The sequence below is a fragment of the Juglans regia genome, chromosome 11 (genome assembly GCF_001411555.2).
Source record: "Juglans regia cultivar Chandler chromosome 11, Walnut 2.0, whole genome shotgun sequence".
Lineage (NCBI taxonomy): Eukaryota > Viridiplantae > Streptophyta > Magnoliopsida > Fagales > Juglandaceae > Juglans > Juglans regia.
Window position 1 is genome coordinate 1,612,997 of NC_049911.1, and position 59,528 is coordinate 1,672,524.

The following is a 59,528-nucleotide window of genomic DNA, read 5'->3' on the forward strand; positions in this document are numbered from 1 at the left end:
TATATATAATAATGATAAATATTATAGTGATTTTATTTTTTATTTATATATAATATAAATAAATATTATAAAATATTTATAAATAATTATGAGTAGAGATTGAAGAGGGTTTGTGAGTCTCATTAAAAATATTTTAAATTATTTAACATGTAAAATATTTTTATAAATATTAAAATATTAAAAAAATATTAAAAAAAATTTACTATCCAAACGTAACCTAAGTCTTTCCTTTAATTAATTAATTTATTTATACCGAAAGATGCTCTTCTCTCTGCTCTCATTTATAAAGCTCCCCTCCCCGTAGTTGTACCTGTACCAGAGCTTCTCTAACAGCATTTCAATTTCTTGCCCGCGTTAGCATCCTCTCGAATGTTATCTAAAGATCTTTTCTTGGGAAAAAAATAAAGATAAACAATAAGTAAAGCCCACTCCTTGCTTCAACTGCAACGACGCACAGGATGAACTTCAAGCATGGAATCGTTTCTCTCCTTTTGCTCGCTCTCCTCTTGCCGGAGATTCCTTGGGCAGCTGCTCAGCCTACCACCGATCCGGATCAGTACCGTTTAGCGAGGTTCAGCCCCTCCATGGCGATAATTGTCGTCGTTCTTGTCGCCGCGCTCTTCCTCATGGGCTTTTTCTCCATCTACATCCGCCACTGCACCAACGGACAGACCGCCAACAGCGTCCGTACGCGAATTCTCTCCAGGCGCGGCGCCGCCGCAACACGTGGTCTCGATCCGGCGGTTATCGAGACGTTCCCGACACTTGTTTACTCTGTGGTCAAGGGTCTCAAGATTGGGAAGGGCGCGCTGGAGTGCGCCGTGTGCTTGAACGAGTTTGAGGACAACGAAAAGCTGCGTTTGATCCCCAAGTGCGACCACGTTTTCCACCCCGAGTGCATCGATGCCTGGTTGGCTTCCCACACAACCTGTCCCGTCTGCCGAGCCAACCTCGTCCCTCAACCCGGAGAGTCCGTACACCAACTGGGCGAGTTGGACGCCGGCTCGGACCTCGAAGCCGTAAACGACGACGTCGGGGAATCATCCGACAGAGAAACGGAACGGGAACAAGGAGTAGAAGAACCGGTAGTGATCGATGTGAAGCAAACGTTGAACCGGAATCGGACGCGGGGGTCAAGGTCGACCCGGACTTGGAGGAATCCGTTTCCGCGGTCCCACTCAACGGGGCACTCGTTGGTCCAACCGGGTGAGGACATGGAACGGTTCACGTTGAGGTTGCCGGTTGAGGTGAGGAAACAGATAATGAACCGTAAGCTAAGCCGGGCTACTAGTATGGTTTTGTTACCGAGGGAAGGTAGTTCGAGGCAGGGTTACAGAACCGGTGGGGAAGGAAGTAGCAGAGGGAAGAATTATAAGCGGCTCGAGAAACCGGACCAGATGAGTAAATCGGGCCGGTGGGCGTTTTTTACGAGAGCATTGTCGTTGAAGTCACCGAAGGTGGCGGCTAATTATGGGGAGGGGACTTCGGCTCAACCGGAAACATCAAAGAATGGCTCGGCTCGACCTCCGGTTTGAGGACAATTTTGATTCGAACGCCGATTGTAATGTACTGTGTCAATGTGTTTCGTACTACATCTTTTTAATTATTTTTTGGGAGGTTTTGTTTTGGCCCTTTTGGGTGTTGAAATTAACATGTGTATTATTATTATTTTTTTTTTTAATGTAAATGGAAAAGAAAAAATTTATTTATCATCTCAATTTTTATCATCCTCCTATCATCCCATGATGTGGTATTAAATGATAAGTTTACAAGTAAAATATAATAAATAATTTCTAATCATTTAATATCACATCATAGGATGATGGGAGGATGATAGAAGTTGGAATGATGAATAGCATTACTCTTTTAAATCAACAAAAATTTGTGCGGTTATTTTTTTATGTATTCTATTAATGTGATTTATTGTATTATTTTTTTAAATATAAAAATTTGTGCGGTTACTTCTTAATCAATTATTTTTAAAACTCATTTAAAAATCGAATTATAAAGATTATGAAAATTTGGTAGGTTGCCGAACATGGCCGTAATTTGAAAAGGGATAAGTTGTAGTGCAGTGCTTAGGTGGAGATGTTTCGTTGATTTCAATAAATTGTTAATTACTTTGATTGACCGCAAAGCATATGTAATAGCATAATGGAGTGACTGGACCCGTTCTTTTGACAAAGACACCCAAGACTTTCAATATTGTAGAGTGCCGGATTGATATTGGACAAATGCCTAGTAAGTAAGTAGTACATGATGACTCACTGGAAGCTTCCTAATTTCTTTGACTTCCGGGGAAAAGCAAAGGGACTATGTGGCCTGTGGTCCTAAATCTATGTTGTTGCCATATTTTTGGGCGGATCAAGCACGCATGCAGGCGGCTGCTTCATGATCTTTGTGTTGCTGCTAATTTGCACCTCCCCAAAAGGCTTGTTTGCCCATCCTTCTCACAAGTATTCGATCCATGCTGATCTTTAAACAAAGACACGGCATCTAAATGATTGTGGGTCTATGACCCTTAATGTTAATTAAGTTGAGTTATTTATATTTAAAAATAATTTTGAAAGATAATCTGAATTTTAAATTTTAAATTATACATATAAAATTATGCCATGTGAATGATGTCTTGAATGAATACTTTCAAATATTACCACATATTAAATATTACCAATCTATTTTCAGATCTGGGTTTTAATTTTTGAGCATTTCAAAATTCAAATAATTTATTAAAACAAATAAACATTTTGTTTGAGGTGTTTCGAGTTTACTAATGAAAATAAAATAGCTTTGGAATGGACTCGAATAATAACTTCCCTTGCCTCAAAATTTTCTCACGTTGTTATTTAAATTTAAGAATGTCTAGTAAGAGAAAAATAGTCTCTACTTGTATAAATATTTCAAATAATATTAAATTAATAATAATTATTATGTGACTCACTCCATATATTTATATTTATATCTACAGTTAAAATTCGGACAAATTGAGAGAATATTATTAAAAAACAAATGTTATATATATGATTTTTTACTATTCATTATCCTCGCGTACTATATATTATATATTACATATGAGTGTGGCTATTCTGCCGTCTACTCTTATCATTGGACGTACTGTTCAATATTTTTTTTTTTATATTTTTTAAATATATTTAAATATTTTTAAAAAAATAAAAAAAATACATTAATATATTTAAAATTATTTTCTTACTTACTAAGTTAAAAAAAATTGACCTACAGTAAAATAAAATGGTCAAAATAGAGAGATAAATTAGCTTTTTTCATTACATATTTAATAAAAAAAAAAGAATAAAATATAGTATATAGTGCGTAGAAATGTATACAACTGCTTATATGATACCATTAATTATGGTTGACACGCGGCTAAAAGTAGTTTGTGAGTAGCAGTGCTGGATGATTTCAGATCACGAGATCAGATAAGAGTTTGCCAAGAATGTACTTCAAGCATTCTTCTACACCAAAATGTTCCAACAACTTCTCACGTGTTATTAATGTTCACAACTGTTTATACTACCTTCGAGTCATCATGGCCATCTAAAAGGAAAGCTTCACATCTCATTGAAAGACTTTTTCTTCTTATTCTTATTTTTATTATTGTTTTATTTATTTATTTGTTTATTTTTTAAGACATCCTTTCCCATCTAAGAGATTAGACAGAAGTGCCAATTTCATGGCGAACAAACTAGCAAAGTGAACAAACATTTCCATCCAAACCATCCCCAAAAATGTCACTGGCCTTAACTTTATCTTTAATCCCCTTCAATTTTATTCACTTTCATACTCCATATCTATAGGTTTTTTTTTTTTATAGAGTATATGAGTATTTTTTATAAAGTGTGACGTTGTTTTTCATAAGGTGTAGGGGTGGAGTGTGGGATATTGAATAGTGACTGATGAGAATAATTTTTCTTATAGTGATATTTCTGTGTTAAGTTCAAAACGAGTTGTAACTAGGGGTGTAAAAATTAACCAGGAATCTGGAAAACCGGACCGGCCCCAACTAGTGGAATCACTCCGGTTTTGGACCAATCCGGTCCGGGATCCGTTCCTTTAGTTCCAAAACCGGTCTAGTTCCGACTATGCTTTTTAAGACCGATTCACTATATTATATATTTTAAATAAATTTTTTATATTATATATAATATATAATAATATAAATTATAATTATATATAAGATTGGCTAAGAGAAAAATGATTAGATCATTGGAATATTTACTGTGATCCCAACTTGGCATCTAATATAGTGGACGCTGCTCTCTAGTTTCTACTTTGAAATTCTGAGTTGCTTACATGTAATTTTTCTGTGAAGGTTGGTCACTCTATTGGCTCATATATGGCTAATGATGTGTTTAGAAGGTCCTTAAAAAAAGGTGATGATAAATTAAATTTGGTTCATTTTCAATATCATTATATTACTTCACGTTTTAATTTAAATAGTATTTGTTGATATTTTTGTTGGATTTGTAGGTGACCTATCGCATTAGACTATATTTATTTTTGGCAGTAAACTAGCAACCGAGATGGTAGTCTATTATTAAAATTGAAAAACTAGATCGAATTAAATTGAAATGGATAAAATCGGAAGTATCGGTTTATAAGGATAATCGGTACATAATCTACTTTTAAAAATATAAAATTAATATATACCGATTCATTCATAAATTATATCTCAAATCGGATCCGATCCGATCGGTTACGCCCCTAACCCTAACAATATGCAAGAAGACAACGACAGATTGGCAATTCCAACTTAATGATGGACTGAGAATTCTTCGAAATTTAATAGGTAGGCCCAGCCCGAGTTATAGGCCCAAATCTCAGAGAGATACTGCAACTCCGGCGCGAATTCTCTCTCTCTCTCTCTCTCTACAAGGAAAATGGAGGAAGAAGAAGAGCAGCAAAAGTCACGGCCAAATCAGGAGAGGAAGAGCTCCATAGTGATAAAGATACCATCTTATCAGGAAGTTGTTGAGAGCTCACAGTCGAAGTCAACCCCACTCTCTCTCTTCAACCCCTCCCAGTCCTTCTCCCAAGCCTTCTCCTTCATCAAATCCTCCGAGTTCTACATCCCTCCTCCTCCACTCTCTAGCACCTCCTCCTCTTCCTTTTCACAGCCGGTTCAGGCCTCGGATGGAACCGGTTCAAGGTACCCTATTTGCGCCCTTCAATTTAAACCCGCAATATGTATGCATTATTCCGTTAAAGTTCTCTTATTTTTACGTTTAATTAGAGTTTTTTTTTTTTTTTGGGGGGTGGGGGAGTTTTGGGTTATTGTTTTGTTTGAAGAAAATCTGATTTTATTGGGGAGGCTCTGTGAATGTTTGCTTTATTTTAATCGATTTGAGAATGAAGGGAAAGATGAGAAAAGGAATTTGGGGGCTTGTGGATTCTGTTGGCTTTGTTTGTAAGAGAAATTATTTTATACAATTTGGCTGTGTGCTTCTCTATGGTGAATATGGGCTATGGTTTTGTTGGATACCCAATAGTTAACGACTAAAAATATTGCATGCATTGTTCTTAGGGAGGACGCGAAGCATTAGGGATATTGGTGTTTATGTTGCTTCTTACCTGAGAAAAGCAGGAACTTTACAAGATGAAGCTAATTCCAATATAAAACCATTGATTCTTTTTGGTTACTTGTTGGTGTAAGAAGGTTGAGAATTCAATTCTGAAAAGCAATAAGAAATGAAACCATAAAACCAATAAAATTTATCTTTCCCCCTCAGCTACCAAGTTGTGGGTTTTGCAGTGACGGAGTTTGTTCCTTAGTTTTGTCTAAAATTCAGACGCTTTTGTGGTCGGTAGTTGTTTAAGACTTGTTTGAAATTGAGATGCTCTCTTTGGTCTTGTGTTTTAGGCAAACTACTCAATCAGATGCACCATCTTCTTCCTCATCGGCTTCTGCTCCTGCTGCTACTCCTTCGTTGATGTTATCAACGTCACTTGTCACACAGAGTCGCAATGCTATTCTTGTGAGCCACAGACAGGTAAGTATTGAACTACGGCATCTTATGACATTACAGTGAATTATATGATCCCATTCTGTTAATTTGTTTTTCAGCAATGAGTATGCATCATTGCCCTTGGTGCTTACAATATACGGCTATCGCTTAGGCCTCTGTTAGTCGTGTAGGCTTTAAGCATTTTCAGTGCTTGCATCTTTCTTTTTTTTGATAAGTAATAACTTTATTAAGCACAATGTAATAGGCAAAGCCTGAGTACACAGGAAGTATACACAAGAAACACCTAATACATTCTAAAACTTAGAAAAACGAAGACAAGAATTCGTTTGCAGCCCCACCCTTCAGTACAATAGCAGAGAACCAGCTAGGTAGAGTGCTTATAAAAAACTTCCAAAATGCATCTCTATTGCGTTCCCGATCATTAAAGCACCTCTCATTTCTCTCCAACCAAATACACCACATAATACACAAAGGCATCATTTTCCATGTAGCTGCCACTTGGGAACGAGTATGCATTTGAAAGTTGGTCCAGCATGTTAGGAAGTCGACCACTGCTTCTGGCATAACCCAGCACAGCCCAACCCTTCCAAACACACCATCCCATAGCACTTTAGCCATTTCACAATGAAGTAGTGATTTAGTATCACCTTATAAAAAGACCGAACTGTAAATTTTTAGAGGCTGTTTGACTCCAACATAGTTGGTCCCTGCCCTGTCTTCTTAACTCCACTGAATACGACTGTCTAAAAAAATCAGTAACCTCCTCTACTTCCCAATCCTGGACAGATCTAGAGAAGCCTACATCCCAAAGCACCACTCCATTGGAAGATACCATCACCTCAGAAACTGAAGCTTGCTTATTAGTCGCCAACCTGAAAACAACTGGAAATGCTCGAGACAATTCAATATCCCCGCACCAAACATCAGACCAAAATCTGATTTTTGAACCATCACCAACCGAGAATTTAACTTGTTTCAGGAAGCGACCCCAACCTTTCCTAATAAACTTCCATAGACTCACTCCATACGAATCCCTGCATCTTTCTTTGCACATGCCTTTCCCTATGTATTCATCTAAATCTGTTTGTAATGGTAGATGTGTCATAATAGTGCCGTTACATGTGCTGGAGTTGTTTATAAAATAATATATGAAACAAATTTTGGATTCTATTTTCCTATTAATGTTATAGATGTTGCAAGTTATTTGTTAGTGTAATATTCATGCTGTAATGGGTCTTATTATGACTATAGTTGATCTCAGTGCAAAATAGTAAGAAAATTATCTTTGGTTATGTTAATTTAACAAAAATGATAGACCTACTACTCGTTAACAATTTGTTTACAACTATGGATTAAAATAATATATTTTTTTAAATTTAAGTTTGACTTTTATTTTGATTTGATGTTTTTAAATATTTAAAAAATACTATTTTATTGTAAATTAATTGTAATTGGGTTGTAAGCCTATCACTACTCTTAATTTAATACATAAAGTAGAAATTATTGCTGGACCATGCTGCTCCAAAGTGAATGATTGAAGGAAAGACTTCATTGGATGCTGTATTCCTTTGTTTTTGGAATAGAAACATAGGTTTTCTCTAAACTGGATTCAAGGACAAGAACTTCTATCAACTTTCATAAGTTGATGAGACTAATATATTTCCATGGTGGGAAAAGCTTGACAGTTGCAGTTTGATTCTATGAAGATTGTAGTTCAAAGCATTAGGAAATAGGAAACTAATCTGAGGTTGGATAAACTATTGCTTATTAGAAAGTTTAGAATCTTTATAATGTACTATACTCTTCAAGGCGGTGTAATCTAGCTTACAGAACATTGACACCTCTAGTTAGCATCTTCTTTGGCGACTTGGGAGTTTTATGCGTATTTTAGCTACTGAGTAGAAAGTACAATGTATCTTTTATCTTACTTAGCCCGTAGGTAAAACTTCTTTCTTTGTGTGCAGAAAGGAAATCCCTTGCTCAGACATATCAGGAATGTGAGGTGGGCTTTTGCGGATGTTGTCTGTGACTACTTGCTTGGTCAGAGCTCATGTGCTCTCTATCTGAGGTTTGGACTTTTTCACCTTCTGTCATGTTTTCCATTTTGCATGCATGTAAGGTATAAATTGGGTCTGTTTACAATGACAAATTTAGAAAATACTCCCATATGGATGGATTGATAGCAAAACATATTTGGGGTGCCAGCTCAACCAGATAGATGCCTCATTGGTGTGAATCAGTATCCGTGTTCATACTTATATAGTTCCTCATTGAACCCAGACTGGCTTTTGATATGTTGGGTGACCTATCTAGCCTTTTTCTATTTGTTGTACTATATGATTTTAAAGTCACTCTTATGTATCAATCTGTATTAAGTTAAGCAATCAATGCAGTCTTAGGTATCATCTGCTGCACCCAGACTACTTGTATTTCCGTATCAGAGAACTGCAAAAGAATTTCAAGCTTCGCATTGTTCTATGTCATGTTGATGTGGTAAGCCACCCTACCCTATTTAGTGTCCTTAGCAAGAATATTTTCTGATTTAAGTTTTTGAATGGTCCATGTTTGTGTAACTTCGGCAGTTTATTGTCTATATGAAATTAAGGATGTATGTACTTTTGCTCAATGGTTTCAGGAAGATGCAGTCAAGCCTTTACTTGAAGTTACTAAGACAGCTCTACTTCATGATTGTACCCTATTATGTGCTTGGAGGTACACTATATTTTAAGTGCAAGTGCATGGCATTGTGCTAATACATTTTTTCAATTCTAGAGGAGCCTGGGTCTGTATTATGTCTAAATCATTTTTTTTTCCAATCGTTTTAAAAAACTCATGTTCATGGATGAAGTGCGATGCTACCAAATTATTGGGAACACAATGCAGTGCAGTAGTTATTTGATTTTTTTTACCACCTTCTGTTTTTCTTGTTTTGCTATAGCTTGGAGGAATGTGGACGCTACTTGGAGACGATAAAAATCTATGAAAACAAGCCTGCAGACATTATTCAAGGCCAAATGGATACAGACTATCTTTCACGGGTATCGATATTTTTATGGTCATTGGTTCATCAATAAAATTGTTTTTATTGTACTCTTTAATTACTTAGTTCAGCACTTTGAATTTATTAAACTCAAACCATTTTTTTTCATATTAAATGTAGCTAAATCATGCTCTGACAACGGTTCGACATGTTAACAAGACCAATGTAGTCACCCTTGGTACTACATTTGGGGTATGCTGCCTGCTGTTTCACACCTACATATTTGCTTTATTTTTGTGCGCGCACAACTGTTTGTCTGTTCATATTGAGCTGGTTGTTATGCCACTGCAGTCCCTTTCACATATAATGGATGCATCCATGGAAGATCTAGCCCGATGCCCTGGAATAGGAGAGCGCAAGGTACTTTTCCTTTTTCGAAGTGAGCCAAGTCAAGTTTTTGTTTCTTGTATGAAGTCATTTAGTTGATTGTGTTTAATCTGAATTCTTTCAGAAAATGTTTTCAATAAAATGATTCCACTGTGTTCATCAGGTAAAACGTTTGTATGACACTTTTCATGAGCCATTCAAACGGGTGGTTTCCAGCCGTTCTACTGTCCCAGATACTCCTATCCAAGACAATGGTGAACCTTGCTCTACCAAAGAAAAAGACGAGGACGAGGACAAGGACAAAGAAAATGCAAGCAACCATAAGAAAGAGCCTGAAGTGACAGTTAAATCAGCCCTGTCTGCTGCTTTTGCCAAGTATACCGATAAAGTTGGTAAAAAGAACAACACCTAGTCAATGGGGGAAAAGAGAGGAGAAACATCTGTTTCTGTGGAATCAGAAGCTAAAAGAAAAGGTTCCTTATGGAGTTGCTCCAAGTTGATTACCTTTTTCAGACCTCAACAGAAGCCAAAGCATGAGAGCTAGGTGAGATGGAAATACTGAAGGTTTCGCCATACTTTATATGTTGGCACTGGAAAGAAATCAGATAGTGGCAGTCTACACACACTTTAGTGACACCCGTTAAACTGGTCCTTTCATGCCCTTGACTTTATCTCTGCACCAAAGAAAATCTTGAGTCAAAATGTAATTTGTATATCTACATATAGATTCCTAGAGTTACAGTTTTGTTGTAATATTAACATTCATTTTCCCCAATGAAATTAAGCTGTCATTTTTGCATCTTGAATGTACGTGAGACTTGCAACCATAAATGTTTTGCCATCAGTTTGTGTTGGAAGCTTTCAAGAGGAAGATTTTCAGTTAAAAGTTTTGAAATGGTTTCACCGGTGACCAAACATTGACAAACAGAATTAAGGATTGTTTCTTGCAGAATATAGTGAGATTAATATGGATGCAATCCTAACTTGACGCATTGATAGCTGATACATTTTCTATGCATTTGCTGAATTTATCATTTGATTTGTCCAATAAAAAAAAGTTTGCACCCTCAGTTAGGAGTGACAAATTTTTACACCACCTAAGAATTTGATACGGGAGGGTAATGCTTTAGCCGATAGTCTCATCTTTTTTGGTGCTCGACAATACGGTTAGAGCACTAGCATTAGATTATGTATCTGTATATACATCTGCATCTGTATATGCATCTACATATATATTTACATAATATGACCTTAAATTAGGCTGGATTGGACTATGCATATCAAAAAATTTGTATAGTTATGAACAATGTTTCTACAAATTTGAAAATGCACTGTTCACTATCCAAATCTTTTTTTTTTTTTTCTCTCTCCTCCCCCTCTCTCCACCAATGGATAGAATTTTAGGAAAAAAATTCTAGTGGATGTTAAATAATAGAATTTGCAGTGGTGCTAATTGTAAAATATATATAAAAAAGGAAAAATAAATAATAATAAAATAATAATAATTTAGCTCAAAGATGCATACTCAGGATTTTCTTGATATGCAAAATCAATTTCTAAAAGATGTGACTTTGCATATGCATATAAAGAAACCAATGCTAATGCTCTTGGTATCTCATCTTCATCTTTTCTTTCCTAAACATATAATTGGTCTCTTTGCTTTGAATTGTTCAGGTCTCCCCAATTTCATATATTAATTTTTTACTTTTCCTTTTTGATGGTGTCCTTGCGTACTTCAGCAGATTGTTTTATTATTAATCGGTTTCAAGTAGTTTTTCCTAGAAGTTTGATTTTAGGATTTTGATTATAACCCTTCTTAAGTTTACTTTTGTCTCTTCTGTACGAGGCTCTTCTGGGTCAAGGATTCTCACATTGTTTTATTATTAAGAGCTCGAGCTGTTTTGAAGACTGCTAAAGGACAAGCATATATGCGGTTCTTTCCTAATTAAACAAGCCAGGCTAGGCTAAATTGTCCTATACAATCTATCATTTATTAAAGTTGATCATCAGAAATTTACTGCACGTTGTCCGATCATACATCTCACCCAAGATGGGAAAGGAAACGTACAAGAGGTTGTTACAAAGCTTATGACAAATTTATGAATTGCTCTATAAGAACTCTTTGGATCATAATTTAAGAAGATGAAGAAACGACATCTTAACCGACTGAGCTGTTGGCTTTTTCTTTGGTCCTTTTGCACGGTAAACAGCTTTGATCCTGAAATGTTGGGACCTGAGAAGCCTGCATATCATCAAATAATGCAGTGAAATATCATGGCTTGGCTTCTTTCTTATTGTACTATGTTCCACTTGCGTAAAGGTCCCTCCCCAGTATCACCATGTGAATGAAATGAGTTTTTACACGTCAAAAAGGTACTGTTGTACCCTCAAATTATTACAAGTTTTACACTCTACACTAAAATGATCAAAACTCATATATTGTACCTTCAAATTGGTAGAATTTGACACTTTGTACCATCGTTTAATTCTGGAAATCATAAGGACTTTTGGTTCTCGTCAAAAGTCAGCGTCTTTATTAATTCTCTACAACATTTTTTCAATATTCTGGCGATCTGAAAGAAAAAGTTTCATCTAAATCTTGAAGAGTTAGACTAGCCAGCTATGGCGTTTGGTTGAAATCCCATGAGCCTTCTTTGATTAGGTAGACAGAAGAATGTCGCTTTTCAACTCGGCTAATCTTTAAAAAGAGAAATGTTTTATGTTTCACAGAGAAACGGCCTGATGGTTGTCAGTGAATTCTGCATGAACCAGCCTAGAGTTACCTGGAAAGCTCAATTTTACTGTCTTCACATTGTCACGAGGACCTGGGACTTGTTCGATTTAGAAATCTCGACGAGGCGGGAGAACTAATAGAATGAAGGTTTTTCACCAGAGGGATGAGTGACTGTACAACATCAGTCATTAGAGGCCGATATTCTGCTTCCGGTTGCACACACATGGCTGCAATAGCGGCTACCTGCAAAAACAATGCAGCCAGAAGAAAACAGACGTATTAGCAATTTATAAGCATCAATACTGGTGGTTGGTGAAGATCGTGATAGCAAGCAAGATGACCTGAATTAGATCCTTCTTGGAATACTGGCCTTGTAGAGCTGGATCAACCATTTCTACTACTTTTTCTCTGTTCGATAGCCTTGGAAGAGCCTGTCAAATTACGTAACAGATATGTCACACTTCAAAAGCTTTGAACTTTGGTTCATTCTTGGCAACACTGGCCTTTAAAGTTCATCTTGAACTTGATATAGAGAATAAGATATTAACAAAGAATAGACGTCTCAAGGTAATGTATTCCTAGTGAAAATGGATATGTAGCTTGACAGCTACAAAGTAATGACAAAGACAATGCTGGAGCCTGGAGTTTTAGGTCAGTCAAGCAACCAAGAATCAGTTGGGGGTGGAGAAAGATCATATCTCCTAGAAAATCTTATTCTGTCTTTGAAACATCATATTGGCTCTGATAACACATTTTATTTCTGCCATTAAGAGTTATCAGCGTATCCTGCTGTATGTGGGTGTAGAGTTGCAGATAATTCAACTATCGTCTCCAAGCAAAAGTTTAGTGTTATTCATAAAGTAAACTAGAGGCGGCCTGCAGCTAGATCAGATGATCTGGCTCATATTCCAAAATTCTTATTTTTACTTGGCTTACTACATGTAAGATGACTACAAGAGAGAGACATTTCTACCAAGAGAAATCTGGCAAGAAAGGTTGCATTCTCAACCAGTCAATAGGCAGTGCCCTGCCAATGATGCTATAGGGCGGGCAGGCTACTATATGCAAACTTGCTTCGGCAGTTGCCATTTATAATGTGTGGATGGAAACGAACCATAAAATACACTAATAAAGTTCCCCGGAGAAAGGTATCATTCAAAACAAAGCAATACTTCATTCTTGATTTTATCATCCATAATCATACTAGTTGATATGATACATTTTAAGTTATTTTATATGCAAATCACTGAAATGACAACCACATAACCCACTACTAAGGCCCCGTTTGGATGTTGGGCTGAATTGAGTTCTTTATGAATAGTAGTGAGTTGAGATGGTGGAGTGAGTTTTGTGGGGCTCACTTAAGATAATTTAGATGTATTTAGATGTTAAGATGAGTTTAGATGTATTTATGGAAAGTTGAAAAAAGTTATGAGTCCTGAGTGTAAAGAGGTATTGAGTTGAAAAAGGTTGTGAGTCCTACGTGTAAAGAGGTTTTACGTTGAGATGAGTTTAGTGATTTGAGAGTTGGGTGTTTGAATGTTAGACTCAGTATAAAATTAGACTAAGATCAGTCCAAGTTCCGGGCCCTAAATGACAATCATTTAAAATATCTCATAAGAGGCTTGACTAAGAATAACAAAAGCTAAATCAAAGAACAGCAGCATTTCTTTCGATAAGCTGGATGGATGTACAGCATTTCTTGTTGTTAGTCATGGTACTACTTTGTCGATTTGCTATTTTTCAATGTAGCGTGCACTCATTATTGTCCCCCGGTTGAATAAATTTTGCATTCATCCAAGAAAAAAGACAAAATTGGAGGAGTTTGTCTACTAACCCATGAAACAAGAACATGTTCTCCTGGGGGCCGCTTCGTATCAACTGGTACACGGCCTGTTAACAGCTCTAGAAGTACCACACCATAGCTATATACATCAGATTTTGTTGTAAGCTTACCCGTGGAAGCATACCTACATCACCCGAAATTTAAGAGCTAAACAATGTTAAAATGGAATTAACTCCAGAGCTAATGCTTTATCTTGTGCTTCTAAATATTTTCATCAGCAATTAAGGGCCTATACATACATAGAAAGGCATTTGAAATGAAATCATGACTACAAAGTAGACTTTCATCCTCGTGAGCTTTTTCAATTTTTGTTTTGTTAGGGAAATGAAGTCCTGCCTAACAAGGACCTGCGCATGCGCATGTGCATGTGCATGCTTGTATTTAACAATGCATTTTCACTGGTATTGCTGTGATAATGAAAGAGAGGGTGTATGATAGGGTGATGGAGGACTCACTCTGGTGCCAGATATCCGGTTGTCCCGAGCACACGTGTCAAGATCTGACCATTGATTTTGTCTGAGCCCATCTTGGCCAATCCAAAATCCGACACCTTGGCACGGAAATTCTGATCTAGTAGAATGTTGGTGCACTTGAAGTCACGGTGGATAACTGGGGTTGAGATTGAATGCTCGTGGAGAAACTCAAGGGCCCTAGCACAATCAAGGGCTATCCTCAATCGAGTAGCCCAATCCAACGCTTTAAGTTGATTGTTAGAGGGGTGGAGGTGGTGTTGGAGAGTGCCATTGGGCATAAACTCAAAAATTAGAAGCCTATGGTGTTGGTCAGCACAATAGCCAAGTAATTCCACCAGATAAGGACAATGTAAGCGGCTTAATAGATCCACCTACATTAAAGAAAGAGATAAAAACAAATTGTCTTTTAGTGGTACATACACCCATGTGCAACTGTGCAAGGATGGAGACTTCATAAATGCATACTGCCAAAAGAACAGATTGAAGGAAGATGATTAATATTTCAGAACAAATAGTTCTTAGGAAATATATTGTGTATTGTTAGAACGTACCAGACCCGAGTTTCAGAAACTGCAGCATTACCCTAACATATGTCTATGTATGTGCGTGCGCTTGTGTGTGTGAGAGAGAATTATGAGTCTAACATTCCCAAATTGCTTAAGAAAGTGATGTCACAAGGTCAAGGAAAACTGTTTATGCGATCAGAGAAGATGGAGCAAGAAATTGCCTAAGAAACTGCAGCAGACGACCTCTCCTTATCCCTCTCATATAGTGCTACTGCTTATAGGCTGTTGTAAGGACAAAATGACAATCTTTACTAAGTTTGTCTACAGAAAACATAAACAGAAGAAAAGCCCAGAAAGAAACAAATTAGGGAGAAAGAGCAAATAGGAACAAAAACTAATAAATGAAGTCATTCACCTCAATCCTGAAGGCACGCTCCCCCTGCTTTCCTTCCCTGTGCAACATCTTAATTGCAGCCACGGTCCCATCCCTTAGGACTCCTCTGTACACCACTCCATACCCTCCATTTCCTATTATGTTTGGTTCACTAAATTTATCTGTGGCCACTTCAAGCTCCTTGTATGTAAACACTTGGACTCCTCCGAATCTAGGTGGGGGTGTCCTGACCATATGCCCTCCATAAAGACACCCACCCTTCACATCTGCCACATTTCAAGATATGCCCATCAAATTAGCATAGAATCTGAAGGGGAGAAAATTAGAAAACAAAAAAGCAGAGAGAGAGAAGCATTTGTGGTCATAATGGACTTCTTGTTTTCTTCCTTCCCGGGGAATAAAAACTAAATCATGTGAAAGCACCCTCGGTTGGTTGAAAACAATTTGTTTTTGTGAAAATGAGATAACAATGGATGGCGAAAAAGTGATCATGAAAAAGGACGTTCACACCTTTCACTGAAAACGAAAACTTGGATACATTTCCAATAAATAAGCCAACATGCCTTTAAAGGCCAAGATCTTCCACAATATTGCACGAATAAACTTCGAAAATAGTAAGTCTCACCTGGGCTAGAATTGAAGTTCACGGTGGTATGAGCTATGAACCTGCTACTTGTGTTGTTGATGCTATTGTGTTCCTTGGAAGTGCTATTGCTGTTAGCAGATTTGAGTCGTCGGAGCATTATAATGATTAGAAATATGGCAAAAAGGAGGACAACAGAAGTGATGGAGATGATGATTATAAGGGTGGAAATGGAGGGGAAAATGCCATGGTGTTGGCTATTTGTTGGAGAATGTGTGTGGTGGTGTCCTTGGGTGTAGTTATTTGCAGTACCAAGTGGCCTTGCAGGTGGCTCTGTGTTGTTAACTTCCATGAGCACAAAGAGCAATGCAAGAGAGAAGAATGGAAAGAGAGAGAAAGAGAGAGGTGTTGGTAAAGATGAGGAGCAACTTTGTGTTATGAAGGTTGAGTTTCCCTTACTACGAGATCATAGATCACTCTCTCTCATGCATGACCAATTGGTTTTGTATGCTTCCTTCGTCCTTTCTTACGTATTTTCTGTAGAATTGTCTGTCTTTGTGTCAGAAGAACTTTGAAGCTTTTCTACCTATTGTCAATTTGTCCTATTGATACCCATCCAACTACAATTATAAGCTAATTATGTACAATCCCGTATACAGAAGTTTTTCAATTCCTCATACTACTTGCTACATTTGTTTTGGATAATTACTTCAATAACTGGTAAAGGTGGACTAGGAAACCGCGCCTGCTATGTCTCCACCAGTACTTCACAGCCCGACCCCACACAGAAAACAATTAGCATATGTGACCAGTTCTGTTTTCTTACTCGTTTTGCAAAGAAAACAATTTATTTGAAAAGCTTTGCTTACAGTAATACGACGTAAAGTTGTGAAATGCGTAAGTGTCACGTAATTATTTTATAAAAAATATCTTTACTTATTAACATACCAATCATACTGCTGATATTTATATTATTTTTATAATTATTATGGATCTTACAATAAGCAACTCTTTTATGAACAGTTGTGAAATCTCAACATTCAAAAAGACTATTCAATGACATATTTAAGGACTCGGGTTGAAGATGTCTGTGTGTGGTAGTGTGTTACAGACTTATATATCCGATTATCTCTGCATGGAAGTTCTCGTTGGCATGTGATAGATATTCCTTGCGTGTTCAACTGAGATTATAAAAAGGGAAAAAATATTAGGGAAAGAGTAGAGTGTTTATATAAGTTAATGGCTGCCTAGAATTCAGAAAAACAGGACTCAATCATTGGTCAGTTCTTCTAAACTTATGAAAGATTGCTAATCATTAAGACAAGGTCATATGTCATCCACACATGTTCAAATCCAATAATTTGTCTAAAACCTTAAAAGTAAAGAATTCAAAAGATATTTATATAGTTAGCCTATCCTGCACCAGCCATTCTACTATTAGCTGGTGAGCTTGACTCTTCAGCCGATCTGGTATCCACTGTCAGCCTCATTTCATTATCAAGGAGTGGCTCGAAAAATGAAATAAATGCAGAGGCAAACACTCTGCCCAATTTGTCATATTATCTCTGTAAATTCTTCATTTATTTTACTTGCTTCTATCCTAGTACATATTTTAAACAAACACACACATAAACTAGGATACTTGAATATTATTACTTGTCACGGTAATATAAAAGTTAATTCAACAAATGGGAGAGTGATGGCATTGCTTTGGTTTTTTTGGTTGTAATACTGAAAAGCTTGAAGCGTGATTTTTTTCGTAAGGTGTGAGGTATGTAGTAGTGAATAGTGACAGATGAGAAGAATTATTAAAACATTTTATATGGGCTTTGGTTCTGATGGAGATTGTAACTATTGGTTTATAAAAAGTCATCAAAAGAGTAGATAGCATAGAACAAGCAGTTTTTCTTTCTTTCTTTCTTTTCCCTTTTTATTTGTGGTTACAATCTGCGATGAAAGCCATAACCCTGGAGAGGATCTTTCTTTATGAGAACTGCTGTTGCAATTAAATCTCCACTATCATCATAACGAAAGGATCTTTCTTTACTGCTTCCTTTTACCTCTTCTTACAGATGACTGCGACATGGTATAGAGCAGACCCCCTAAAAAGTAGAACATCACGATCTGCATATAAGTTGGGTGTTTTCCATTGGACCATTACCTATGGCCGTCCCTCTCACACCGAATACCACTCTAGAGAGATAACACATGCCCCATTTTCAAGTCACAGAAGTCATGTGGCCGTTGAGTTTTTGGTATAAATTAGATAGTATTCAAGTGCAAACATGTAATGAAAGTCAAGTGGGGCCAAAGTCCTAATTGATAGGAACATACAGACTTCTCCTCTCTCTTAGTCTGGTATCATGTGAACTGTGTGGTCTTCACTTACCTGATGAAATAACCATTGCTTTGCATTGACTATCTACGGATCGACCAATCAACATCGACCACATGATCAGCTGTTTTAGGGAAGATATCACGCTCCCTCCCTCTATATTCACACAAAGGTACCGTGCAACTTAGGGCTTTAGGACTGACCATCCAAAACTCCTTGAGATGCAAATCTGCCATCCGCAGCCCAAGTCAACTTTTAACAAGAATGAAAGTGCTACCAATTTAACTTCAAAATCAGATAGTGAAGACTGCACAAATGTTTTGCTTTATGTTTTGTTTCCGACACTTCCAGAAATTACATACATTTCATACAAAATATTCTAGGAAAAATCAAGAACTAAATCAATTTCAACGGGCGCTGAGACAAGACCTGAACCAAAGCTTATGCATCATGGAAAGATACAACTCAATCATATACGCCAAAGAGTACCCCAAGATTAAGGTATAAATTCGATTGAAGAATTAACTATCAGAAAACAATTTCATTGAAGAATTAAAGATCTATAGTTTCATTAATCATCTGGGAAACCTAGAAATCGATTAATAAGCTTAGCGACAGGTATGGCATTCCCAGGAGGATATGGAAGTAGAGACTCCAAATTCATAGCCGCTATGGTCTGATTAAGTGTTTGAGGACGGGCACAGTATAAGTGCTTCCTCTCTGCAAGTTCTTCTGCTAACTCACTTTGATGATTGTCCATCAAATCTTCATTCACCACCACAATTAAAGGCTTCCCAAGTCGCAATGTCTCAAATATGCTGCCTGACCCTGCACCGTGGTCCCAGAAATGAATGTAATCGTAAACTGGCACAGCAAATGAAGCCTTTAAAATCCAAAACTTCAATAGCTAGATCATGGACAAAACTCAAAGCAGTATAGCAGTAAAATCCAGCCATCTACAGAGAAGATTAAGAAATTAAAAATAAAATAGAGAGAATATGCATCAAACTATCAAGTGCTTACCCGCATGACTGATCACTAGAGATGCTGATCTCAGATGATCTGCTATGCTTGATGAGAAAGTGAAGAAGTCTACAGCCAGAGACCCATCGTCTCCTCCAGACTGCATAAAAGGGGAGAAAAAGGAGGACCAGTTGGCAAATATCTTAATAGAACCCAAGGTAAGCAGAATTCTCAGACCCAAGTTCCAACTAAAGAAATATCTCAAATCACTGGTTTCTTCTTCTTCTTCTTCTATTTATATTTTTATTTTTCCCAATTTTGAGTCAAAAATTTAACCCTTTAATGCTTCACAATCACCATACTGCATGCAACTACAGTACTATTCACTCCTTTTTATAATAACGTGTGGCCCCTTCTCCATCTCATGTGGTTTTATAGTGTGTGTTAGCTGCCTTTTTTGTTTATATACTTATTCCAATCCCGAGAGAGAGAGAGAGATGAGTATAAAATTCATGTCTTTGAGATACAAATCATCAAGACTATGTACCAAATTCTTGCAACACGTAATGAAAATTTTCAACAGACCATAAGAGATGGAAGAATCTGATAAGATCGTTAATATTTTTATCAACTCCACCTTTGGCAGAATTGAGAGGTTCAAGACACGTTAACTTCAGCCTAGATTCACCAGTACAGCTTCCCTATTCCCAAGCTTTTATTTTTGTAGGGGCAATGCTCATTCAATCAAAATTAAAGTAGCAATATTGCAATGACACAATGAACTACTACAAACTTTATAAGAAATCAGAGCAATGAATGACACCACTGGAAGAACCATAAACCATGGCCAAAGTTCAAATTACCTTTGTGGGTGTGTATGATCCACGACCCATTTGAATGATAAGATGGGTATATCCTCTTTTCAGCAACTCATCTTTAACTTCCCGAGTATCCACTGCTCTAACAAGAGCATCAAAACAAGTCGTTCCAACTGTTACGAAAACAGTTTTCTTCAGCTTGATACCATCCTCAGTATCTCCCATCTAATGATGACTAATACTTTTGCCACAATTCACACCGCCTAACCCTTTCAACCACCAAATAATATCTAGAATAAACACATGAAAGGAACTAAGAACTTCAATTATAATGGAAAACAAATAAAAAATAACTTTTGGAAGAAAAGGATAAAAGTTACAACAATTCGAATTCAAGCGATTCTTGCATCCCCAATTCATTTCAAAGTTCACACACATACACACGAAATAGAGCCACAAATCTATTACTACATACAATAGAATAATATAAAAAAAAAAAAAAGAAAGGAAAAAACAATGATAGATAAAGATAATTCAAAGAACCCAGAAGTCATCTGATAATATTGACCGATTCCTTCACGTATTGAGAAAGGAAACAATAAATAACCATGAAAAAGAAAGAAACGAAGATAGGGGAAATGCCTTGATAGATTTTGAACTAAAATCTGGTCTAGGAATTGTATGATATATAAATCCAAAAATGGTACGAATTCTTTGTAAACATGTGGAAGATATTAAAGTTTGGTGGAAATTCTTTACAGATGTGGTTAAGCAACATGTCTATGTAGAAGCATCTATATAATTGTACTATGACATTTTCAATGCTATTATGAAGTATTTGTTAAAAAACAAATGGTCAAAATTCTAGCTACCTAAGAGTATTTGTTAGAGAAATAGATAGAGAGAGCGCGAGAGAAAGACAGAAGAGAGATTGAGACCTAATGAGAGAGGTAGCTAGAGAGAGAGAGCCGAGATGAAACTGGGGTACTTACCGGATTTTCGAGCAGAGGCGGAAATGGGGGCTGTAGGCGCTTCCCAACCGAGAGGACGAGAACGCCGTGGGTTACGGCGGAACAAAAAATCGCAGAGAAGATAGAGAGGTGTCGGGGGCCGTGGGGGAAGAAGGGGGCAATGGCTTAGGATACAAAACGCACCGTTTTGGTGCTCTCCTCTGGTTTTTTTAAGCAAATCGGGCGGGCTAGGTTTTAAGAGTATGGGCCTGGGCCACACGGGCCTGATATGACATAAGTAATCCCAAATTCAGTACCTAATGCAGCTGATCTATCTTCCAACGATGAGTGCGCTTTGATCTCAGGGTTCTGATTCAGTTCGAGGAAAACAAGGGAGAGCAGAAACGCACCGTTTTAGTTGAAATTAAAAAATGAAGATGGAGTGTCTACCGTCCACGAGATTGGGGCTTTACACTTTAGGGTTCTTTCTGTGTTTATGGACTCTAATTGAGCGTAATGGATCTTACGCGATCCAAGTTTAGTAGCTACCGGCCCAACCTTAGAATTTCAATGCTGCCTGGCCCAAAACATGTACTCTGCCTTTTTGCTTTCTTTTTTTTTTTGCCTTTCTTTTGAAATGTACGTGCACTTTTTCTTTATTATAAAAAGAAAAGCATATATCTATTGCATAAATTGGATTGACACAAGGCTTCCAAAAAATAAAGGGTCTACATTTAGTATATTTGCGTATTATACCGTTAATATTAACGGTAGTTATCGGATGACTTGTAGTTCAAGAAGTATATTTTTTATGTAGAGTTTGCTACATGATACAGTCATTTTAGGGATGTTATCCGCATGGTGTGGGGCATGTAGCACCATGCGGGGAAGGGGCGGGGGGTAGGACCCAAAAATGACATCCGTCCTGCTCCCGCCTAGGTCAACTCATTGGATTAAAAAATTATTTTTAGATTTAAATTATAATATAATTTAAATTATAAATAAACATTTATAAATACAAAAATAATTTAAATTCATTAGAGTTACATTTTGGATTGTTTTGACCTCTTAGACTAATTTTTATATAGGATGTCAAGACAATACAATAGTCATACTTATTTTATATATAAAAAAAGTGGTACAGTTAATCATATTAGTAAAATATACAAAAAATACGTAAAAATAGATCATACATAGAATTTTTTGTTTTATATATAGTTTGACCGACATGCTGAATGGCAAATTTAGAAAAAAAAAAAAAAACTGACAACAAATAGATTCTAAGGGAAATCTAGATAGAATTAATGAATAACGTAAACTGCATTCACAAGTATTTAAAGAAGAAGATGCACAAATATTCACGATGTTGATCTGGTCAATGAACTAATCAAGAATATTGGGTAGGCAGAACTGCCACTGATTTAGTTACTTTAAGATTTTCCATTTTTAAGGCTTGCTATATATATAGCTCCTGATGTTCATGTGCATGCACGTTAAAGCAAAAAAGGAATATAATATTGACAAACGAGTTATGGGACACATCCATCATGATCAGCTCTGCAAATATTGCAGATCGATCGATGCTGCTTAATTATAGATGTTTGCAGCAGGTGGCGAAAAATCTGGCTTTGACTGATTGCAAATATATATATATATATAAAACCGGGGTTCATCGATCTCCTCGATCGATCGGCCTCCTCCTACTTTTCACTTTTGTCTTCTTCTTCGTGCCTTGTTATTCTTCTTCTTCTTTCTTCTTCTTCTTCTTTTTTCTGTACATAATGTGACAAACTGATTGCAGAAGAATCAGAACCTTGTGAATATGACTTGCCAGCTGGGGAAGGCAATTAAGTTCCAAACAAATTAAAACAGTATCACGTTTCATGTAAACTGCACAGCAGGCATGCATTCAGGGATCAGCTACACACCACGCGCATGCATACGATATTAGTACAGCAAGAAAAGCAAGAGCTAGCCAACAATATCGAAAACCCCATAATGGCCGGCGTGCATGCGTTCACACTGGAAGTAAGGAGAGAAAAGTGAAAAACCGAAGAGAGAGGCATATACCTCTCTCCCTGCTTATTGATCATGGCGTTCACACAGAAAATAATCCCTTGAAACTCCTCCTCCATTCTTTTGCACCACCTGATCTAGATCGGCTCATAATAATAAAACAGATATTGATAGTGCTTTGAAGTTGAAAATAATATTGGTCCAAAGGAAAGGGAGGAAGATTTTCTGATCTAGAGCATGAAGAGAAGCTGGCATGTTGAGGGGAGGACGAGTGGTTGTGTGAGAGAGTTCGAGACGCATGGAGAAATATTCATTAAATATCATTTATTAATCCCATGATTTGTCTTTAAATGTTCATGATTATATGTATACATAGATTAAGACTATGAAGCTCAATCTTTCACATGAACAATATGCTTGCATTAACACCGAATTAAACAACACGTACAGGTCAAAGCTTAATCAAGCAAATTAAAATGTAATAAAGCAATGAGCAGTGCTGTAGCACGAGATGGGTCTCGATAAGGGTAAAATTTATTTATTTATTTTTATTTTTTTCATTCATTTTCTTTATATCTAAAACATTTTAAAAAATATTTACAATTTTATTAATAAATTTTTTTTAATCATAGGTAAAAAAATAAAAATTTATGAGATCCAATAGAATACAACTGTAGTTTAAAAGTAAAAAATATTAATTTCAGGTTAAAAAGTTAGACATTTTAGGATTTATGGTATATAATAAAATAGAAATATTTCAACATATTTTATAAAAATAAAATTATTTAATTGATGTGATTTGATGTTGTATATATTTTTATTTATTATCGTAGATGATATAATATCTAGATCCAGGCTAAATCCTGTATTCGTACGAGTATGCTGTATCTCCCATTAAAAAGCACAAAGCCATAAAGTGTTTGCCGGGAGGGAATATTTGTAACACAAGCAAGCAAACACAGGCCGGTTAAAGTGGTTGGAATGCGCGAAAGTGTTGGAAGAAAGATTATGAGTGCTGTAAGAAGAGGGAACAAAAGTGTGGTCTCGAGTCTCGAACAGTGTCTAAAAGTGCAAGAGAATCACTGACCTTACTTACTGCTTAGGATTTGATCGAATTCAGCATTTCTGGGTTTGTTCTCTACTGATGAACAGTGATCTTAACCTCAGATTTTCATTTTGTCACGTAGTCTTTTATTATGGTTCACTTTCACTGTTTGCAAGAATGTTGTTCTCCAGTACTCCAGGCTGCATGCATGCATGGTATGGATTCTGGAACACATGATGCAAAATGGTTTGAGTCTTTTTTATCAGTAATCAGGATTTCTTGATCTCTAAATAATACTATAATTTAAAAAGAACTAATGTGTTCTCATTTCAAAACAACTGTGCCATGCAACAAGCCAAGGTGGTCAATAAATTCAACCTGGCTGTCACCACCAACCCCATCCTATCCAAATTAAAGGGGCCTGTGTGTTCTGAGGCACTGACTGTCAGTGGTTAGGGAGTGTACCTAATCAGAGGACTACATGACCTTCTTTGGAGACCCAACTGATCTCATTAAGATTACTCATGTGCTATGACACCATTGATTCTGACCAAACATATATAAAGGAAGATTAGAAATTATGTGTTTATTTTTCTCTGCATTATGTTGAGCATGGGTTTCTCTCTCTCAGGAAGTTGGAACTTGTTTGGATTATCACTGTAAAATAAGCAAGTAGCTAGTGGACATATATAGGAAGATAAAAGTGAAACTGGGCGTGCACATATGTGACAAAAAAATGGAGAAACACTACTTTACCTCTCTAAAGTGACATCTCCATTTGACCGGTCAATTTTTTTTTTTTTTTTTTACTTAGTAATTAAGAAAATGATTTTAAATGTATTCATATATTTTTTTATTTTTTAAATATATTTAAATATGTAAAAAAAATATGATAAAAAAAATAAATTAAAAAATTTAAGCAGGCTACCGCCTAGCGGTCAAAATGGGGCGGCAAAATAGCCGCACCCCCAAAAAAATGTACCGAATGCATTATTTGTTGATATTTTGAATGATCACGTGGGCTTGCATATAGCTCATCAACTGGCAGTCAGAGGGCTGCAGGCTATGATCCCCAGTATCAGATCATGTTGCCATCCAGTTACCACATTAATATCTGAGACGACGGCACGTTTGCAACTTGTTAAATCTAATTTTAAGTTAAGTATCTAAATTTCCAATTTTCGAATTATTAAATTTAATTTAATTTAAAATTTTTTTATATATAAAATTTACAAATTTTTTTACTTAACATATCTTTAAATTATTTTAGATAGATTTCATAAAATTTATTCTACCATTTTAACTCATTATTATTTATAAAAAAATTCAATTTATCTTAATCGAGCTCAACATCTTCAAAAAAAAATTAGACGGCATGAAAATTTAAAATAAAAAATATTTAGAAGTTAGGAGATAATTTTTTTTCATGGATATTAATTAATCGAAACTCGTGACAGTCCCATGAAATATTTAGGACAATCCATAAGATTGTCACGTGTTTTTGAGTAGAGAATTTATTTTTCACTAACTAAAAGCATCAAAGTTTGTTTTTTTTTTGTAAGTGTCGAATTAAATACACATGAAACAGGGTGTGTTGACCCATATTAAAATTAAAATATTTTATTTTCAGAAGCACATGCTAAGGTGCGCCTTGGTTTTATAAAATTATGCCTCATCTGTCTTTAGCTCTCCCCTACGTACCTAGCTTTATATTATCGTTCTAGACCGTCTGCAGTAGCTATACTGCTGTACTACACCTTTATTGCTACCCACTTGCATTATATTACAGGTAGAGAACAATATAATCCTTGTTTTCTCTTTTGTTCCACCATTTTAATTTTCATATACATCTACTTCAACCTTATACATGTGAGAAATAATTGATACAGGCTTTAAATAGATAAATTTTATATTAATTTTTATAAAAAAATAAATCTCATATTAAAAATGTGATAGAATTCACTTTTTTATAAAAAAAGAAAATCGATACGAAATTTATCTATTTAAGATTTATATATTAAAATGATAGCTGTACCAAGTCAAGCATGCATGCATGCATGATTAATATGAGTCAAACCATAGGCTAGCTTGCAGCTGAGATGTTCTAGTGCAGAGACTTGAAGTGATCACTTGGTTTGAATTCAGCAAGGTCATGTTTTAATGGTGGCCTTTCTCCAATGAAGGATCAGATCAGAAAGCATATAAAAAATACGCTATTATAGACTGCCTTTGAGCTTTGAGGATTCCAATCTTCGATAATGCAGACATGATTGAACCATATTTAAGAGGAAAAAGTATAATCGAAAGAAAAAGAAGTTGATTTAGTCCACAAAAGCAGATATGTGAGCTACCACAGGTCCCCATGCACTACAAAAAAAAAAAAAAGCACATACATTAAGAAGGGGAGGAGGTATTAATTGTAGGGGCTTCTGCTATTTGTCACCGTTCAAACATCCTTTTACAGGCAAAGGACATTTTCAAAGGGAGGAGATAATGGAAAAGAAGGATTTAAGGACAGCATTTTCTGCATGGGGTAGGCTTTTAAGGATGACAAACAATAATTTGGTTGCAAAAGAAGGGTTCAAAACCTTTTTTTTTGATCTGGCGTTTCTTTGACTCCTGTACTGCCTAGTGAATGTCTGCTGTTCATAAGATAATGGCTTTTTTTTTTTTTAATATAAATTTTATATTTTATTTTTTTATTTTTTTAAGACTATTATACGATAATTACATAATTTATAATTATAAATATTATTTTTTTAATTTTTTTTTTCTTTCCTGAGCATCCAGTTGGACCAGTTGGACCATGCTTTGCTCCCCCTTGGGTACATTGATACAAAAATAGTCCTGAATGACAGTTTTGCCTCCCTTGATATTTCTGATGGCTCTGCTGTAAAGGTTATTGATGTCTTCTTGGTGACCCTTCTACCTTTATTTGCTAGCTGGGTTGTAACTCTCCCCTCTCTGCAAAGAAAAGTAAATAATTGGTGAAGGGTAATGCAAAAAAAGTGTCACTCGAGCATAAATTACGTCTAATAATTATCAACTATGGCAATATGGTAAAAGCTTTTTTAGTAATCATAGTTCTCCTCTGATCAAAATGGTTGACCTGTCTTGATATTTACTTCATCCCAAGAGAATTTATAGTATGAAAAAAAGATAAATACTTTAGATACAAACTGAGTAATCTCATAAATTGATATGTAATTTATCAGATTATAAAATTATTTTTATTATAAAATACATATGATAAATCACATAAAAATACGTCAATTTATAAAATTACTTTTATATAATTGTTTTATAAATATAGCAATTCTCATAAAAAAAAAAAAAAATTGCCGAGGAATGTAAATTACATGGCTTCATTTGTGAGAGCTTCCAATATTTGCTTGGAAAAATTGGTTGCTCAAATTGCTTTGATTAGATAATGCATATGAATGGTCCCAATTCCCACAGATGCATCTCCTCGAAATCATATCTCATAGAACCTGTTTTCTAATATCACAAGTCTCGATAATCTCCAAATATTAGTCAAATTTGCTTCCATGGGAAAAAAGGTGTTTCACAGTACAAGTGGCTTTGATCTAAAAGGAGTATATATATTTGATTGAGAAATGAAAAGAAGATTGATAACAGATCTTTTCATGATATTAAAAATACAAATGCAATCTTATGTCAGATGATCACACACACTAATCGAGTTGGGTACAATCATTGCAGCAATGTTAATCATTCAACCATGGCATTTCGGACTGTAAAAAGAGAGCCAAGGGTTCTGTTTAAACTACAAATAATGTAAAAAATCAAATCTCATACAACTCCAGCGTGACCTATATAATCGATCAGTGGGGGGGGCCAAGGTGGTACTCAGAAACACAGAGAGATCAGAGGTTTTTTTTTTAATCTTTTCAAGTTTGTTCAATAATTAACTAGAGATGGTGCGAGTTTGCTTCCACTCTGATCTCTGGTATAATATTTATAAACTTTCAAGGACTAAAACAGTAGGATCCTTCTCTCTTTTTAGAGTTAAGTGCAGCTTAGAAGTTGAAAAGCTTGGATTTTGAACAAGATATGTAAATTTTGAAGTAGAAGGACTAGCGTAGCCGTTGGATTTCTCTTTAGACAGTGAATTATTATGTAAATTAATTCTTTCGTTATTGCTTAAGTTAGGTTGTCTGACACCTTTAGCCTAAAGCAAAAAAGCATGTCCATCCAAACCGTGTTCAGCGTCCCAATTGTTTATATATACATAAGATATTTCTTGTAGCTCGAGCAACCGCCTTTTCTCTGTGTTAAAATCAAGTTCAAAATATAGCACAGAATCCTGAAATACAGGGACAAAGCTTAAAGATAACATCTTTAATGCTCACCAACCGTTTTGAACTCTCTCTCTCTCTCAAAGCTCTTATTCTCTTCTAGGCTCAGCTCGCTGGTTCAGATCCATTTCCTCTAACCCTCTCTCTGAAAGGATGAGTAAACAAGATACGTTGAGGAGTCAGGTACACGCCTTTTAAGTTTTTAACTGCTTTCATGTCTCATATTTTGAAATGAAGCAATTTGGGACCTTCATTTGCTCTTCTGCTTCTCAACTCATAAGTTTTGTTTGCTTCTTTTCCTTCTTTAAACTCTAGATTTTGCAACTTTTTTTAAGCTATTTGAGGTTGCGCTTTACTTTGCAGACTTATATCTTCAAAGTGAATATACACTGTGATGGATGTAAGCAGAAAGTGAAGAAATTAGTGCAGAAAATTGAAGGTTATTATCTGACCCCTTTTCTTACTGAAGTAGTATCTTCGAGTTTCTTAGTATGTTCATTTTGTCTGTGATTTTTAAATCTACATTTTTATGATTTAGTTGTATATAAAAATTCATTTTTTCCCCTTTGCTTTTGGCTAGGAGTTTATGCTGTACACATAGATGCAGACCAAGGTAAGGTAAGCGTTTCAGGAAATTTTGATCCAGCCAGACTCTTGCATAAGCTAGAGAAGTCAGGAAAACATGCAGAGCTCTGGGGACATCAAAAAAGTTCAAACTTGAACCAAAACCAGCTCAATAATCAGTTCAGAAACATGCAAATCGAGAACGGCAAAGGGGGCAAAGACAACAAATCTCAAAAAGGTGGGAAGGACAAGAAGGGAGGGCAACAACCACAGCACCAAATGAAAGGGGCTAAAGATCTGAAGGTGCCCTTTAAAGACCAGAAATCTGTCAAGTTCAACTTGCCTGAGGATGAATTTGATTTAAGTGATGATGAATTTGATGAATTTGATGATTATGATGATGAATTTGATGAAGACTTTGATGATGGTGATGATTATGAGTTTGGTCATGGGCCTCATGGACATCAAGTACCCAACAAGATGATGCCTATGATGGGCAAAGGCCATGGACCGTTTGGGCCTAATGCTATGATGAATGGTCCTCCCATGAATGAGAAAAGGGGTGGTGGGGGTGGGAATGCCAAGAAAGGTGGTGTTATTGATATTCCTGTAATGATGAAGGGTGGTAAGGATGGATTTCAAGACAGCAAGAAAGGTAATGGAGGAAAGAAAGGCAGTGATGGTGGTGGGAATAAGAAAGGAGGGAAGCAAAACCAAGGTGGTGGAGATAAAAAAGGGAGCAAAAGTGCCGGTGGATTGTTAAGTGGGTTGCTAGGGTTTGGTAGAAGTGGTAGCAAACGAGAGGGTGGCAGTGGTAAGAGTACCAGTAAAAATGGCAGTAAGGGTGGTGGTGGAAACAATAATGGCACTGGGAGTAAGAAAGGTGGAGCCAAGAATGATGGGGTCCACGAAGTCAGCAAAAAGAAAAATGGGTTCCACGATATTGATGTTGTTTCTACTAATCATGGCAAGGGAAGCAAAGGTGGAGGTGGCGTTGGCGGTGGTGGTGGGGGTGGAGGTAGGGCCGGGGGTGGGAATGTTGCTCAGATGGGCCAGAGAGGACAAATGGGCTATACTAGTGACTATCCAATGGGCCCAGTGGGCCCAATGGGCCAAGTAGGAAGAATGGGTCCAATGGGCCCCTATCCAATGGGCCAGATGGGCCAAGGAGCACAAATGGGCCAGATGGGTAACTATCCAATGGGCCAGTTTGGAAATATTCCGGCAGTGCAAGGTCTACCTGCACCAGCGGCAATGAACGGTGGATATTATCAAGGAATGGGGCCAGGCAATCCGTACAACCAACAATACATGGCGATGATGATGAATCAACAAAGGGCAAATGGGAATGATATGTACCAACCAATGATGTATGGTCGGTCTCATCCGGCCGTCAATTACATGCCGCCGCAGCAGCAGCAGCCGATGCCTTATCCCGTGGCCGATCCTTTCACTCACATGTTCAGCGATGAGAATACTGGTAGTTGTAGTATTATGTAAATTTGGGGGGGTTAGTAAATTCTATTTTGGTTTGTTTTCATGGGTTTGTGCATTTGTGGTGGTGATGCTACAAAAGTGCAAGCATCATTGCTTATGTTGCTTGGAAGTGGTATTAAATTTTGCTCCATAAAGTATTTGATCCATCAAACTTATGTTCATCTGCTTAGAGACATGACATTATTCTTTCCTTCCAACCCAAAAAGGGAGGAAAAAAAGATGAGTTATTAGGATGTTTGTAGTGTATGCAGAAAAGAGAAGAAAATGGGTATGATGGTGGAAATGGTCATTTGGTGCATTTCATAGGAACTCTTCTAGCAAAAGGTAGAGAGGTGAAGAAAGAAAAAGTGAAATGCGAATCGTACTTTTATGGGTGCAGGCTAGCAGCTTTCTTAAAAGATGCATTCAAATAAGTTTGCATGTTGGGTTCAGATAGAAACGTTTGGCCTCAATCCCCATGTTCTTTTTTGTGATTTTGAACTTTTGACTTCCACCAAGCGAAGCGCTTTTATTATTATTATTATTATTATTATTGTTTTTTTAATTTTCGTTTTGATCATGGAATTCCAGTGTGAACGCATGCACGCCGGCCATCATGTAAACGTCTGATTTGTTTGTCACATTATAATTAATCCAGGATATAACCGACATGGTTTTTTACATTATTTTCTTTAGTGAAGTGTTGGTAGAATGCTGCAGTTTCAGACAAGAATGAAGTAGTAATCGCTTTAGATTTGGTTTAATCCGAAACGACAAGCAAACTACGTAAAAATGATGGACAATGAACAATGAGCTGAATAGCGGTGTGCATGGCAATGTGTGGACCGACCCAAAATTGTGAGCTCATCCAACATATTTTCCATGCATGGCTGTTGAAGCGATCTTCTGTATGCCATTGCCAAGTGCCTCTCACACTCTCCAACTCTTTGTTCCTTTACCCAAGTTGGTGCTCATCTGAGCCCACAAAATAAAGCATAACCAGAGCCCATCTCATGCAAAAAAGGTCCAAACTCTGTTCTGAGCAAGGCCTAACACTCAAAATGTCCATATTCCTTCAGTTCTATAGCCTACTCCTGAAGCATACCCTTATAAACGCACAACATCCTCTTCAACCCTTCATTTATAGCAAGCTTTCACAGTCCATCAATGGCTTCTCTGCTGCATTATCTTTTCATCTTTCTTTCTTTCTCTTCCCTTTTTCTTTCATCAGAATCCCAAACCTGAACCCAAACCATTTTCGAGCCAAACAAGCTCGTTTTACCAGTGCAAAAAGACACTCCCACAAGTCTTCATGTGGCTAATATCCACAGCCCTCTCTTGCAGGTTACCCGGGGCCAATGGCTAGGGTGACTCGGTTTCTCTTTGCTTGTGCACCTTGTTTTATATTGAAGAAAGGCTTACCCAAAAATGTTCAAGGCGTGATAGGACTAGGCCATGCACCAATTGCTGTTCCAATTCAACTTGCTTCACATTTCGGATTTCAACTCAAATTTGCTCTGTGCCTGACCTCTTCCTTACACAATAAGGGAGTAATTTTCTTCGGAGATGGGCCATACTATATGCTTCCGGGTATCGATGTTTCACATCCATTAAGCTTTACCCCATAACCATAAGCCGAGAAGGAGAGTACTACATAGAAGTGAGCTCAATAAAAATCAATAACAAGCTTGTTCCTCTAAGCAAATCTCTCTTCTCAATCAACAAATATGGTTTAGGAGGAACAATGATCAGCACCACAAGTCCTTACACAGTTCTCGACCACTCGATTTTCAAAACCATCACTCAGTTTTTTCGCCAAGGAGCTCTCTGGGATACCTCAAGTAAAACCTGTGGCACCATTTGAGGTTTGTTATGACTCAAACAAGGTTCAAAGCTCACGACTTGGACCTGCTGTTCCCAACATCGACCTTGAGTTGCACTCGCAAGATGTTGTGTGGAGGATTTTTTTGGTGCAAACTTGCTGGTACGGGCAAGTAAAGGGGTGGCATGTTTAGGCTTTGTGGATGGAGGGTCTCACCCAAGAGCTTCTATTGTTATAGGTGCATACCAGTTGGAGGATAATCTTCCGCAGTTTGATCTGGCTAGATCAAGGCTTGGTTTTAGGTCTTCGCTGCTATTTCTCCGTACCAATTGTGCCAACTTCAACTTCACTACTACGAGTCCTTAGATTCTTAGATCACTGAGAACTGGGACATAGGTGGGGCTGTGTTGATCATATATATGGATGTATACTCGGTCTCATTGTGTTTTGTGTGGTGCTTATATATATAATGTGAACAAAATAAAAGTGGTTTGTCTTGGTGATTAGCTTTGACATATGGTCTGTGTAATATGAACTATGGATCAGTGTATATATAAAATATGTTCAAATCTCAGTACGTTACTGCCTACATGTATTGTTTAGGCTTCTTATAACAAAAGGCAAACTAGCAAGATTTAGAAAATAAATTACAAAAGGATCATCGATCTGGCGCCGTGAACTACAGGTTTTTAGCTACAGTGGTTCAGCATATATGCTGAACTACAGTAGCTTAGTCATTTAATATTTTATTGTTTTTTCACTTAGATTTTTTTTTTCTTTCCCACAACCTACGCAGCTCTAAAGGAAAAGCATATAAAGCATTAAACTTAGGATCTTGATAATCTTTTATCAGTTTCCTACACTTCATGGGAAATAAAAGAAAATGAAAATGACATTTATAATTTATAAATTATAAAAGAGTATTAAATTATAAAAATAAAAATAAAAAAGCATTAAAAAATGATATTTTACGCATTATCATCTTTTATGCACATTATGAAAGAGTATTAAAAACTCTTTTCATAAAATGATCTTTTACTACTTTTACGAGAACAAGAAAATCATCTTTTGGAGATTATGAAAATGAAAATAAAGTAGTATTAAAAAATGTATTAAAAAAGTAGATAAAAAATAATAATATTTTATTATTATAGAGATTGAGATCACTAATCCAATGTGGAGTTCAAGTTTTGAGTGATCAATCAACAGTTAAAAAGTGGTATTTAGAGCACTAGTAGTAGACTAAGCAAAGTTATATTTTGGCCAAAGTTTAACTAGATTGCATAAAAATTCATTGTAGTCGACTCAACAAAGCTACAGTATTTCTAACTTTGATACTTTCACTAGCCAAATCTGTTGAATCAAAGTGTTGGCCAAATATTATTTTGGCATAAAAAATTCTCTCTCCAGCGTGCTATCTATTTCGCGCGAGCTTACAATTTTAGAAAATTCCTCTTCGTCTCAAAAGCATGAAGCGTCCAAATCTCAAACTCAACCACAGAAGGCGGCTAGTCTCCATCAGTCATCATTTCAATGACGTGGCATCATCTTGCTAGCTCTTGCTAGCTAGAATGCTTCAAGATCTACTTCTGCAATATTATTATTAGTTGATGTCAATTTTTTCTTTTAAAATCTAATATTAACGTTAGAAAATTAATGTATACTTTTTTAAGAACGAATAAATATTCAAATTACAATTAAAATTAAAATAAATGAAAATGTTAAAATTAATATTTTAATAGAATAATAATATATTTGGAGAGTCTGTTATTTGATATTGTTGAAAAATAACTAACTATAAATTTATAAAAGTGAATTATCTAACTAAATTTTAGCCAAACTTTATTGAGTCCACTACTGATGCTCTTATAAAAAGTTGACATAAGAGTTTACCCTTATTTAGAGAGTAGAAAAGACCTTATTTACACCGATTCCAAACATGGATAAAAAACTAAAGATATAATAAGAAAAAAAAAAAATGAAAACCTCAATAAACTGCCCTTCTTTAACACTTCCTATACAGGCACTAAGTTTCATGGATATGAAAGAAAGGAGTCAAGAACCCTCCAAATACACATGATGTATTAATGTATTCATTAGCTGTTTTATTTGATGGTTAAATCTATCTAATCTTTTGATCCAATCTTTCTCTTTGGTTTTTCTTTTTCTTGTTTGCTTGCTTGATAGGAAAATACTGATCAATGATCTATATTGTTATTTTTTTAACAAATAATGAGCAAAATAAGGAATCTAAGCATAACCTAAATTGTGGATTTTCTAAATCATAACATTGAACATAGGGATTTTGCAATTTAGTTTATTTATTATGCAATTTAAATATTTATCGTGTTAATACTTATCATATTTAGAACTAAGGACACAACTTGCCATTAGGTCTCGTTTGTTTTCATAAAACTTTTCAATTCATCTCATATTAATATCATCTAATTATTATAATTTTTTTAAATTCTCACACAAAATAAAATAAAAAATTTAATTTTTTTAAATCTCAAAACAAAAATAATATTAAAAAAATATATTCTAATAATATCTTATTCAATTTTCAACTTTTATCTCAATTCATTTTATCTGTGAAAACAAACGAGACCATTTAAGAGAAATACTTTTAATATATAAATGCAGTGAGATTGAAAAATTATTAATTATTTTTACTAATTAATTTCACTTTGAGAATAATGATAAAATATTTATGAATATTAATTTAAACCTAAAAAAATAATTAAAATTTCGAGAAAAATCTTTGCCATATTAGTATATAAAGTGGGTCCCTTGCCACGTGTGCTGTCCAATAATAGAACAGCGCAGGCCAAATTACAAGATGACGACCACTTATATTAAGAGCACTGGCAGTGCCATCCAAATATTTGCTTCATTTATCACAAATTTATTTGCATCGGCCTAGCCAAAGCCATAAGTCTTTGGCTTTGAGCTAGAGTGACAAGCACCCGCTGGTCATATTTAGCGAGTTCCTATACATAGACCAAATCAATAAATTATTCTACAAAATCCCATCCAACTTGAAAATCTGTCCTTATTTTCAAGTTCTTCTTCTATATTGAACTTTACAACTTCTATATTTTTTATAGATAAAAAAGAATAGGTTGAGGAAAAAAATAATTAGAAAAAAATAATTTAAGTATCAAATTAAATTATTAATTAATATATAGTTAATGTAATTACAAAATATTAAAAAAATTAAAAAATAATATTTTGTGCAAGTGCAAGTGCATGGCATTGTGCTAATACATTTTTTCAATTCTAGAGGAGCCTGGGTCTGTATTATGTCTAAATCATTTTTTTTTCCAATCGTTTTAAAAAACTCGTGTTCATGGATGAAGTGCGATGCTACCAAACTATTGGGAACACAATGCAGTGTAGTAGTTATTTGATTTTTTTTACAACCTTCTGTTTTTCTTGTTTTGCTATAGCTTGGAGGAATGTGGACGCTACTTGGAGACGATAAAAATCTATGAAAACAAGCCTGCAGACATTATTCAAGGCCAAATGGATACAGACTATCTTTCACGGGTAGATAAAAAATAATAATATTTTATTATTATAGAGATTGAGATGACTAATCAAATGTAGAGTTCAAGTTTTGAGTGATCAATCAAAAGTTAAAAAGTGGTATTTAGAGCACTAGTAGTAGACTAAGCAAAGTTATATTTTAGCCAAAATTTAACTAGATTGCATAAAAATTCACTGTAGTTGACTCAACAAAGCTACAATACTTCTAACTTTGATGATTTTTACTAGTCAAATCTGTTGAATCAAAGTGTTGGCCAAATATTATTTTGGCATAAAAAATTCTCTCTCTAGCGTGCTATTTGTTTCGCGAAAGCTCACAATTTTAGAAAATTCATTTTCGTCTCAAAAGCATGAAGTGTCTAAATCTCAAACTCAACCATAGAAGGCGGCTAGTCTCTATCAGTCATCATTTCAATGACGTGACATCATCTTGCTATAATACTTCAAATTCTAGTTTTGTAATATTATTATTAGTTGATGTCAATTTTTTTTTTTAAAAATCTAATATCAACGTTAGAAAATTAATGTGTACTTAAGAAATAATAAATATTCAAATTATAATTAAAATTAAAATAAATGAAAAGGTCAAAATTAATATTTTAATAGAATAGTAATATATTTAGAGAGTCTGTTATTTGATATTGTTAAAAAATAACTAGCTATAAATTTATAAAAGTGAATTGTCTAGCTAAATTTTAGCCAAACTTTATTGAGTCCACTACTAATACTCTTATAAAAAGTTGACATAAGAGTTCACCCTTATTTGGAGAGTAGAAAAGACCTTATTTACACCAATTTCAAACATGGATAAAAAACTAAAGATATAATAAGGAAAAAAAATGAAAACCTCAATAAACTGCCCTTCTTTTAACACTCCCTATACAGGCACTAAGGGTGCGTTTGGAACTCAAACCACTCTCAACTCATATCAACTCATCATTACAACTTTTTCAAATCTCAACATAAAATATAATAAATAATTCAACTTTTTCAAATTCTAAAATAATAATAATATTAAAAAATAATATTCTAACAATATTTTATCATCTCAACTCAACTCAACTTAACTCACTTCAACATCCAAACACAACCTAAGTTTCATGGATATGAAAGAAAGGAGTCAAGAACCTTCCAAATACACATGATGTATTAATGTATTCATTAGCTGTTTTATTTGATGGTTAAATCTATCTAATCTTTTGGTCCAATCTTTCTCTTTGGTTTTTGTTTTTCTTGTTTGCTTGCTTGCTTGATAGGAAAATACCGATGTATGATCTATATTGTTATTTTTTTAATAAATAATGAGCAAAATAAGGAATCTAAGCATAACCTAAATTGTGGATTTTCTAAATCATAACATTGAACATAGGGATTTTGCAATTTAGTTTATTTATTATGCAATTTAAAGATTTATCTTGTTAATACTTATCATATTTAGAACTAAGGACAAAACTTGCCATTAGATCTCGTTTGTTTTCATAAAACTTCTCAACTGATGTCATATCATATCATCTAATTATTACAATTTTTTTAAATTTTCACATAAAATAAAATAAAAAATTCAAAACAAATATAATATTAAAAATATATATTTTAATAATATTTTATTTAATTTTTAACTTTTATTTCAACTCATTTCATCTATAAAAACAAAAGAGACCATTTAAGAGAAATACTTTTAATATATAAATGCAGTGAGATTGAGAAATTATTAATTATTTTTACTAATTAATTTCACTTTGAGAATAATGATAAAATATTTATGAATATTAATTTAAACCTAAAAAAATAATTAAAATTTCAAAAAAAAATCATTGTCACGTTAGAGCATTAGCATTGGCTTCATTAAAAGCCTAGCCAAATGTAAAATTTGATGAATTTCATCAAAATATGGCTGCATTGGATTAGTCAAATAGATAAATATAAAACTTTGAGCTATAGTAAATGTATATGTTTCTTCAAATTTGAAGGTCTACTATTCATTTATCAAATTTATTTTTTATTCACTTTTAATTTCAAAATATCTTTTTTATTCACATTTAATCTCTAACCGTCTTGTAATAATAATGTAAGAATCAAATTAAATTATTAATCAACATATGATTAGTATAATTATAAAATATGAAAAAAAATAAAAATATTTTTATTAAAAAAATAATATTATATTATTATTTTAATGAATTCAATAGTTAATTCAATGTGGAATTATAGCTAGGAAAGTTTTGGATTTATAGAAATTATGTATTTTTCATTAAATTTTAAAGATAATTTTGATAAAACCAATACCAAAGCTCTAAGTATATAAAGTGGGTCTCTTGCCACGTGTGCTGTCCAATAACAGAATAGCATAGGCCAAATTACAAGACGACGACCACTTATATTAAAGAGTTGTGTTACATAGAAATTTCACACTCTGCACATCACTTAAAAAATATATAATTTTACTCTTTTATTCTCATATTTTATATTTTATATTTCATGAAATATAAAGATAAAAAAATAAATTCACATATTTTTAAGTAGCGTGTAAAAATGTGAAGCTTATTAATAGAATTTTTCTGTACTAAACTGGCAAAAGAAACATTGATCAAAAAGCTAAAAACCCTCCAACCTTTCTACGAATGCTGCTGTTCTGTCGCACCCACGTCTCTCTCTCTCCCTCCGTTCCAGAGCAGACCCCGTAGCCGGCTGAAGCATTAGCAGTGCTGTAGGCAAAACAAGAGGTGTTGGGAAGAAACCAAAATACAATTCAGAAACCCAGAAAGACCCCAAATTTCTATTAACCAAGCAAAATGCATTCTTTTGGGTACAGAGCCAACGCCTTGCTAACCTTCGCGATGACCATTCTGGCCCTCATGTGTGCCATGGCCTCCCTCTCCGACAATTTCAACAGCCCCACGCCCTCTGCCCATGTCAAGGTCCCTCCCTCTCCCTCACTCGCTCAAACTTTCTCTTTCTTAACTTTCGAGTTCTAATTTTTAATTTTTTGGTAGATCCACGATTTACGTACTTGATTTAGTTCTTATGGTTTGTAGGTGGTGAACATTAACAGGTTCCAGAAGCAACCGAAGGGTAACGACGAGGTAATTTCATTTTTTTTTCCTTTTATGTTTCCTTTAATATATATGTATGGAAAATTCGTGTGAAAGATGCCGCAGATGTTGAGTGGTTTTCTGGGATTCGTTCATCGTTTACTTGTGGTTAATTTGAGAGCAAAAAGCTTTCAAATTTCCTTGAAATATGATATAGAATTTGATGGGTTTTGAGAATTCGTGATCCCAATTGTAACTTCTCTTCATTTTTTGGTTAATTTAAACGTCAGGTGTCAGATGTTTTTATAACATAGATAGGGCTGGTGGCAATGCAATGGAATTCTCGGGTGTATGATTGGAAGTGAAGAACCATAAAATTTAGAGAGCTAGGATTTATCTCGAGAGAGGAAGAAGGCTGTTAAGCTTTTCGAAGGTAGAATAGATGAGGTTCTTTTGCTGCTTATTAGGCTTAAGATATCTCAGCTGGTCCAGAAGTAACTACTTTAGGCTTTTAAGTGGGAAAATATACAACCTCTCACAAATACCAAAGACCAAATTTAGAATCTTAGTTGCTTTTGTTTGTCACTCTCAGCTGCTGGTGTTTGTAGCCTTTGGTGTTGGTAGCTCTTGATTTTAATGGAAGTTTTCCCTAAAAAAAAAAAAAAACCTCTGACTTGTATCTCAAGGTCCAGGCTTTTCTTTTTTTCACTGATAGAACCTATTTTAGGTGATTTCGTTTTATCTACGTTATTTTAATTGATTTAATTTCATGAAGAAACGTGTTCCTTAAGCTAAGCTGTCTGAAGCTTCTTGTTTATGCTTTTTTATAGTTTTTCTCTTCCTTTGTAGTTAGTCTGATAACTGCTCACATATACACAATTTGATTGATTAGGGTTAGTAGGAATGGACAAAGATTTCACTTTTGTGTTTTTGCCATTTGCTTTAACTACAAGCATGCATCCTGCAAAATTATTTTTAGGCAGTTTCCTTTTAGATTTTTATTAGATTTTTTTTTTTATCATATATTAAGCATATGTCCCCATCTAGTTCTAATAGTGTTTCATCCAAATTGGTAATTCATTTGATAGCTGCTATTGATTCTGTTTGAAGTGATTTGTCTTCCACTCTGTGCAGGTCAGCATGCAATTGAATATATCAGCAGACTTACAGTCGTTGTTTACATGGAATACAAAGCAGGTTAACCATTTGACATATGCTTGCATTTCACCTTGGCGATGATTCTTATTCATGTGTTGCTTTAAGTTATGGTTGTCTACAAAAGTGGTTTCTTTGACACAAATGTTTGGTAAATGCTATGGACTAATGATGCTATTGTCTGAAGAATGAATATGCGTCTCTGATTAAGAGGATCATGTCCACTGTTCTAGGTGTCTCATGGAGTTTACTAATGATTGATTTAATGGTATAGAAATTTATTTATATTTTAAATTGCTATGGATGCTCATACTCTTTTTTGTTAAGTTTTGAAGGAAAGTGGATGGGGCCCACCAAGAGCCTATCTCTAAAAGTGTACTCATTATGGATGCTCATTTTTTAGTAGTTAAAAAGGCTAAGAGGATTGGGAATCAGCATTCTAGGTTTCCCGTTAAATATGTTTTGATGATTGGTTTTATTTTAGGATAGCTTTTCCGTATTATTATTATTATTTTTTTTTTTTGTGTTTTTTGAAAATTTGAGTAATATGGTTTTTGTGTTTGTATGTTTGGGAATGAGATGAAGTTTGAAGTGAGAAATATCTCTGATTTTGATGTTGCCAAACATCACCAAAGTGAAATACAATAAAGTGCTTAATACAAATCGGATGCTCTCTTATAATCTACTATTTACTAAATTTCCAACTGATTATTCTTCTATATTTGCCTGATGAGTTTAAATTTTTGTTTTACTTTATCTCTGCAGGTTTTTGTGTATGTAGCTGCTGAATATGAAACCCCAAAGAATTCCTTAAATCAGGTTAGCTTAGGCATATGCATTATTATTTTTATTTTGAACTTGTTCATCTTTAACCTTTTTCCCCATATATCTATGCTATTACAGATTGTATGGCAAACACCTTTGCTAGCCTTTTATATTCCAGGCTTTTCTCAACAATAATATTGTGTACATCAATTAAATGGTTTTTGAAATATCATTTTGCAGATCTCACTCTGGGATGGCATCATTCCTTCTAAAGAGCATGCGAAGTTTTGGATTCATACCTCAAACAAGTACCGTTTCATTGATCAGGCATGCCACGTTCCCATTCACTTCGATGAAAGTTACTCTAGCTGTTTGTTCGCTTAAAAAAGGTTAATATTTTTCTTTTCCATTCAACAGGGAAGCAATCTCCGTGGTAAAGAATTTAATATGACATTGCATTGGCATGTCATGCCCAAGACTGGCAAGATGTCTGCTGATAAGATAGTCATGTCCGGGTACCACTTGCCAGACGAATATAGATGACTGTGTCTTGTTTGTTGTCACTATAATTTCCAACTTCTTTTGAAGAGCAGCATGGGCAAATGAGGAATGGTTTTCATATTGGAATTGGGATCCGAAGAAAACTTGGCCGTTTATTACTTGGTTGAAAATGTGGAGTTTTTGTACTTTTTTGGAGGATTAAGATTAATACTTCATGATCCAACAGCTTAGTTTTTTTTTTTTTTAATCTTCAAAAGGTCGGCTGAATTAATAGGCAGAAGCAGGCAAGATATCCACAGCCAATGCTCAGAATCTTAGACCCACAAAATATTATGCTTAGTTGTCGGTTTTTGCTCTTGCTTGGGAGGATTTTTTCCCATGCCCTCAGCGGACTTGCCCACAAACATTGGTTGCTGGAGATGCTTGTTATCAGGTAAGATTTGGAAAGCTTTATGGAATTTGGAGCATTTAGAGAGTACTAAATTTAGCAAAGAAGTTAGACACCCGTGGAAAATTTATAGACCTTTCTAGGTGAAAACCCACGAATTGAGATTCCAACAAGAGTTCTAAGGTTAGATTTGCAAGATTGATAGACACGATGCGGCGCAGGGAATTTTAGGAGAGCTGATCCTAAAACTGCCATAACTAGCGTCAAGATATGGAACTAATTGACAGAATTGTAGTATGCATTGCTGTGTAATATCATCTTTCATTTACAATCCAAACTCGAAGTGTGTGAAACTGTTCCAATAAGATGAGGTGCAGTCGGGTTGTTTCATAACTATGTAGATTGTCTCAGGGAAAATTGACAGATGAAAATTCAGGAGTAGGATCTTCTGATAGCTTTATTGCCCACTTAAGGGGGGGTTTTTTGTGCAGAAGATAGGTTTTGCTTACATACCTCTGAAGTAGAGCATCACAACACTGAAACTCAATGGAATAGGTCAGTTCCAGGATGGTTGATGGTTGCATTTCCATAATAAAATGTTGCAGTAAAGACTAATTTAGGGAGCAATGCTAAATTGGTAATGCCATTGGAAGATGCAGCATAAATACTGGCGTACAATCTGGATCTTGACTTGTTAAGTTTCGAAAGCCCTGACTGAGTAATGCTACGTACAGTTCGTGGAGTGCACAAGCGCTGTGTAATTACTTTGAAAAATAGTGGGATCTATTATTAAAAAATTAATTTTTTTTTTCATATGTGTTTCGTATTTATTTATTTTTTTCAAAGTGATTACGTAGCACTTGCACACTCACAATTGCAATTATCATTTTTCATACTCTAATCTTTTTTAACCTAGCTACAACAGTCAACACCCGTCCACTTCTACCATCTCATTTTATTATCTATGTAATTCTAGTTGGTGGTGCCATGCGCTTTTGTCCCATGATTACAGCTTTTCAATATGGAAATTTTTTTACTTTTTCTTCCATAAATTACTACTACATATATTTTACTTCACACCAAGAATATTAAAAGTTTCATACTCATTTTGTTTCTCTCGATTAAGACCTGACCTTTGAGATGAACTAAATATTTGCCACGTCACATAATATTAACTTCAAATCTTAATCAATTATTAAAAAATTGAAAAATATAGAAGTCTTTAGGTTGTAAATTGAGAATTTTGAAAGTATTAAGTATAAAGTGATAATCTAATTATATTTTATGGGTGAAAATAATAAAATATTTTGAAAATTTAGCAAAATAAAAGTAGTAATATAAATAAACATTAGGTAACTGTTTAGATTTATACCGTTTTTAAATGTATAAGTCTTACATATTCTATTGGAAAAAGTTTGGAAAAATATGGGACCAATATAAATTTTTTTTTTTAATGATTGTCTTAACCTTTTTTTTTTAATAGATAGTGCGGGAAAATTACACCCCTAATAGTATGAGTTTTGCTATACAGAAACAAATGTGTTAGCACACCACATTATAACTTAAAAAAAAAAAAAATCAAAATACCAATCAGTTTTTAACATTATTGATGTGAAAAGCTTCTATATCAGCAGTGTACTGAATATGTTAAAAATAATTTTTAAATAGATTTTTTTTTTTATATCAAATTAGTTATAGACAACCCAATGGCATCATAATTTATAATTTATAGACAACTTTAAATATAACAATATTTTTTATTATATTTAAACATATCAAATCAAAATAAAAGTCAAAATCAAATTTAAAATAATATTATTTTATTATTTACCAGTAACTTTATCATTTTGGAAAATGACATGTTTAGATTTGGGAGTAAATAAAACATGACAGAAACATGTAACTTCATTTTTAGATGCGATCATTCGATGTATGCTTTCTGGGCAATTGGGTTCTCCCTAGGAAAAGATTCGGCCTTTTTCCACTTCTTTGGTTGATAGATTATCAACCAATTTCATAACACGGTCGATTAACAGGCGCACAGAGGGAGGGACAGTGCCACTTGAAAAGGAGCGGCCTTGATGTGAATCAATCCATGGCATGGCCTTCTCTCTCCCCCATTCCCTCAAAACCACTGTACTTTCTGTCTCCCTTCTCTCCTCCTTCCTCTTCTTCCTCATCAAATCCCCGTCCCACCCATACCCTTTTCCCCTAGTCCCCCATAGATCGCTCCTCACCAGAAGATCCCAACCTTGCTCCAAATCCACCTCTGATACCCTCCTCGACTACTCCTGCCTATTCAGCCAAAACCCGTTTCTTTCTGTCTCTTCCCTCTCCCTCCTCATCCTCCTTTTCTTCTACATCCTCATCAAGACCGCACAGGACCACTTCTCTATAGTCACTACCAAACTAGCCCGCCAACTAAATCTATCACCAACAATCGGTGCTGTTACTCTATTAGCCTTAGGCAATGGAGCTCCTGATGTGTTTTCATCGGTTGCCGCTGTACGCGGAGGCCACTACCGAACTGGGTTCGGTGCAATACTCTCAGCGGGCACTTTTGTATCTGCATTAGTTGTTGGTTTCGTGGCAATCTACGCCGCACCCTTCTCGGTGGATCCCGTACCGTTTGTGAGGGATGTGTTGTTTTATTTGATTGCGGCGTTGTTCTTGTTCTATGTGTACCTCAGTGCGGAGATTTTTCTGTGGCAGGCTGTTGGGTTTGTTGGGTTTTATGTATTTTTTGTTGGGATTGTGTTCTGGATGGACTGGGGACTTAGCGGAGGGAGAAGGAAAGGTCAGGGTGAGTTGGGTATGATTGGGGAAGGTGAGATGGAGAAGGCATTGGCCGTGGTGGACTACGAGATTGGAGAGGTTTCAGGAAATTTGAAGGAAGTAAAGTCAGGCTTCGGGTTTTGTCAATCGCTTGGACTGGTATGTTTGAGATGAGAATTGGGTCCTTGTTAGAATGTTTATAACGTTGCTATATTTGGGGTTTCTGTGTTTTTTGGTTTATTTGAATGTATGGTGCTAATGTATGTTGGCCTTAATTTATTAATCGCGTTCATGTGTCATTAATGTGATTTTGGGAATTGAATCTAGGTATGCGTAGGTTTATATAACAACCCAGTACGTGCTGTGTTCAATTATTACATAAAAATGGCAGCAACTTGTAAAAGTTCATGGACTGACCAGAAATAACCTTACTAACTGCCTCAGCATTTACTGAAGCTTTTACTTCTGTTCAATATATAATGACTGAAGCTAACTTTTACTTATCAAAAAATAAAAAAAATGACTGAAGCTAACTTTGGTTTGTTAATCCAATCAGTTCATTGATGGTAGGTAAATATGATGGTCTTAATGATGATCCTGCACATATTTTGTGTGTATCTTACTGGTGGCTTTGAAATACCGCTTCAATTGAATTGGGCTACAGGTGTGGTTTTGGCTGTATTGACCGAATATTTTTCATTTCTAGTGTTCTAGTCGGTTTTGTTTCCATAATCAGATATTTGGATCTGAAACGGAATTGCTTTCTAGTGAATTGTAGGGCCAGTGAAATGGTACCTTGCAAGCTCTTGGATTCCATGGCTAAGGCTTTGGCGGATTTTAGGTGAGGGTGGAGGAGTAAGATGGGGGGCGGGGGGGTTGAGTGTTTATTCATCTTTTTTTATAACCGTATTCTGCTCAGTGCATAGACGGGGAAATGTCTTCAGGGTAGTTATTTTCTGGTTTTATTTTTCCTAGCCTGGTTGCAATGACTTTTTTTATTGCTGGGTATATAATCATGTATTGCCAATTTGCTATAGAATAGAGTCATGGTCAAGCAGCTTGTTTGCTTGAAAGCAAATGCTTGGAAACGATCTGACGCCTTTTCTTTTTCTTTTATCCATGTCCACTAACACGCACACCTTTCAACCTGCAATAGATGATATGCTTTCTTTGATGCTCTATTCTGAAATAGAGGGAAGTACTTGACCATTTAAATTCCTCTCTTACCTTAAATCCACTGCTGCTCAATGAAACTTAACCTTTCCTACATTTAAAAGCACCTTTCCTGGTCCGTAGAAGGGTATTTATGGGAGCGTTTAGCTTGTTAAAATGTATGCCGTTTATAAATATGTTCATCTACTAGATTAGGGACGGAAAATATGTGTATGCATATGCCTCTGTTTTTGGCAGATGCGATATACGTTGGTTTTGAGACTTACATAAATATTTGGGTTTCATAATTAATTTGTATATGTGAATACATTGTAATTTTTCTTTATCTTAAAACCTTTTGAAAAAATACTTTAAGCCATTATGAATTCTTCCACGTGTCATTACAGAAAACTTAGCCAAGAAATTGTTAATGCTTTTGAATTAGTGTGAAGTTGGACCTATTAAATGGAGGATGCTAAGTAGTTGAGGAATTAGAATGTTCAATTTATCATATAGTTGATGGTAATGGAGGGAAAGAAAGAATGTTCTACTTTGACCAAGGAGAACTTGAACTAAAGCATATGCTATTATCTTGGGCCAAGGCATGAAAGGTAGTGTAGAATTTATGGATCTACACTAGTTAGGCACTTCTCGTTTATGATTTTTTTCTTTCGATTGTAAACTCTAGTTAGGTACTTTTCATGTATACTCCCTGTGTACTTGGGCTTTGCCTACTTTTATGAATAAAACTTCTTGATTACCTATAAAAAAAAAAAGGAATTTATGGATCTTCTATATATGAGGGTCATGGAAATGAAACAATTTTGGTCGATTTACTATTTGAAGTCAAATACAGTTGTGGTGCCTGGTGTAAAATATAAATTGTAAAGCTTAATTTTATAGGAGCAAAGTGCCCAATTCTTGCAGCAAGATTTTCCCCTTCATTTCGGAGGGATTAAAGTCTCTGCTGAGGGTACAGCTGCAAGAAGCTTTAAGGTATCCCCGGAGTTTTTCTTGCTCCAAGATATACGTAACTTGAGTATGTGGATGGAAGAGATGTGTGGATGGAAGAGATGTTTAGAATTATTAGGGTTATCACTTGGCAAATTGGAAGTGGGTACCTGCCTTGCACAGTTGATCATGTGAAACAATATTAATCTGTATTGATACTGATTTAGTACAAGTGATGCTTGATTCTTGGATTTATCATGTGTCTACCGTGTCCTATGCTTAAAATTATGTTGAATGTTGATATTCAACACCATAAAATGTCTGCTATAATCGACAAGGTGAAATGCCTATTTGGAAGAGCTGGTAGAACAAAGAATTCCACGTTGACATATAGATAAACCAAGGGATCATTTTGAAGTGCTTAATCTACTTGGTGCCATTGAAATATTTCTGGGTCTTCTGATCGGTAAAGTCATTTATTGCATGCTTTTGAAATGCATTCTTCCAATGCTGTGTAGGCTAGACTAATAAATTGAAGGTAACAAAAGGGAGTATTTTTTATGCATCCTTCCCTTATCTAACAATCCCCCCCACTATTTGGAACTAGAACTGTTGTAAACACCATTTAATTTCTCTTCTAATCTCCGTGAATTTTTATGTTCAGGTTCAGATTGTTCTATATCTACATGAATTGATTGTAAGTAGTTTTCTTGAACTGATTGTCCTTAAGTTTTTGCTTTGAAATGCATATGCAGATCTCAAAAGTATTGGAGCTTCCTGTCTCGTTTCTTTTGAAGCTCACAATTCCACAAACTGCGCCTTCAGAATGGAGCAGATTTTACGCATCAGCCAATGTCACTCTTTGCCCCCTGGCCCTTTTATATTCTTGCAACTCATTCATGCCATTTGATCATCCCATCGTTTTCCTCCTGCCACACACCCATTTCCCTCTCTGGTCTATAGTTTTATTGGCAAGCTTTCCTCTCGCAGTTCTTCACTTCATAGTAGAGAAAGAGCCCCCCAAAACTGAGAAAATGCCTTCATTACTCATAGCATTTGTTATGAGTGTGTTCTGGATTTCTACTATTGCTGGGGAACTGCTGAACTGCCTTGCAGCACTTGGGGCAATTCTTGAAGTGCCACCATCCCTCCTTGGGCTCACAGTACTTGCATGGGGAAATTCAGTGGGTGACTTGGTTGCTGATGTGGCAGTTGCCAAAGCAGGTCAGCCAGCAATGGCCATGGCCGGTTGCTTTGCTGGGCCGATGTTTAACATGCTTGTTGGGCTTGGAACAGCTTTGGTGATACAAACAACCAATATCTATCCAAACGCTTATGAGCTCCATTTTCATGTGGGCATCGTTATGGCATTTGTCTTCCTGCTACTGAGCTTGATGGGGTCTCTGCTGGTTATTACATGGAATAGATTCCGGGTGCCTAGGTTCTGGGGATTCTGTCTTGTTGGCCTGTATATTCTTTTTACAGCCGTAAGCTTAGTAATTGCCAAGTTTTCACAGTGATTTTGACGCTTGTTGGACGTACTAATCTATAGACTACATTGATAAATGCAAAACAGTGTGAAAGAAATGCGGCTGCTCTATAACCGCTGGATATCTCTGCTTGGTGATATAAACCTGTTTCTCGGATTAGAAGAAGAAGAAGAATGAAGGGATTGAGTAGCTGCAATTGAAAGATAGGTAGCTCATACCTTGGATAAATCTTGGTTCCTGCTTGTTTCTACACTGCTTTGAGGAGATTCTTTTATTGACTAGCTAAAATTCTTATTAATTTATATGAATAACCTACTTGTAATAGAAAATGTTTATGTAGCATAATATCTTGTCAACAACATATTCAAATTGCAGTTCCTTAGCTTATTATATATATGCTTATCAGATAGTTTATTCATATGTTTATTTTAATCATTTATATTCTAAGGCAGCCATTCTGGTCATGTCAATCAAATTCCTCATGTTGTGAGCTTAACTGATAAATGGTCCTCACTGGGATAGATTGGGGCCAAAGGTTTGCTCTTAGATTGTGGCATAAAGAATAACAGTAAAGATGTTAAAAAATGAGCTACAAGGAGAGGGTGGAGAAACAACCAGATAGACCATTGATGATTCATACATTTCCAAACCAAACAAATCACTTTCTTCGTTCTTATTTTATTTAACTTTTATCTCAACTCATCTTTTTATTACCGATTGGCTATCATTCAAGGTGACAGGTTTTAACTTTTAAAAGCACTCTCATTGGAATGGCTAAATTAAAGTACATTTTTTATGAATGTAAGATGAATTTAACTTTTAACTATTCCATTTTTATAAATCTCCACATTGGAATAGCCATTTTTTCATTATATGACAATAAAATAATATAAGATGAATTTAATTTTGACTATTCACATCAAATTTTCAAATTGAATTATCCATTTATTCATTATATAGTAATGAGTAATTAATAATTTTGAAATTTTTTTAATTTTTTTAATTATAAATTTTTTTAATTTTATCATATTTTACTATTTATAATATTATATATTAATTTGTAATTGTATTTTAATTATATTTTTTCAATTGTCATTTAAAATAGAGAGATAAATAATTAATATTAAAAGGAGAGTGAAATAAATAATATAAAAATGATTTGATGAATGAATAGTGTGTTCCAAATTTAGAAATTAGTTTGGATATTACTGTAGCTATATTCCAAATATTTGGAATATAGCTAATTCAATGTGAGCAATTTATTGACCTAATAGCTAAATTCTCATTGGATTTAACTTTTAGCTAATCCAATGAGAATGCTCTAAGAAACTGGCAATTAACAGCAAATAGGGGTACAAAAAATGGACTCGAAAAAGGGACTGAATCAGATTTACTCACTTTACTCAGACCAGATTTGGTTATATACATAATATATCAACAATAATATTGATAAAAGATTAAAAAAAAACATGTATCCACAATAATAATATTTTTAAATATTTGAGTTTTTATGAATATATATTTATATACATATTCATTCAATAAAGTTATAAACTAACCAAACTGCAATGGGAGTTTAACTGAATCAACTTCGAACGGAACTCAATGGAATGAATAGTCGTCTTGTCCACGAGGTCTTGTCTCAGTCTAACCAATGGTAGAATGAAGTTATAATGAAGGGTAAAACTGTCCGAACAAAAGGCACCCACGGAACAAAAGTTATTGGGTTCGTTCTGACAACGTTATAACTCGGAATCAGAAACACACACTCGGTTTTTACGTTTCTTCCTCGCGCTTCCTTCTCTTCTTTAGGTTCGTTTTGTTTGTCCTCCAACCCTAAATTTGATATCAATAAAATTGGGGTCTTTTGCTCTCGGTGAAGATTTCCCAAAAATTGCTTCGACCCAGAATGCATAGAACGGATCTTTGACAAGCCTTTCTGATTTTTTTTGCTGTCTTCTCAGGCGCCCTCAGTCTTGCGGAGCAGAGCCACGTGACCACGTCTGTCTGAAAAGGGTACTGTGTTTCTTTCTTTCTGTAATGTATAAATGCAAGATGTACGTATGTATCTGCATATTCTGTGTGACGCATTTGTTTTCTTTTTTGCATCTATTGGGATATTTCTATTTTTATTAGCTTTTATTTTCTTTTTTGGGGGATTGAGTCACTGGTAAATCTTGTTGTAGTTATGGGTAATAATTGCTTTATGTTGTTTGATTTAATAGCCATATCATTGGTAGCATTCATTTTTGTCTGTTTCTCCTGAGTCCTGTGTTGCATTTTCGACTCTGTTTTTCCTTTTTTGTTTTCATTTTCTTTTGAAAAATAAATCTAGGTGACCATGAGGTAACTGTGCGTAGAGCATACCCTTTTGATAAAGCTTAATTTCCCCAGAAACTGTAAAATAATGAAATTATTTTTTAGTGGTCATAAGTGATAAAGTTTGGTCTTTTTATTTATTGGTATCCATGGATGAATTTTAGGTTGGAATAGAAAAATTTTGGTCTTTCATCTAGAGATTGCAGCAGTTTTTATATATGGTGATGAAAAATCATCGTAAGTAGAGAGCGACGTTTATTTTATCTGGAGATTGCATAAAGTGGTATATTTCCGTATGCCATAAGTTTCTTGGGCGTTCATATATACATGGCATTCAATCCTTTTATGCAAATGGTGTCAGAGTCATTTATGGACTCCAATAGGGAATTTACGGCATGAATATTTCGTTCTTTTGGATTAAGTTTGTGTTTGATGTATGGTTACTGGTTGGCATAGAGGTAAGCAAGGAATCAATGAAAGATTTCTCCTTAAATCCTAGGTGGGTTTTTTTTTTGGATTAGTCTGTATTCCTTGACACATAGCGGGGTTCCTTCTAGCTTTCTTAAAAGAAATTTGTTTCTATCCTTCATTTATTGTCATTGGGTTTTATTTAAAGTGACTTAAGTTTTCATAAAAACCGCGTGTAGAAACTTGCAGGACTCACACTAGAATCTTGTCTTGACACGTGAGAAAAACTCAATAGCAGCTTTCACTGGTTCTTATACTAGTCTATTAGAAGGTATTATTCTGGAACCAATGGCTTAATTAGGTGCTTGCAGCTCTTCATGAGACGTAGATGCAAGACATCTTGTACCATTTCTGAGGGATATGTATTCTAGCTTGAAATGAATTTGTAGAAATACTCTATTTTTGTATAATTATTTAATTTGCCTGTTCTAACGCTTTTTATTATTGCTCTATACACAGTAAATTTTTTATATCTCTTCACCTAAGGGCTGGTGCCTTTTTTATTTTTTTTATAATTATTATTAGTTGGTTCTGAACGATAAAGATAGAGGTTCTTCATTATTTTGATGAACTTTCTTATAAAAAAAAAAAATTGATGAATTTTCTTGTAATTTGACGCACCTGAATAAATAAAATACTCAGTTTTTCCCTGTCGTCCATAATTGGTATCATGTGTTAGATTCTAACTGCTTTGTTAACAGGGTTGATTTTGCATTCAAGGATGCAAATTTCATTCATGCATTTTATTTTGACTAACGTTAATATTATACTGACCACGTGTTGCAAAAGATGTTCCTAACTCTACTTTCTTTGTTTTGTTCTGATTTCAATAAATGCAGAGGCATTAAATTGTGTTATTTAGTTGGATCAGAATGGATCAGCAAGGGCATAGCCAGCCCACATCTGTGGGAGTTGTTGGTAGTGGAGCCCAATTGCCATATGCCACAGACCCATATCAGACAAACCAAATGACTGGAGCACCGAGTCATGGATCTGTTGTTACATCAGTTGGAGCTATTCAATCTACAAGTCAGCCTGCTGGAGCTCAGCTCCCACAACACCAGCTTGCTTATCAGCACATCCACCAGCAACAACAACAGCAACTTCAGCAACAACTCCAATCTTTTTGGGCAAATCAGTACCAAGAAATTGAGAAGGCAACTGATTTCAAGAACCATAGCCTTCCCCTAGCAAGGATCAAGAAGATTATGAAGGCCGATGAGGATGTAAGAATGATATCAGCTGAGGCTCCGGTAATATTTGCCAGAGCATGTGAAATGTTTATATTGGAGTTGACCTTGAGATCTTGGAATCATACGGAAGAGAACAAAAGGAGGACACTTCAAAAGAATGACATCGCAGCAGCAATCACGAGAACTGATATCTTTGATTTCTTAGTTGACATTGTGCCAAGGGAGGATCTGAAAGATGAAGTACTGGCATCAATCCCAAGAGGAACAATACCTGTTGGGGGGCATGCTGATGCTCTCCCTTATTGTTATATGCCACCTCATCATGCACCACAGGTTGGGACTCCTGGGATGATCATGGGTAAGCCTGTGATGGACCCTGCTATGTATGCTCAACAGTCGCATCCTTACATGGTTCCACAGATGTGGCCACAGGCATCAGAACAACAGCAATCACCCTCAGATCATTAGTAGCTGTAGCGTGGAAGTTGAGAAGCGCAAGTTCTCTTCTTTTTATTTGTCGCTGACATGCGGTTGAAAATTGAAATAGTGAAGGTGGTGTAGTTGCTCAATGTCTGTATCCTGTTTTAGATTTTTTTCTGGTGAAAAACTTGGATGGTGATGATGTAGATAACCAAATTTATGGTTTTTAATCTTATCATTACACGGTAGATATGCCATTTTCATTGAATTAGCATTAGTGTCATGGATAATTCTCCTTCTATCATGCCTTTCTTATGATAGATGCAGCCTGGTATATTCTGTCTGCCTATTTTGCACCCTTTGACATTGAACGTCTATTTTTATAGTTCTCTTTTGAGATGAAAAGAGATACGAACACGGAGATATGCTTTGAGAGCTTTGAGTTTATATTTTGGTCTTGCAAAAGCAACACCAAGTACAAGGGAGAACTTCCATCCCTATGGACTTTAACATGTAAAGAGCAGACCCCTTGCACGGTTTTTTTCCCCTTGAGTTCGTGCACCTTTTAATGAGAATATCCTCTACTGCAGTGAGCTTTTCTTCACTGTTTCAAATAAATGGCACCTGAAAGTGATGTGTAGATTCTTAGTAATTGTTTCCAAAAATGATCCTATAATCTTTTCTTTAGTTGTCCCCCGAGGATTATCATTTCACTTGCGTCTGTTCTTTGCACTCCTTTTTATTTAGTTCGTTTGCAGAGTAGTTGTTCATCAAAAGACGACCTGAGAATTTCAGCACAACGTGTAAGAATATGCTTTAGTAATGAAAAAGTGCAATCAGGATTGAGCTTTAGATTTGCATCAGCCTGGTAGATAATATGCTTGAAAAGATGAGGCTATCATGACTGAACTACATTGAGCTGGTCTTTCTTTCTGTTTGTGATTTTTTTTTTGGTTGCTGGTTTCTTTCTCTTTTCTAGTTAAAAAATTATCACGCGAGATGTATAAATTAAATTCTTCCACCTTTGATGAGCACAAACTAAACAGAAATTTTGTGTATCTGGGGATCTTCTTGCTTTTCTTTCATTCTGTCTTCTTCTTTCTTCTCCAATGGAGTATACTCAATACTGTCCACGGGCAGCATTTGATATTGTTGGATTGAGACTATCTCCATCTCTATACAGATTGTAGAAAGTGGTAGGATCATAAAATTGTAAAGAATCTTATCTAGAATTAAACGGGATGGTGCACCTGAACCTGGCTACAGAAAGCCTGTAAAGGGAGATGAGGTCCAAGGATGCTGCATGTGGGAAGTTGTGGGATGTGATTCCGACGACCTAGTTTCAACTGCAGTCGAAGTGTCTGTGCACCAGAGAAAGAACTAAGTCGGGAGACACTGTCTTCATTTCTGAGTTCCCATAAAGCATTTTGCAAAGAACATCGGATCGTCCTGGTTGACTACATCAACTTGACCAGAAAATCACCAAAGAAAATCATCAGGCAGATCAAGTAGATGCATATGGCTATATGGGTTTCCCATCCCAGTCTGGTTAACTAACATTCAAATAGATGCCCAGAAATAGAACAAGAAAGAATAGTTACGCTGTCAATGACCAATTTTGCCCATATACACAACGGCTTCTCATCATGGTGTTAGCTTTGTTATAGGATAGTTTCAATTAAAGCGCCAAGAGAGGTTTTGAAAGGCATCAAAACTGAGCCATCATCTCACGTCTCAACAGGAAAAAAATATTTAAAAATAAAAACTTACATTAAAAGATGGAGATCCTATATAATGGTTCTTAAAACGCTAGCAACGTAGCACTTCTAAACTGAATATACAGTGCCCAATCATGCCTGAAGACGAAAGAATTAGACAGGGCATGGGCTTATTTATTATCTCTTGTGACTCCCTTTCATCACAATTCCCTCAAGAATCCCGTCAGTGCCAAAATTACCGCTGAATTGTTGAGGATCAACTGGACCAGGTAGCTGAAATGAGATGGAAAAGTGCCCTGGTGGACACAGGTTATGCGTCTGCATCTGAAACACTTGTGAGTACCGGTGCACAGTTTTCTCACCTGTTGTTGTCACTCCCCGTATCAATACTTCGCAATCACTTTCAATTTCACAGCTAAATTCCCCTGCAGTTGACAGCAAGGCACATACTAATGGAGAAAAAAAGGGATTGGGGCTATGAGAGCAGTAAAGAAGCAAGAGATTTTTTAATATCAGGTTGACACTTTTAGTCATCAAATATAAAAAAGTATAACCAAGATGTAATAATATAAGAGCAGGAAACACGTCAATTTATTTGAATTGCTTAGATAACCTTCATTGAAAAGTGCCATACCCGTGTGGGGAGGAATTTAGAGGGGGAATTCAGTTCGGATGTCATATCAAATGAAATAATTTTGGCTCATGTTCCTATGCAGTTAAAATTATAACTCCATTCTTAAAACCTCGTCAAACAGATAATGCAAACAAAGAAGATGGTTTTTGTCATATTCCTAGAACACACGATACAAAATCTGAGTCATAAAGACATTTTACAACTACCTTGGAAAACCATAGTGTCAGAGATGGATTATCTTAGTTCTAATAAGCAACTTACTTTCATCCCTTTTCACCCCTGGTAGAGAGACACGAAAGAGGTATGAGTCTTCACATTCTCCAATATCCATTAGTCCTATGACTGGTCCCACCTGCCCTGTGGCTGCACTCCCAGTCAATGCCAATCCACTTTTCGTAGCAGATACAATGTTAGTCCACTCCTTTTTAGTTGGATGAGAAGGAAGAATAATAATTGCTGGACCAACTCTCTCCACATCCACGGGATCAGAGTCATCATCAGTTGGCAGAGGAGCCATATAACTATACATCATGGATTTTGCATTATATGGCACACTACTTACAGGTGCCACAACATGTCTATGTTGCCAAGGATCCTGTGGCCTGAGGAGATCATCTAAACGTCTTGTTCTTTTAGAACAATGGGAAGACCGGGTGGGAGTCAACTCTCTGTTTTCAGCCTCATGCACCGGTGCATTACACATAACACGACAATTTGTAGAAGTATTCAATCTTGCAGAATCTCTATCCAAAAGCAAATTCTTGAGTCCAGTTAGCCTCTTGAACCTTTCAGTATCCTCTGGCTTAATGTAAAAAATCTCAGGGTTGCTAATAAATATAATGTTGTGAACGATCTTATAACGATTGTTCAACTGCGAAAGATGATGCAATTGTGGAGGAAAGAGATCAGGAAATTGAGGGTAACTGGCAGTGGGGTCTTGTCCATGAACAGGGACATTGCCCTCGAAGAACTGGTGCAGCAATGGTAATTTAACAACAACAGATTCAGCGGCCTTCCGAAGTACATAAAGGTACACCTGCTCTACTTCCACTGTTTTCATGTGGGTGCCAGCCAGTTGATCAAACGTATAAGGAGGAAGTCCCTCAGCTATTCTTTGCAATAATGACTTTCGGTGCCTCTCCCCCTTGAGATCAGGCCCAAAGTAGGTACCCATGATGAAGTACAAGAGGAATAGCTGATTATCATCTGGAATGCCACTTTGTTCATTGTTGGATCCTACTCTCGCGCCAGAGAGAGGTTCAGTAGCCTGAGATGAGTCATCCATTGCTACTGCTGATTGAAAAAAAATTAGAAATCTGAATGAAAATGTAACAAAGAACAGGAAAATTAAACAAGAAAAGAAGACTGATTTTGATCCTAGAAAGAGTTGACAAAATAGCATGGAATCACTGTATAAGATGGACAGATTGAAAGAGTTTATTATTATCAACGGCTTCATAGAAATTACAAGAAACTTTTAACTTTTTTTACAACAATTCAGGAAATAGATCCAAGGCAAATAGATCAAATAGGCTCTCTCTCTTCAGACTGTCATTAGGTAGTGGGAGATGAAGAAAAACAAGGAGGCAGAGTATCTCGAGGAAGACAGGTCAGTCTGATAATTCATGGAAAAAGTTTTTCTATGTGCCTTAGCTTGGTACACACCATTTCCTTGGTTGTCAAGACAACTGATAAATGAGCATACTGGGCAGAATCAATGTTTCTCCAAAAGAAATTTTTTATGAAGGAATGAATATTAACTTCTTTTCCTAGGACCAGAAACACGTTACTCAGGGATGGTGGGCATTAGGAACAATGAAACTTTAGCAAGGACCAATGATTCATGTAAACCATGATTGATGGTCAACCAGAATAACGGTCAATTTCATTGCAAAAGAATAACAGTCAATTTCATTGCAACGCCATAAGTTGTGCAATAAGATTTGCCAAACCAAGATCTGCCATGGGAATTTGGAGCCTCTCTGACAGTATGTAATGCACCTTTCTAAACAGAAACTATATAAATATAACAAACGAATTGTCTAGCTAAATATGGAAGATGCGCGTGGAATGGCCGAAAAACAACTAAACCAAACCTTGATCGCAACTTTTAATATTGGGAATGGATTGAGGAACATCATGTTGTTTATTTATATTTTATTGGGATTTACAAACCAATCAACTTGGAATCAGACGTCATATAAGTGTTCAGCCCTGAGACCAAACTTGGCCAAAACTTAAAACACAGCTGTAATTATAAATACACATATATGATAAATTACTAGATAATTGGTCAACACAAAGTACGTTTGAAAATGATGGTAACTACACTAAGATTTTATCTGCTCCAAAGCTTGAAAAATGCCACGATCTTATAATTTAGCAGAATATTAAAGGGAAAGCAAAAATGTCATCCCATGCGCAATTAATGGGGAAGGTTCAATGATTGACATATTTGGTGAGGTTGTACGAAAAAAAAAAAAAATCACCACAATCTTTTAGAAGTGAAATCCACGCCATAGTTTGAGGTTGATTTTTTTTTTTTGGTGATATCTACTTCAATTAGAAAACTAATACATATAATTACTGTTCAATAAAGCTCACTTCTACCATGCAAACTTGCATTCAAGGAAACGTCATTGTGATCACTTTATGACATAGAAATCAATTCATTCGTCAAAATCTCGACTTGCACTAATAGTAGCCACGCTCGACGAAATTAGCAAACCTGCTTAATTTCAAATGCCTTTAAAGCTTACGCTCAAGCATGAAGACACAGCACTAAGGGTTTAACCACTAAACAATAACAGAAAATGGATATTCCTTGAAATTCTAAAATTTGCATATGCAAACAAGTGGTGCGAATTTCAACCAATGGGATTTGGTTTCCATCAAAAGTAAAATGGATTCAGTAGTATACGTACTGCATGCAAACACAAAGATCTCATTCAATCCCCACATTGAATTTGAGCACGCCCACGAAACCCTTCTCAAGCTCATAGGAATTCAAAGCACACAAACAACCGACTGATGATGGATACTAACGAACACAAAAAATATGCAAAGGGAGCTTATGGAGAAGAAACTAACCAGCGGGAGAGAGGTGTTCTAAAACTCGAGCCACGATAGAAAAATACCCATTTTTTCTGATCTCTTACGGAAACGTCTCAGGTGATGAGCTTTTTAATCCGAGAGAAACAGTATTAGTGTTTTATTTTGGTTGCAGAAGTTAAAAAGAAAACAGTAGTGAGATTTGGATTTCTTATATGTTTGACTATTCGAGTAAATACCCAAAATTATAGTCAATTTATTTATATATTTTCATACTTTTTTTTCAAAATGTTTCAAAATGATAATAATGCTCTATCGTAATGTGATTTCATTGATGATAATCACGACCTTATACATAATAAGAGCTCAATTTTGGAATGTCAATATCAAATTTTTTGGAGAAAGATACAACATTCTCAATCAGATTTTTCCAACCTTCATTTCTCAACTTTTGAATAAGTCATTTTGTAGTAGCAACCATATTCATGGCATTGAAGTTGTCTTGAGATTTTTGCTGCAAAACTTGACTTAAAAAATCAGTAATACTCATGATTTTCATCATTAAATGTAAAATAAATATAAATTGGAATGATATAATCATTTTAAAAGCAGTATTTGCATCCATGCGTTGAGAGTAAGTGGATCCTTCTTTTATTATGTGTTCAAGCACCGAGCAAGTGGCTCCAAATATTCGTAGTAGACTGCAAATAGAATAAAAATGAGAATCCCAATGAGAATCACCGGCTCGTTTGACAGTACCAATTTAGTTAGCTCATTTTCCACTTTCAAGTTCATCAATAGCTATCATATGTGCAATTTGTGTTGTCTGAGCAGCTTGCAATTCATTATGACGTTTACATGAAGTGCCCACCACATTGATAATGAAATTCAAATTTGAAAAAAACTCATGAATATAAACTACCTCTCTAGATGAAGTAACTAATGCTAACTGTAATTGGTAAACAAAACAATGAACATAGTATGCATATGGACAATCTTTAAGAAATAATGCTTGCAACCATTTCCATTCACTATACATATTACTAGCACCATCATATCCTTGCCCACAAATATTTTGAATATCAAGATAATGACGAGAAAGAACTGTAGATATTTCATTCTTCAGAGTCAATGCTGATGTATCTTTAACATGTACAAGATCAAAAAATTGTCCTTATATAAAACCATCATCATCAACAAATCTCAAGATTATAGCCATTTGCTCCCTCTTAGACTCATCTATTGCCTCATCAACAATAATGCAAAATTTAGAATTTTTAACATCTTTATGAATTTTATTTCTCACTTTCTTTGCAAGAACTTCCAAAATCTCTTTTTGAATTTTGGGTGAAGTATACTTTGGAGGTTTATGAGCATTTTCCAAAACAAGTTTTCCAACCTTGTCATTATACGAAGTCAAGAGTTTAATTATTTCAAGGAAATTACCTTGATCTTTTGACTTAGGAGTCTTATCATGATCTCTAAAGGTACATCCTTAAAATGCAAGCTATCGAATAACATCAATAGATGTTTTTACTCAGAGTTGATTGTTGAGAATTTGTTTGGAGTTTTGTGCATTCATTACTTTATAAATATGCTGTGATTGTTTTAACAAATCCTTACAAGATTTCATAGCATTATTATGATAAGAGCAAGGATCCTCCCCAATATAATTAAAAAAGGCACAATGTTTTCCATCATTAATCTTCTTCCAACTTCTAAATCTTATGACACTAAATACATCCCATCTAGAACGTCGAGATACTATTATT

At 35.4% G+C, this 59,528-nt stretch overlaps 9 protein-coding genes and 1 pseudogene across 15 annotated transcripts; 7 read left to right on the forward strand and 3 right to left on the reverse strand.

Moving 5' to 3' along the window:
* Positions 1-283: 283 nt before the first annotated feature.
* On the forward strand, positions 284-1,725 carry LOC109008169 (E3 ubiquitin-protein ligase ATL6-like). Its single transcript, XM_018988175.2, has one exon. The coding sequence runs from the start codon at positions 459-461 to the stop codon at positions 1,533-1,535; it is 1,077 nt and encodes a 358-aa protein (XP_018843720.1). The 5' UTR covers positions 284-458; the 3' UTR covers positions 1,536-1,725.
* Positions 1,726-4,836: 3,111 nt separating this feature from the next.
* LOC109008161 (DNA excision repair protein ERCC-1-like) lies at positions 4,837-10,150 on the forward strand. Of its 2 annotated transcripts, XM_018988165.2 has the most exons (9): positions 4,838-5,167; positions 5,879-6,008; positions 7,949-8,052; positions 8,378-8,477; positions 8,620-8,696; positions 8,923-9,022; positions 9,145-9,216; positions 9,316-9,384; positions 9,515-10,150. In XM_018988165.2, exons 1-9 carry the CDS (start codon positions 4,899-4,901, stop codon positions 9,761-9,763), a joined length of 1,170 nt encoding a protein of 389 aa, XP_018843710.1. In that variant the 5' UTR covers positions 4,838-4,898; the 3' UTR covers positions 9,764-10,150. The 2 variants fall into 2 exon arrangements, with proteins under 2 accessions (XP_035538985.1, XP_018843710.1); XM_035683092.1 differs by having other exon boundaries at positions 4,837-5,167; positions 9,145-9,384.
* A 1,126-nt stretch (positions 10,151-11,276) lies between these two features.
* LOC109008160 (probable serine/threonine-protein kinase PBL7) lies at positions 11,277-16,528 on the reverse strand. 2 transcript variants are annotated; one of them, XM_018988164.2, is made up of 7 exons: positions 15,930-16,528; positions 15,326-15,570; positions 14,387-14,775; positions 13,923-14,055; positions 12,427-12,516; positions 12,135-12,328; positions 11,277-11,593 (listed from the first exon to the last, which is right to left on the reverse strand). In XM_018988164.2, the coding sequence occupies exons 1-6, from the start codon at positions 16,237-16,239 to the stop codon at positions 12,167-12,169; spliced, it is 1,329 nt and encodes a 442-aa protein (XP_018843709.1). In that variant the 5' UTR covers positions 16,240-16,528; the 3' UTR covers positions 11,277-11,593; positions 12,135-12,166. The 2 variants fall into 2 exon arrangements, with proteins under 2 accessions (XP_018843709.1, XP_018843708.1); XM_018988163.2 differs by lacking the exon at positions 11,277-11,593 and having other exon boundaries at positions 11,717-12,328.
* A 2,119-nt stretch (positions 16,529-18,647) lies between these two features.
* LOC109008165 (UDP-N-acetylglucosamine transferase subunit ALG13 homolog) lies at positions 18,648-21,176 on the reverse strand. 3 transcript variants are annotated; one of them, XM_018988170.2, is made up of 4 exons: positions 20,996-21,176; positions 20,049-20,293; positions 19,246-19,345; positions 18,648-19,050 (listed from the first exon to the last, which is right to left on the reverse strand). In XM_018988170.2, exons 2-4 carry the CDS (start codon positions 20,226-20,228, stop codon positions 18,794-18,796), a joined length of 537 nt encoding a protein of 178 aa, XP_018843715.1. In that variant the 5' UTR covers positions 20,229-20,293; positions 20,996-21,176; the 3' UTR covers positions 18,648-18,793. The 3 variants fall into 3 exon arrangements, with proteins under 3 accessions (XP_018843715.1, XP_018843714.1, XP_018843713.1); XM_018988169.2 differs by having other exon boundaries at positions 18,648-19,086; positions 20,049-20,272; positions 20,996-21,156; XM_018988168.2 differs by having other exon boundaries at positions 18,648-19,086; positions 20,996-21,156.
* A 7,105-nt stretch (positions 21,177-28,281) lies between these two features.
* Positions 28,282-30,435, forward strand: LOC109008159 (heavy metal-associated isoprenylated plant protein 34-like). The gene is made up of 3 exons (XM_018988162.2): positions 28,282-28,516; positions 28,697-28,772; positions 28,914-30,435. Exons 1-3 carry the CDS (start codon positions 28,487-28,489, stop codon positions 30,395-30,397), a joined length of 1,590 nt encoding a protein of 529 aa, XP_018843707.2. The 5' UTR covers positions 28,282-28,486; the 3' UTR covers positions 30,398-30,435.
* A 740-nt stretch (positions 30,436-31,175) lies between these two features.
* LOC118349847 lies at positions 31,176-32,561 on the forward strand (annotated as a pseudogene).
* A 5,766-nt stretch (positions 32,562-38,327) lies between these two features.
* On the forward strand, positions 38,328-41,476 carry LOC109008166 (signal peptidase complex subunit 3B-like). The gene is made up of 6 exons (XM_018988172.2): positions 38,328-38,662; positions 38,780-38,827; positions 39,911-39,973; positions 40,697-40,750; positions 40,937-41,023; positions 41,114-41,476. Exons 1-6 carry the CDS (start codon positions 38,537-38,539, stop codon positions 41,237-41,239), a joined length of 504 nt encoding a protein of 167 aa, XP_018843717.2. The 5' UTR covers positions 38,328-38,536; the 3' UTR covers positions 41,240-41,476.
* Positions 41,477-43,498: 2,022 nt separating this feature from the next.
* Positions 43,499-48,354, forward strand: LOC109008158 (cation/calcium exchanger 5). Its single transcript, XM_018988161.2, has 2 exons — positions 43,499-44,519; positions 47,219-48,354. The coding sequence occupies exons 1-2, from the start codon at positions 43,686-43,688 to the stop codon at positions 47,981-47,983; spliced, it is 1,599 nt and encodes a 532-aa protein (XP_018843706.2). The 5' UTR covers positions 43,499-43,685; the 3' UTR covers positions 47,984-48,354.
* Positions 48,355-49,546: 1,192 nt separating this feature from the next.
* Positions 49,547-52,652, forward strand: LOC109020200 (nuclear transcription factor Y subunit C-3-like). The gene is made up of 3 exons (XM_035695353.1): positions 49,547-49,765; positions 49,918-49,969; positions 51,580-52,652. Exon 3 carries the CDS (start codon positions 51,613-51,615, stop codon positions 52,399-52,401), a length of 789 nt encoding a protein of 262 aa, XP_035551246.1. The 5' UTR covers positions 49,547-49,765; positions 49,918-49,969; positions 51,580-51,612; the 3' UTR covers positions 52,402-52,652.
* Positions 52,653-54,057: 1,405 nt separating this feature from the next.
* LOC109020846 (increased DNA methylation 2-like) lies at positions 54,058-57,942 on the reverse strand. Of its 3 annotated transcripts, none has more exons than XM_019003371.2 (3): positions 57,796-57,942; positions 54,967-55,995; positions 54,058-54,496 (listed from the first exon to the last, which is right to left on the reverse strand). In XM_019003371.2, exons 2-3 carry the CDS (start codon positions 55,988-55,990, stop codon positions 54,249-54,251), a joined length of 1,272 nt encoding a protein of 423 aa, XP_018858916.1. In that variant the 5' UTR covers positions 55,991-55,995; positions 57,796-57,942; the 3' UTR covers positions 54,058-54,248. The 3 variants fall into 3 exon arrangements, with proteins under 3 accessions (XP_018858916.1, XP_018858917.1, XP_035551436.1); XM_019003372.2 differs by having other exon boundaries at positions 54,058-54,433; positions 57,796-57,912; XM_035695543.1 differs by having other exon boundaries at positions 54,967-55,998; positions 57,796-57,912.
* Between the last annotated feature and the right edge of the window lie 1,586 nt (positions 57,943-59,528).

What these genes read in the sequence shown, in the direction of transcription:
- LOC109008158 (XM_018988161.2), top strand. Translation starts at nt 43,686, where the DNA reads ATGGCCTTCTCTCTCCCCCATTCCCTCAAAACCACTGTACTTTCTGTC. An exon ending in TTTGTCAATCGCTTGGACTG is followed by an intron (nt 44,520 to 47,218) that starts GTATGTTTGAGA and finishes ATGCATATGCAG; the next exon opens with ATCTCAAAAGTATTGGAGCT.
- LOC109020846 (XM_019003371.2), bottom strand. Translation starts at nt 55,990, where the DNA reads ATGGATGACTCATCTCAGGCTACTGAACCTCTCTCTGGCGCGAGAGTA. An exon ending in AGGGGTGAAAAGGGATGAAA is followed by an intron (nt 54,497 to 54,966) that starts GTAAGTTGCTTA and finishes TGTCAACTGCAG; the next exon opens with GGGAATTTAGCTGTGAAATT.
- LOC109008165 (XM_018988169.2), bottom strand. Translation starts at nt 20,228, where the DNA reads ATGGGAGATACTGAGGATGGTATCAAGCTGAAGAAAACTGTTTTCGTA. An exon ending in GATCATACACACCCACAAAG is followed by an intron (nt 19,346 to 20,048) that starts GTAATTTGAACT and finishes CCTTTTATGCAG; the next exon opens with TCTGGAGGAGACGATGGGTC. An exon ending in TCTAGTGATCAGTCATGCGG is followed by an intron (nt 19,087 to 19,245) that starts GTAAGCACTTGA and finishes TTGCTGTGCCAG; the next exon opens with TTTACGATTACATTCATTTC.
- LOC109008161 (XM_035683092.1), top strand. Translation starts at nt 4,899, where the DNA reads ATGGAGGAAGAAGAAGAGCAGCAAAAGTCACGGCCAAATCAGGAGAGG. An exon ending in TTCTTGTGAGCCACAGACAG is followed by an intron (nt 6,009 to 7,948) that starts GTAAGTATTGAA and finishes CTTTGTGTGCAG; the next exon opens with AAAGGAAATCCCTTGCTCAG. An exon ending in CTGGAATAGGAGAGCGCAAG is followed by an intron (nt 9,385 to 9,514) that starts GTACTTTTCCTT and finishes TGTGTTCATCAG; the next exon opens with GTAAAACGTTTGTATGACAC.
- LOC109008160 (XM_018988164.2), bottom strand. Translation starts at nt 16,239, where the DNA reads ATGGAAGTTAACAACACAGAGCCACCTGCAAGGCCACTTGGTACTGCA. An exon ending in AACATGTTCTTGTTTCATGG is followed by an intron (nt 12,517 to 13,922) that starts GTTAGTAGACAA and finishes GTAATTTGACAG; the next exon opens with GCTCTTCCAAGGCTATCGAA. An exon ending in CCAAGAAGGATCTAATTCAG is followed by an intron (nt 12,329 to 12,426) that starts GTCATCTTGCTT and finishes TTGTTTTTGCAG; the next exon opens with GTAGCCGCTATTGCAGCCAT.
- LOC109008159 (XM_018988162.2), top strand. Translation starts at nt 28,487, where the DNA reads ATGAGTAAACAAGATACGTTGAGGAGTCAG. An exon ending in AAGATACGTTGAGGAGTCAG is followed by an intron (nt 28,517 to 28,696) that starts GTACACGCCTTT and finishes TTTACTTTGCAG; the next exon opens with ACTTATATCTTCAAAGTGAA. An exon ending in ATTAGTGCAGAAAATTGAAG is followed by an intron (nt 28,773 to 28,913) that starts GTTATTATCTGA and finishes GCTTTTGGCTAG; the next exon opens with GAGTTTATGCTGTACACATA.
- LOC109008169 (XM_018988175.2), top strand. Translation starts at nt 459, where the DNA reads ATGAACTTCAAGCATGGAATCGTTTCTCTCCTTTTGCTCGCTCTCCTC.
- LOC109020200 (XM_035695353.1), top strand. Translation starts at nt 51,613, where the DNA reads ATGGATCAGCAAGGGCATAGCCAGCCCACATCTGTGGGAGTTGTTGGT.
- LOC109008166 (XM_018988172.2), top strand. Translation starts at nt 38,537, where the DNA reads ATGCATTCTTTTGGGTACAGAGCCAACGCCTTGCTAACCTTCGCGATG. An exon ending in CAAAGAATTCCTTAAATCAG is followed by an intron (nt 40,751 to 40,936) that starts GTTAGCTTAGGC and finishes ATCATTTTGCAG; the next exon opens with ATCTCACTCTGGGATGGCAT. An exon ending in AGTACCGTTTCATTGATCAG is followed by an intron (nt 41,024 to 41,113) that starts GCATGCCACGTT and finishes TCCATTCAACAG; the next exon opens with GGAAGCAATCTCCGTGGTAA.